General features: G+C 41.2%; 3 protein-coding genes across 6 annotated transcripts in view; 1 reads left to right on the forward strand and 2 right to left on the reverse strand.

Moving 5' to 3' along the window:
- The window catches only part of klf4 (Kruppel like factor 4), a 4665-nt gene extending 2249 nt beyond the window's left edge, over positions 1–2416 (forward strand). Inside the window, exons 3-5 of one of the 2 annotated variants that reach the window (XM_079486971.1) lie at positions 1–563; positions 707–871; positions 1230–2416. The exon at positions 1–563 is cut by the window's left edge and continues 206 nt beyond it. In XM_079486971.1, coding sequence (XP_079343097.1) covers positions 1–563; positions 707–871; positions 1230–1405 — 904 coding nt within the window. In that variant the 3' untranslated portion in view covers positions 1406–2416. The remainder of the gene's footprint in view (positions 564–706; positions 872–1229) is intronic. The other variant, XM_079486972.1, reaches the window with a different exon arrangement.
- rad23b (RAD23 homolog B, nucleotide excision repair protein) lies at positions 2051–13941 on the reverse strand. Its single transcript, XM_079486973.1, has 10 exons — positions 13674–13941; positions 12512–12593; positions 10712–10791; positions 9052–9251; positions 8769–8815; positions 8493–8620; positions 5868–6006; positions 4781–4908; positions 4387–4539; positions 2051–4122 (listed from the first exon to the last, which is right to left on the reverse strand). Exons 1-10 carry the CDS (start codon positions 13737–13739, stop codon positions 4009–4011), a joined length of 1137 nt encoding a protein of 378 aa, XP_079343099.1. The 5' UTR covers positions 13740–13941; the 3' UTR covers positions 2051–4008.
- Positions 13942–19628: 5687 nt separating this feature from the next.
- On the reverse strand, positions 19629–51323 carry znf462 (zinc finger protein 462). 3 transcript variants are annotated; one of them, XM_079486426.1, is made up of 13 exons: positions 51145–51323; positions 36604–36860; positions 30929–36255; positions 30686–30823; positions 29544–29881; positions 28795–28913; positions 24310–24492; positions 23699–23960; positions 23459–23595; positions 22807–23030; positions 22528–22720; positions 22235–22337; positions 19629–22051 (listed from the first exon to the last, which is right to left on the reverse strand). In XM_079486426.1, exons 2-13 carry the CDS (start codon positions 36827–36829, stop codon positions 21880–21882), a joined length of 7422 nt encoding a protein of 2473 aa, XP_079342552.1. In that variant the 5' UTR covers positions 36830–36860; positions 51145–51323; the 3' UTR covers positions 19629–21879. The 3 variants fall into 3 exon arrangements, with proteins under 3 accessions (XP_079342552.1, XP_079342550.1, XP_079342551.1); XM_079486424.1 differs by having other exon boundaries at positions 29544–29884; XM_079486425.1 differs by having other exon boundaries at positions 29544–29884; positions 36604–36842; positions 51145–51273.
- Between the last annotated feature and the right edge of the window lie 6829 nt (positions 51324–58152).

Below are 58152 nucleotides of genomic sequence, written 5' to 3' on the forward strand. Positions count from 1 at the left end.
CTCCAGAACTCTTTCATCTTCTCCCATGTCTTACACCTATCAGATGCCCTCTCCTCAGGGCCAAGTGACCAACTTGCTGTACAACATCCAAGACATCAGTGACGTCTCTCCCTCCGGAGGATTCGTCGCTGAATTGATGAGGCCGGAACTGGACGCCGCATATCTTCAGCCGACGAGCCTTCACGGCAAATTTGTGGTAACAACCACGATGGACGTGATGGACTCTAACCAGGATCTTTGCGTGGGTAAGTCCGGTTCAGCCTCGGACAGTTCGTCCCTTCCGTTTGTGTGTCCTTGGATAAAGCAGGAAAGTCCCAGCACCTGCACCATCACCCGGCCAATGGACATCCACCTGGGGGTGAACTCGCAACCCGGAGGGAGTCAGAGACCCCTGATGGACTTTCCCACCGGACGAGGAGCCATGGGAGCCGCTGGCTCTTCTGCTTCCTCTCTTTCTCCAGACGAGCATCCCCAAACGTTGGGGCCTCCGCTGACCCTGTCCCAAGGACATCACCCGCCTTCGGCTTATTCGGCCTTTCCACAGGCTCCTGCGCAGTACCAAGGTGATGAAATAAAGTGTCCACAAACTCTTGGCAAACGTTTTTCAAGCGATCTCAACTTTGTATTTGTTGTTTACTTCCGTTGCCAAACCTTCACGAGCCGGTTTGAATCTTGCGTGTGTTTTATTGAATTTGTTTTCCTACAGAGCACATTTCTTCAGCTGAGTGTTTGCCCGAAGAAACCAAGCCCAAACGGGGTCGACGTTCCTGGCCAAGGAAGCGGATCGCTACGCACATGTGCGATTACGCGGGATGCGGAAAAACGTACACCAAGAGTTCGCACCTGAAAGCTCATCACAGAACCCACACAGGTCAGTGTCCTGACTTCAGTTACACGTTTAGTGGCATCTGAACGGACTGGGTTTTTTACTCCGTGCATGTGCTTTATTGCGCTAACACGCCCTAACACACACGCAACGCCGCAGCTGCAAAAATGCATTGTGTGCACTGAGTGTGTAAGACGGAGAGAGTACAGTTGGCAGGTGGTGCGCTCTGCTTTTCAAACAGCAGGTTGGTACTGATCCCTGTTGAAAAACACACTTCCCCTTCTATTCAACTCTTGAAAGGATGAGCAACACGGCTCTCTTTAATGTGACCAAAGTGTGTTGAATTGTTCTGGGTAGGACCTCCAGATGAAGTGCTAACTGTTGCGTGTTTTCATGTGTTCAGGAGAAAAGCCGTATCACTGTGACTGGGAGGGATGTGGCTGGAAATTCGCCCGTTCGGACGAGCTCACAAGGCATTATAGGAAACACACGGGCCACCGGCCCTTTCAGTGCCAGAAATGTGACCGGGCCTTCTCCAGGTCCGACCATCTTGCACTGCACATGAAACGGCATCTATAGGACTGGAAGATGGACTAGTGAACCAAGCGTTGCCTTTGAACACAAGTCAACAAAACTCGAGCTTCACGACAATCTGTGTTGTCCAAAGGACCAGGGTTGGGACGGGGACTTTTTTAATCGCTTGGTTCTTGTTTTTTACCTTTTTTGTCATCGCCGTCTTCCAACATTCTGGCGATTCTGTCCATTTCCTCGCACACTGGGACATTACTGGAATGCGCATCGACTTACGACAAAACTTGGACGTGCCGAGTGCCAAACACAAATACTGGAAATATATTATGAATATCAGGGATATATGGAAACATTAGTGTGTATGTATTAAAGATGCCTTTAATTGACCTACATTTCATCACATCTCTCAAACAGTGATCCGTCATCATATGAATCTATTTTTTTATTGCTCTCTATAAAGCCATTAATTTCAGGTACAGAGTGATTTCTGTGTGTTCCACGATGGTGCTGAGGATAGCCAGATGTATTCAGTGAGGTACCAAAGATAAAAAAGCATTTTCATTCATGTCTGTGGGGTTGAACACATGACCTCTTGGTGATGGCAATCTAAACTGGACTGTGGTTGTAAGGTGCAATCATTTTGATATGTAAGACGTATACATATTTTTATAGAAGATTAAATCAAACACAACTCTGAACAAATGTTTTTTTGTTTATAGTCAGAATAATGTAATATAATCTTAAATTTTGTATATGTGTAAATACTATTTTCAGCAAGCTTTTTGCATTTTGTGTACGAATGCAATTCCATATAAATAAAAATCAAATGTATTTGAGATTTTCTTCAAAGGGAATAATGCATAAACGCTCTGTTTGAACATGTCTGAACATTTGCATTCATTAAGGTTCATTCAAACACATTCAGGTTTTTCTACCTTTACACAGCTCATGACATTACACATCATCATTACACACTTGTGTTAAACTGCAGGTGGAGATTATTACTGGCACAACACTCTACTTTATAAATTGGTTTCAGTCTAATTAAATATTCACCATAAAGGGTTGTATTACGTTTTCTTAAACCAGGCATATTAAAGATTTTAGACGTACTGTTTATGTATAATATTATAAATGGAACATTACTATCACGTTAACATTTAGGTGGTGTTGGTTATGTCAGATTGTTTGCTACAAAAAAGGATAATTATAGAAGATATACACGTTTCCCCACTGATATAATTGAGTATATTTCATGAATATGATTTAACAGAGGTGAAAGACACCTGCTTATATGTTGCTTGTGATTGGGATAAAACCAGTGAAGTATTTATTTTACATACAAACTAATGTAAACACCATGACCGGTTACAACAACATGAACACCACACAAGAGTTCTTCACCTGACAGATTTAGTGAAGGTGAATGTGTGCTATAACCGTCATTTCAGTCAATATGTTTTAATACTTTTTCACTTGGTGTTTACTTTATTTGCCATCTTCAGGTCAGATGAATATAGAGCGGTCAACAGCGCCACCTGTAGGACAGAGTCACGTCTGACATCACAGTAACACCTGCCATTAGAAATATATCTCTCGACATCTACCTGTAGCATAAACAGAGTGATAATTATATTAATGAGTGGAACCAAAAAAACTATTTGCTTGTAAAGACTAAGGCCATCTTTAAAATGCCTGTTTTCAATTCATCAGCACTTTAGTTTAAACTAGACGTCAAACACACTTTTCAGATAGAAACACATGGACTGAAGATCTGAGCAAAAGTCTTGTAGTGTATTGTAGCCATAACCAGCACCATTAAATCATCACTCACCTGATTTCTTTAGAATTTGTCATGTAGATCACCTCTAAGAGTCCCTGTGCACGAGCTGCTGAAGACCTCAATTTCTATAGAAAGACTAAACCATTCCTCAGTTTTTCAGCTGTGTCTATAGTGTATTAACACTTTACGCGAGTTAAATAAACACAGGCAAAACGTTTTAACAGTTTACAATATATAAAAGAGTGCATTTTCGTCGAACCATATATTTCCCTTTAAAATGCAACCGTAGTAATAATGTCAAATGTAATTATGTAGAACTACAGAGGTCATACATGCTCTGAATGAATCGTGTCGGTGTCACTGCACCAGTAAAACTTCATTGATGCTTCCACAGACAGAAATAATATATAATATAACTTCATTTGCTTCTTTAAAAATCTTTACTGTCATTTAAAACTGCAGTTTCAGTATTTGGAATCCCTAATAATGATCATCATGAAATAAAGACAGAAAATATTGAACAGGAACACTAATAATGAGCTTAAATCAAACGTCCACAACCTGCTAACATGTCTTGAAGATGGAGGAAAAACACTCTTTGTTTGTCATGAAAAAAGAAAAAGAATCAGGTAGCACACGGGCAAATGTTAGATGAAGCAAAGAGGCATTTACTGATTTCTGCCCCTGGAGATGAACGAATGATGTCATCTCCAGATGGACGTGCTCATGTCATCCAGTGAGTAAATTTGACAGAATATGACAGCCTGTTGTGTTTGTTTGCATTTGTATAGGCTTTCTTTTCCAAAACGATCAACAAAGAGGAAAAACATTAGAAATGGGGAAGCATCGAGACAAGCCGGTTCCTCCTCTAATCGTCATCAAAGTTCTGTTGTAAAAGGAAGTTTGCAGCCAAATTTTCATTCTTCTCACAAGCGAAGTACGCCTGAATAACGAGTCCTTCTGGGAATCCCAAGGCTTTTAGCTGAGGAAAAAACAAAAACATTGTTTTGTGTTCATCTGGTGGTAACTAGAGCATCTTTGATGGTTTGCCAGCACAGATCCGACGTCTATCTCTCTTAACTATCTCTGAACTCTCATAAGTGGTTGAACTTTAAAGCTCAAGACTAAAGATCAACCAACAATCATTCTGCTTAATCTGTATTTCATGTAATTAATATAAAAGTGTACACAAGAGTTTGACTGTAGTGTTAAGAAATCTAAGTAGATGAGAAACAGAGTGACTTACCCTCTCAATGGCTTCTTTTTCTTGGGGTGTGACCTGGATGTAGTTTAAGTTTCCGCCTCCTGCCTCAGCCACACCCCCACCTCCGCTTTGTCCCGCCTCCTGGATAGGCTCATTCAGCATCTGGATAAACTGCTCTTGATGGCTGCTGATTTGCTGCGTGAAAACAACAGAAAATCTAAATTTGACAGAAATTTGTGTTTCTTTAGTTACCATCAAACAAAACACACAATTCACACTTGGTTTGAGTTTGGAACAGAACAAGCAAACCGTGTCAAGCTTTCATGAAGCATTGTTAATGACATCACTGAGCAGGTTTATATATTTCAACAGTTCTGTAGTGTTAGACACCTCTCCCTCAACACAGACGTGAGTGTGCAGTATTCAGCGTGTGTACCTGCAGGAGCTGCGGGTTCTCTCTACCGATCTGCTGTAGTAGAGCTGGTAAGAGAGACGGGTTCTGCTGGATGATCTGTCTCATCTGAAGGAACTGTGGCTGGTTCCTCAAAAACTCCAGAGGATTCGCTGCACGCACACACACACACACACACACACACACGCACACACACACACACGCACACACACACACACTTGAAGGAAACATTTTGGCAGTACAGCTCACTTTCAGGAGGATTTCCACTGTGTAAAGTATCTTGGTTGAGGTTACAAGTAGGGCTGTAGCTATCGATTATTTTAGTCATCTAGTATTATATTCTATCGATTAATCGGGTATTCAAATAATAAGAACTTGTAAAATGTTACTCTCAGAGCAAGTTCATATCTGCACTTCTTACAAACAATCGGCTCTGTTTAACGCACCTGCCAAACTGTATCGTGAAGTCAAGTCAGCTTTATTTATATAGCGCTTTTGAAAATTTTCATTGGTACAAAGCAGCTGTACAAGAAAACATATTGACTATAAGCAAAACATAAAAGGTTATGCAAGTCAAACACAGGTCACATATCACAACAAGACAAAATAAACTCATTTAGATTTAAGATTATCATAAATAATCGAAAAGCGGCTGAAATGTAGTAGTCACCGCGTCCTTTGTCCAGCTCTATAATCACATGAAGGACTAAAATTTGGGTTTAAAGATATGGAACGTACCAAGCACAATGTTCTCTCACCATTCTAACACACACAAAGTGTTTGTCACAGTCTCACAGTTGTCAAATCAGAAATGAAAACCGGTCAATGTTTCTGTCATTTATTCTGCAGCGTCTTCAGCATTTACATAACGTGTCCAGAGTTTAGCGGGCTGTGTGTCAGTAAAATAGAAGTAGGTTAATGGATTAAACGAAGCTTCGAGACAAATTTTTATATTCAAATTACTTGAGGAATCATTCCAGCCCTAGTTTCAAGTCAGTCCTGCCGATATCAAAATGTGACATGTTTACACATTGATCCCTGATTGGTCAGACAATCATCATTACCAGCCTCAGTGAAGTCAGCTGTTGCAAAAGCGCCAGAGGAGACTCACCTCCTGATCCTGTGCTGGGCTGTGATGGAGCAGTAAGTGATGGGGAAGAGAGGCCGGCGGTCACCACAGGAGTGTCACTTGAAGGAACCACGGGGTCAGCAGCAACTCCTACACTTCCCTCGCTCTCCGCAGGAATACCCTGTTCACGTCAACATTTAAAATAAAAGACAGGTTATAATGTGGAGGTGCGGTAAATAAACACCTGCATATATGATACTTCGATACACCTCAAAATTCACAACCAGTGACAGACCAAACTGAAACTACATTGCATAACAAACAACACTGTGTGAAATCAAATCAATTACAACGAGCAAGTGCAAAGTAAAACAAAAATGAACAGAAAGGCCAATGATGTAGGGCTGTGCCATTAATCGAGATCTAATCACAATTAGCAAATCATAAGGCTACGATGCGAAATAAGCAGCGAGTCTGAGCCAGAGCATAATGACCTCTCAGTGACCGACTCCAGTGACAGACCTCCGCTCTACACTAGAGCTGCAACTAACGATTATTTTAATAATCGATTAATCTGTCGATTATTTGTTCGATTAATCGGATACAAATTTTTAAAAGCATTCATTTTCAACCCTTTACTGAAAAATAGAACTGACATTGCAAAACATATTTCAAAAGCTTTATTATTACTTATTATATTATTATTACAGCTGGCTGTGGTTTACATGATGCATTTCCCATCAAGAAGCCTCTCATGGTTTGCTGTTTTTTTCTGGAATTTTTTCGGGTCTCTCTGATGGTCTTTCCTCTACCTCCGCTCTGCTTTTTTAATTTATTTTTTCTCCGCTATGCTGCGCGGCGCGATCAACTTTTTTTAGTCCTGTGACACACTAGATGCGTGGCGTGAGCGTCTCAGAAGCCTGGCGTGACCGTTTTTAAATCGGCTCCCATGTTAACAGGTTAGAGCTTGCACACTGCCTGCGTGAGACGAGCCGCACGGAAAACGCGTGCATGCTAGGAATTGAATCGACGCCTATTTTTCACGAGACACGCAAGCGTGTTGGAAGCGTTTCCAGGCAAAATAGAATAGGAAAAGATGTTTATATGTAATTGTGTACACGAATACATATTAATGAATGCCATTTTGATGTTTGAAAGCTAATCATCATTTATTTGAACGTATTTTCAAATTGAATTTCATTAAACCAACATCTACACGTTACGGGGTTTACATGTCCACTGTAGAAAACATCAGGACTTAAATCATGTTTATAATGCATTTTTGGAGAAACAACAAGTGAATATTGAAATAAATTATACATTAATATTCCTATTAAGTATGAGATATTATTACTAAAATGTTGCAAATGAATACTCCAATTAACTACTTTTTTCCATAAAATCTTCCTCCAAGAAAATGCTTAGGCTATATCCAATGAAAAGATACATTGCATTGAATGGGAATATTAATTTATGTCCATCTGAAACACATATTGCATAAAGTAAACTCGTGCATCAATTGATTACGTTACATCTTTAATAACATATCTGAGAATCATCTTAATACGAATTGTGGTTCGTATTAAACCCCAAAATGTATTGGTGACTGAATTATTTTTGTTTTTTATGCTCTTAACAATGTGATTAAAAATGGAAAAAAATATGACACACTACAATAACAACGTAGTCTAGTGTGTCATCTGAGTGACGGTCCAACATCAGGTAATAAAGCTACAAAACATTTGGAAATGTTATTTAAATAAACAGACAGCCTACTTACTCATTTTTCGGATTTTGGAAGGGTTAGGTTATGTGAAAAAAGTTTAAACATGTCGTGAATACAAGACCCTTGTCTGTCGGCGGCCTCCCTCTATGTCACCTAGCAGCAGCAGCGCGCCAGCGCCGCGTCAGGCACGGTGCTGGTGTGCAAAGATACAGAAAACACGACGCAGCCGCCACAGAGCTGACACGCAACAGAAACGCCACGCTCACGCCACTCAAACATGTGGCGCGCGTTATAGTCGCGCGATACAACGAATCGATAATGAAATTCGTTGCCAACATTTTTAATAATCGATTTTTATCGATTTTATCGATTCGTTGTTGCAGCCCTACTCTACACAATCGCTTTTGTGAGAAATGTAGTGCTAAATTATTTTGTTATTATTGCTACATGACTGTTATATTGCTCATTTAATCTCACAAACAAATCGTTTATGATGAATGTTCGCTATTCCCATTTAAGAAGAGTGCATGTGCATCTGAATGCTTCTCATTCCCGGGCCTGGCTCCATGCGACACGTCATCCAAAACATAGCGTCTCCTAAACGGCTTTGAACTTGACGCACAGCCTGTGTCAGTCAACGCCTGTTAAACCATCTATTGGATATAAAGGCGCAGCATCTGCTACTAGAAGGAAGTGAGAGGGTCTCCAGATGTTAAAGGCATGTTGTACTCATTCTAGTTTGAGTGTTTACTGCACACTAAAGAGAATACTGAGCTGAAACTTCACTCTACAAAAAATTTAGCGCAAATCGAATCAAACTAGCTATATCTGTCCGGAAAATTCAGAATTAGATAATTAAGAGTCGCACAGCCCTACAATGATGTAAATAAAGGACAGAAGTGCAGTTATAGTTTGTCATGAGGAAGTAATGAGAGTCACACCGTGAGCAGGTACTCCACGGCACGGTCAGGATTGTTGAAACTGGCTCTCAGCGCCGCCACCACTTTGTCTCTCTCGTAGCCCATCAGCATGATCTCGGTCACCATGTTCTCATATGACTGACCTGTCACTGCACACGCAAATCACATGACAACAGAAGAGCATTATTACCTATACCAGAGATCAAATGTCAATCGTGTCCATCAAATGATTTGAAGACACACGTCATTATATCCTGCAGTCAGGATTATTGTGAATACAGTGGTGTGGATATTTACCCAACGCAGATGTCGCCTCATCAAATATATTTGCGTTTGACAGAGAACTGAGAGAGAGAAATAAAACCTAAACGTTAGTCTGTTTACAATGACAGCGTTCTTCAACGACCAAACACCCATCTAGAGCGCATGCAAATAAACAAACAAACCAATGAGAAACTGATGCAGATCAAGTCAAATTATTCTCATGTTTTACAGAGTTTAAAGACCTCAGGAGCAACTGCACAAACTGTTTGACATAACACGCTGTGATAATTGTGACACGCTCTCTGTGTGTGTATACCTGGTGGGCGTAGAGGGGGGCGGTGCGCTGCTGGCCGGTTTCTCCTCAGCAGGTTTGTCGTCTTTGGGGGGGCTATCAGAGGGGGTTTGTACAGCCGGGGCAGTAGAAGGACTCGGGGTGGTTGTAGTGCTGGAGGAAGCGCCGCTGGTCCCCGTGGCAGCAGAGGAGGAGGTCGATGCAGGTGCAGGTGCCGCTTTAGGCTGGAAAGAGAAGCGGAGACACATGACACTTCATGATGGAAGTACACATGTACTTACATTCATTCATTTGGCAGGGGCAGTGCTCTAACCATGGAGTTAGGGCTGGGCGATCTTCACAAAAAAGCATATCAAGATCTACATAACAAAGAATCTCAATCTACGATCTGAATGTGAATACATGGCTGTACATTCGTTTTTTGCTATAGAGGATGTTATCATCTTTAGAAAACACAAATGCAGATCAAATGTCGACTGGTCAACAACAAATGATATTTATCTTGTTTACAAATGGATCAATTAAGGCCATACCCTCTGTAGTTTAGAAATTTTAGTGTTCCGTGTTGTCCATTTTTTTACTATACAATAGTAATATATTTGTGCATATACTGCAGGGCTCCAGACTGCGACCAAATAGTCGCATTTTGTGACTAGTTTGAGACTGTGCCAGCAATTTTTACAACTACTCACGCATGCGCCACCAGCCAATTTGGATTTCTTTTGCATAGACAGGCAAATTTCAACACATTTACACACTTACAATTCTGTACAAATATAAACGCATTTACGTAGTTTTTCCAATATTTTAGGACTGAATAAAAAAAAAAGTCTGCAGATTTGGTATAACCCTGCTATTGAGTAATGTTATTTCCCTCTAAATCATGCAACGAATTCAGTCATACGCAGAACTAGCAGAGGGCATAGGCTATATGAACTCAATGCAGCCGGGAAACGAGTTTCAATCGCAAAATAGACTAAAACTAAGTGAATTAGCGGTGCCCCATCAATTAACGTCATACACAAACAAACACAAGGACTTCATCGATCCTCCACCTTCAGGATCGATCACGATTTAAGATCGCCCACCCCTAAACTGAGCTACATGCAGCTGTTGCAAGTGTGTGAAAATATACATTAATAACATGACATCTTTAGTTATCTGACCAATACATTCCTCCAGATCATTGGTTCTCAACCTTTTCATGGTCGCGCCCCCCTGTAAACCCATTTAGCTTCAGACAGAACATTGCCCTACATTCATTTACAGTCCCATTCCTCCGTGCATTTGCGATGGAGTTCCAAGTGTTGGGGTTCCAGGGGAACCGTCGCGCCGCAGCCTGGAAATGTCTCTCCTTAATATCTTTATTTGTGCTCCGAAGATGACGGAAGTTTCTCGAAACATGTTAAACGTCATGTGGGTGAGTAGAAAATCACACAAAATTGATGTTTGGGTGAACTTCCCCTTTAAATGTTGAATACAATTCAACAGAAGTACAGTAGGTCCGCTATTATATTTGAATCTCTAGACACTATTTACAGAAACACAAAGAAACATTCAGTATTTAGTGATGTTCATATTTCCTGGTAAATCTCTCATCAGGACTGAAATATTAAACCTGAAGTCAAACAGATTGTTCATTTATTTCTAATGGAAGATGCAGAAGGGACAGGCAGAAACTCACCTTTGCTACCATCACAACCACAAAGTTCTTCTCATCTATCTTGTACTCTTTAAGAGCCATGTCATCATTGAGAATTTTACCTGTGTACAAAAAAAAGAATCAAACTGCATGTCATGGATCCGCCCTCAACTCTGACATACACACACTTTATGCTAAACAGCTGATTAAGAAGTGTTGTGATTATGGGATCAAACACGATGTGCATTATAATATAAAAAAAGAGTGCTGTCATGATATGTAGAAAAAAAGGAGATATGGATCTTCATTTGTCAGATTTGTATCTGGCAGGGCAAGTCTCTAAGTGTACGAACTAAAATGAAATATTTGGGACATATTATTGATGATGATGATGATGATATGTACAGGCAGAGCTGTATGCTCGAGCCAATAAGTTACGAAAAATAAATGTGTGTTCAGATCAGGTTAAGATATAACTTTTCATTACATTTTATACTGCTTTATATTCTGCCCCATATGGGTTAAAAAAGTGAGCTTATGCAAGCCTTAAACTGCCGATGATCAGAAGAAATCAGAATGATTATATGAGCAGTGCAAGTAATCTGTTTTGTATATCAAGACAAATAACTTTTATGGCTTGAATGAGACATTTGATATAAATTCATTTGTCAGCTGCATAATTCACAGAATGCTATTATGATGTTTTGGTCAAATCCTTGGCAAAGTGTGATCCCATTAGGGCTGCAACGATTACTCGATAACATCGACAAAAAAAATAAATTTGTTGTCGAGTAGTTGTTTGACTTTGCTATAGCACGACTACCCTTAAAGAGGCAATGCATTAACGCCATAGAAGAACACGCCGCTTCCCAACGCAAACTGAACTAGCAGAGCGGACTGTGACGATAGCCACAGAGAGATTTTTTAGCATTTTACACCTATAACAAATAAACACATTAATCCACCAAAAACATGTTCTCTTAAAGCCGAAGTGTATCATTTAAATTGTCTATCTGTACCTGGTGAGAATAATGCCCAAAACACACTACAAAAAGGAGTTTTGTAACAGTATTAATGATTTAAGTTTATGTTTTATAATAGTATTTCAATGTTTTTTCCAGCTGGGGTAGCTTATATTTATCTTAAATAAATCATGTAATTGAGCAGTCTTTAGATTTTAAAATAATGTTCTAATATAATAACTGATGATTCTACAATATATGCAGTTGTATATAAATACAACAAAGCAAAATACTTCAAAGGAACTTACAGTGCATTTAAGCTATACGTTTTTAATAAGTATGTACTCTTAGAACCTACTTATATTTATATATATATATATCAAAACCAAGCTTAGAAATCAAACTGTGAAATGTGTCATTGCCCTGCCTTATTTCAAACACAGTAGCAGCAGTTTGACTATTGATGGAACACAGAAACCATTCAGCTGGCTCGAGGTTCACTAAAAAGCTATTTTCAGAAACTTAAACAATATCCTTGCTTTATTTATTAGTTACATAGGTCAAACTCAATATTTTAATGAATTGGAAAAACTGAATAATCGACAAAAACCATTAACTGGTGAAAATAATTGATGATTAGTCGATAATCAACATAATCGTTTGTTGCAGCCCTAGATCTGATACCATACGTATCTTTCTTAAATGTTGTGTATTGTATGTGTTGTGTGTTTCTTTTCTAATGGACCTTGAATCTGGAAATAAAAGTATGTATTTATACCACTGCAATCATATATCACACACACAAACCTGTGACGTTAATCCTGTGCAGATCTACCACAGAACCCAAACACATAGAAATAAACAGAAGAAACACACAAACCTGCATATATCAACTTCTGTCCTGCCACTGGAAAACTGTCTTTGCCCTTCTCATTCTCGATTCTCTCCTTTAAGGCCTTTACCTGTAAAACACAGATCACAGTCAGACAGATGGAGTCTGATATTCAAACAAAAGGACTGTTAACAGGAAGTCAATCAGATGACCAGTGGTGGTGATTTCCTGACTGACATCTGACCCCTAGCTGTGATAGTTTGGGAGTTAAACTCAACAACCTGTTATTGGCCACATTTTCAGGTCAAATAAGAAAGAAAACTCACAGTTTTACACAAACACCGGCCCATGGTGTGAATTCATAGAACATGTGTGTCAGGTAAAAATAAAGCCTTCAAATGATAATACTCTTTCAAAAAATGTATTTTTGTCACAGCCCATATATTAGGCCTAAACCTCAAACATTGCATTACATGAATTCATTCTTTCTTTTTGAGTAAACACAGCTTGTACCTTAGAAACGGTCTCGTTCAAACCTCGCAACACATCATAAACACAATACATATTTCTTTCATACTGCCATGACAGTTGTGTGTTATAACACACATAAGCACGTATGATGTATGATGAAGTGACATGTGTGTGTGTCCTGACACATCTGAGCGCGAGCACATATTCAAATCAAATCGAGCTGTAATCATACTTCAATCATATAAACACACATTCACACCGCGTGTGTTCTCATATCTACAGCTACGATCATGTTTATATTGCACGTGTGTGTGTGTAAGTTCACACTCTTATTAAAGGTTCATTGACGCACACACACGCGCACGCGCACGCACAATGACTTGCTAAATCGTCCGAACTAACGTTACACATGCACCGCATCTCCCGGACAGAAAGTCTCTGTTGATATTCACTTATCGGCTTACGTGATTTCTGACCGTCTTCAGCGACTTTTCAATGAATTTCAGAAACGTTATTTGAGGATTTCTGGAAATAAAACTCACTTTATGAGCAGCTAACATGCTAACGCTAGCACACTTCACCCCACAGAAACAGCAGCTCGCGCGTGCAGAAACGCGTCTGAAATGACGTCGTTAACGCTTAAATGAAGCTATAAACACTGTTTAATGAGTTAATGTGTGTTTTTAAGCGTTTCATCGACTCTCTTGTGAGAGATGTGTTTGGCGCGCGGCCCTCTCACCGTCTCCTCCGCCTCGATATCGATTTTAAACGTCTGCTGCTGGAGAGTCTTCAGTGTGATCTGCATTTTCGTGCTCTTCCGTCTCGCCTGTGTGGAGATGTACCGATAGCTTGATCGCTGGCTGTGTTTTTTTCGCCGTGGCTCATCACAGCCTGTCCGCCGCCATTACGTGCATAAACATTTGACGGTCCGCCCCGCCCCCCTCACGCCGGTCACGCGCCGCACACTGGCGGGCTTGCGTCACCGCACCGTCCTCCTTTTTTAAAGTGCGCTTTAATGACACGCTTGACATTTTACAGTCTTATTGAAGATATATTACAGAGCATGATTGATACGCCGATATACATTCGTCTGAAAGCGTGTTTAACGGGTCGAAGATATGACTTTACATTTGCGTGACAATATTAAAGGTCAGAGTAGGATTTATAGCGGCCACTAGCGGTGAGTTTGATAATCGCAACAAATATCTCAGTCGTCCGCTAACCCCTCCCTTTCGAAACATGACGGTGGCCACCACAGTACAAAAATATCTCGTGGACACATGTGTGGCTCAATGGATTATTTTGTCAAATTGAAAATGTTATTTTTACGATATCTGTCACGTTTATGGTATTAGTTTTTGATAAAGAGAACAAAAAAAATGTTTGCCACGTTTATTTGCTATTACATTAATTACGTAAATTAAACGTAAAAATTACTTAACATTCATTTAAAAAGTAGAAAATAACTGTCAACAAGAACAAACACAAGTGTATAAACGTGCATTCGTGTCATCAACGGTCACTCTCCTCCAGCTGATTCTAAACAAACGGTTGATATGCGTTGTATCATGCGATGTACACTCAAAATCAGAATGCATTGTGGGTAAAAGTAGTGAACAAATGTAGGGAATGAGTTGTTTACTCAGAATTTTCGACAACACTACAAAATATAGTGCGGATATATGTGTTTGGCGGATATAGTGCACTATATAGGAGATAGGGGGCGAATTCACACACAGCTAGCGTGTCTTCTCATGTTGACGGTTTAGGGGTTTCTACTGTATTCCTGTTGTTTTAAATGTTTTACTTCATTTACTTTTATGTTATGGTATCATTGCAAATTATTTAAGAAAAAAATATTTTTTCTGTTTTACCATTTTACTATAATATTGTAAGTAATTCAATAAGTGAGATATTGAGTTGATGGTTTTACATCTGTTTAACATTTGGCTTTATGAGTCACAGGCCTGGATTTGCAGACAAGACTACAGTTTAAGAACAGACTATCCCTCAGTTAAATTTGTTTATTTTAAGCTTTTATAAAAATGCTTTAAAAAACATTACTGGTGACAAAACAATGGTACTGACAAACAATAATATTATATATTTTAGGGCAAGTTGATTTAATTTCAGACAGCTCAATCATTCCTTTTGGTCCGGAATCAGGGTTAAACCTTGTCTGTGTGTGAAACAATAGTGTTTCAAACTCTCTCTGCCTCACTACACTCAAGTTTGTGATTCATTTAACTAAACAAAACCATGAAAATGACCAAAACTCTATCATGCCAATTGACCAAATAACTCATTGTCTCAAATTGTTTTACACACTGATGTAAGTATGAGTCTTCAGTAAAGCACTCTGACTGGATTATAGAGAAACTAAATGTGATCAATACAGATGACTTTTGCTTTAAAGTGATACTTCACCCAAAAATGTAATTCTGTCATCATTAAGATGAATGCTTCAAACAAGCAGGTCTCAACCCCCATTGACTCCCATAGTACAATGGTGGTCAAAAGTTCCCCAGAACTGTTTGCCGTCCTACATTCTTCACAATATCTTCTTTTGTCTAAAGTATTTTTCCTACTATGGGAGTCAATGGAGGGAAGGATCTGTCTTTTATAACCAAACAACTTTCTCTGTGTCCATCAGAACAAAGTATCTCAGTGTTAAGAGCATTGTGTTAACAACTCAAGGTTGTGTGTTTGATCCCAGATTGCAGATACCTGTGTATAAATGTATAGGATAATGCAATGAAAGTCACTCTGGATAAAAGCATCTGCCAAATGCATAAATGTAAAGACATTTATACACATTTGGAATGACTCGAAGGAGAGGAAATGATTACAGAATTTTGGGTGAAGTATCACTTTAAATCTTTCCATATTAAAGCTGTGAAGCTTCCTCACATTATTGTTATGCTGTATTGACTTCGGTGTTTATGAGTCAGATATGTGTGAGTTAGTGAGTATATTACATCAACTGTACAAGAACCTTTGTTTCTTAAGCTCATAATGCGCAAAAAACCCTTTTTCAAGAGGGCTTCAGTTTCTGTAGGCGTGCACACAGGTTGATAAGCGCCTCACGAGAGCTTCACCCCAGAGAATACTCAGTCTTTAACAAGTTGAGCGCTGAGGTCTATCCTCATCCAGAGTAATATTAATGTCACGTGTTGTTAATGTGTTTGTGTGCATGTGATGGAGGTCTGAAGAGAGGTACAAAGATGACAAACACAACAGGTGTGATGTTTATAACAGCCGTCTAACCTGTAATGCCTGAAGTGTGCTGTAGTGTCTGATGGTAACCAAAAATGACCAGGAAAAGGTTATAATACACACTGAAGAAAGTTAAGAAACAAACCTCTTCTGTTCACTTCAGAAACGTCAGAGATCTTACTCGCAATGATTTTACGATTTTTTCTTTTTAACTTCGAAAAACTGAAAGCCCAAAACTTTGTTCGTGAATGTGTGGGCTACATTTCTGTTATATATACAATAAAATGATGATGCAAGAAAGTCATGCTTTAAAAGCTTTAGATCACCCAAGATAAGATTTTCTTTCTTAAGCAGAACACAAAAGAAGATATTTTAAAGAATGTTAATAATCAAACAACACTGAACCTCACATTTCTCAAAAGATCTTCTTTTGTGATTTACTGAAGACAGACTGACATACAGATTTACAACCACGTGAGGAGATTTCTAAGGTCGATCTAATGGAATACATCACTGATGTTCTCCAGTGTTCTGAGGATGAGGTGTAAATGTGTTCTTGAGTTTGTCACAATGCTTCACTTGAGCTTGTTTTCACACCCTTCACCGCAGTGAAACCTCCTCGGGCAAATGGAAACGGTGGAAACGCAGCAGATGCACAAACAATGGGAGTCTCCGCCTGCGGACGGACTCGGCTCAAACACTCTCATGTGTACGTCATTCAGGCCCTGTGTGAGTCAAACATACACGAGATGCCAAAGATCTCAGCCAGAGCCTCATATCTGTATAAAACTGAGACTGAAACAGATCATCACTTACATCAGAGGTGTCTAAATCACACAGGACCCTCCAGAAACACAACTGACGATTCCATGACACACAACGGTTTAGTGATGATAGTAAAGTTTCATAGTGACATTGAGATCACACACACAGCACAATTTGACAAATGATGAATAATTGAATAGATATGAAATATATTGATGTTAAATATGCTCAGGAGTACATCATTCATTAGCACTTTGATATCTTTTCATCATTTTTAGCAGCGATGCATAGGTTGCATAGGTTAAAAGTTTATTTTTTCATCAAGTACGTAGAGTTTATGATGAATTATACAACAGCAAGACTCTTTTATAGTTCAATAAAGATGAGGAGGCCCCAGATGATGTGACCCTGAGCGCGAGGTGACCTCAGACATCACCGGTCCACACCTGAGAGAATCCTCCTGAACTTCAGAGACACACAGGTGGACAGAGATGACGTCATGACCAATGACTGTCACTTACGATATGAAATATATGAAATTCAAGAGCAAATGACATCAATGTTTAATGATTTGTGAACTGGGGCACCAAGATGGAGCCGGGGAGGGGGCACAGAGAATGTGTGGCATTCTATATATTCATATATATATACACATATATACTGTATATATCCAGTGTGTTACCACAGCGTGTCAAAAGCTTATTTCTTTGATGATTCTCTACGTCGTGTGGTTTCTTTCAGAAAGGCTGAGCTGCTCCTTATGAAGGAAACGGAAGGACTTTCAAAGGTACAAAAAGAGGAGATGTTGTTTTTTATTATTATTATTATCATTTTTCTTAACCAGACAATTTACAACAGTGTTGAACAGTGGAGAGCTAAAAACAAACATTATTCTATTGATTTTTTTTTCTGTCCTACATTCTATATGTGAAATATAGAAATGTATCATGTTAGGCAATCAAACATCAGAAAAATAAATCACCAACGTTGATGTTCCAGCTTTGTATAACAGAATTTGTTTTAGGTTTAATTAAAAGTCTAAGTTTAAGACTATAGTTTTTATTTGGGGGGCTGCAAGGCAAAGCACAACAAGAAGGTTTGAGATTCCACTGCTCTAGAGGATGTGAGTTGTTGTTTGTATATTATGTGTTTACTCTTTTGTTTTTGGTAAACCTGCAAACATTATATTTAAGTGACGAGACAAAACTATACACTTCAAATGTGTGATCAGTGAAAAATAACATCACATCTTTCCTTCAGTCACGTGATGTGAGAATCATTCAGAACACAAACAGTAAACACTGATCCACTGCATCACATTCAGATATGATAGATATTGTTTTGAAATAAGCGTGAAGATGTGTCAGTGTTCAGTCTTTAGTTGTTTAAAGAGAGATTTCCTCTGGCGGCTCTCAGGGCTGTGATCTGTAGAAACACTCGTCTGATGTTCTGATGGGTTGATCCCTCATGTCTCACACATGTTTTTATAAGATGATGTTATAGCTGTGAAATCAAGCGCTCAGGATATGTGTGATGTTTTCTGCTGGCTGACCTCCATCTCATCAACTACTGAAATGTGTTTGTGTGTCTTGTCGGTGTAATATGGGCTTTTTCATTAGATCACACGAGCGGGGACACGTGTTGTGATACTGTCAATGATGTGACAATATACTGAGTAGCCTACTGATCGATTCATGATTTTCACCTGTTATTGATGTGAAACTCTCTTTTCTGTACATTTGTTTAAATTGCTAACGGTGAAGGTCAAACATACACTGCAATTCCCTTCATGGAGTTCACTGACTGTCAATGCTTGTCATCCACTTCACCTTCACAGACAGGATGGACAGAGAGACGGACAGATGGCAAGACAGACAGACGAAAATTGATGTGTCTGTCCACAGCTGGCGTCTTTGTCCTCTGTGACCCTGAAGAAGAAACATTCATCACATCAAGACACTTGCGCTTCAAATGCTGGAACACAAACACTCTCCTCTCCTCACTTCAAAAAATGAATCGTGAGAATAAAGAGTAGCTCATGTCTCTGTGGGGTTTATCAGGATTATCATCTGAGCTACACGTGGACTTTCACTATCTCCACTAGATTTCTGACTTCTAAGACTTTGTCCTTGAACGCGGAAGTGTTGTGCCTGTGAGTTTCAGCATCCGTCTCTCGTGAGGAGCATAATAACATCAGCAGAGGATTTGAGAGCTGAACCTCATTCCTCACATCACATGAAGGTCAATGATTGAACGAGTGAGAGAGATTGTCTGCTTGAACTCAAGGGACGAAAAGGTGAATCAGGGAGGAAATATTCTCACTTCTTAGTTTGATAGTTTTATTCTCTGTAATGAAAACATGAGTGTTATTTAAGATCATTAGTTTCCACGTTTGCAAACCACACTTAAGGGAAGATCAATTCTAATGAATAGTTTTTATTTCTATTAATACATTTCGCTCCGATATCTTGATGATTTGAGAATGATAATATCTACAGTGTAAATAAAGCCATGTCCAACAGCCCAGACACTTTTAAAGTATTTGAGGGGGATTATTCGTTCTGCAGACGTTTGATCATTCACAGAAGGGTTATGCTATATACATGCGTGTGCGTGTGGATTTGCTCTTGTTGTTCTTGTAAATTTTACATTTTCATTTACTTGAGTTTCATTTAGAATAAGCATCGCACCATTGAGCAATCAGAAGAAGTTTACGTTATCTGATAACTTTATTACCAAGTTAAAAAAAGACAATGAATTACAATATTTACAGAATATAGAGAAAACCAAAGGAATAAAACTGTAAACAACCAGTCTAGTCGACATCACAAGCAACCATCAGAAATCATCAGGATTATTATCACAGAAGGCCAAATGGAGAAGAGGAGGTTAAAGTTCAACTATGATGCACCTTTAACAGTACGAGAGAGCATGAGAGAGAATTAAAGGGAACCCATAAAAACTAAAGCATATATATACACATATATACTGTATATATCCAGTGTGTTACCACAGCGTGTCAAAAGCTTATTTCTTTGATGATTCTCTACGTCGTGTGGTTTCTTTCAGAAAGGCTGAGCTGCTCCTTATGAAGGAAACGGAAGGACTTTCAAAGGTACAAAAAGAGGAGTTGTTGTTTTTTATTATTATTATTATTATTATTTTTCTTAACCAGACAATTTACAACAGTGTTGAACAGTGGAGAGCTAAAAAAAAAAAAACATTATTCTATTGGTTTTGTTTTTTTCTTTCTATTCTTCAGTTGTTTTTTCTTCTTCTCCAAGTTAAATATCAGAACAACATTTAAATGAACTTTCTGCAACAGCACAGTTAGAAACACGTATGAACGAGGAGTTTGGCTGTGAAACGGCATGCACGACATTACCCAGAAGGCCGCTGGGTTTCCTCGCAGCAATGTTCAGTCATTGCTCGAGAAAGACAATCATATCTCGGGCTACTTTGGGAAGCGAAAGGTTTGGACTTTTGGTCGGTTTTCTGGACGTGTGCGTGTGTGTCATGGCTCGTGGTTTATGGAGAAAGAATTTCTTCTGCTTCTGGACGGAAGCATCTGGAGTCTGATATAAGGCTTTGGGGTTTTCCAGCAGCATCGTCCATCACATTCAATCTCATCTTCTGCCATATGAATTGATCTCATGTCAACATACAGAAACACAAACGGGTGACAAGCTTTGGAAGTGATTTCAAACTTTCATCATCGTTTCAAAGAAATATTCCTGATTCAATCGATCTGTGAAATTACACAGAAAACCATTCACTCGGTGTAACAAACATGAGCTTCACAGTCATTCAGAACGATTCATTTATATGATGCGTGTGGTCACTTAAAACATGTTTCATCACCAGGTTTAAACGCTCATGAATGGAAAGGATTGGATATTTCCACCACATTACTTTATAACCAACATGATTTTCTGTGGTATGTCAATAAATGACATGTGAACGTGGAATATTCCTTTAGAAGTTCAGTTAAGATCAGGCAATGAGAAACAGCTGCTGTGTCAACATCTGAGATTCTGGATCTGAATGTGTTTCTGTGTGTGAAGTGAAGCGTTTGCTGGGAAATCCAGAGCAATACAAAGTCTTCAAAAGTAGCAATTTGCTACAAGGTTTTTTGGGGAACTTTTTGATTCACTAAAATCTTCGATAAAACAAACTCGTGATATCCAGATAAATAAGATGAGAATATTCCTCAAGGAATTCAGCTACAGGAAGATTAACACAAGGCTAAAATGTACAAAACTGAAACCGTCAGGCGTCATTCCGATGGAACGGGTCGAGTCCTCGCGGAGAGAGAATACGGCTGGTGTGTGTTTTGAAAGCTCAGAGCTCATATCATGAATGTGAAGCACACACACACACACCGTCTTCAAGACTATCAGTGTGTGTGTCAGTTCACTGCCGGGGAAGACGTTCTTTTACTCACCTTATCTGTACGTTACATTTAGAGTCCAATAGCTTTACTGTAAGTCACCTGTACATCATGTTTATTGTATGTTAACCGTATACGCAAATCACCGTTACACTGTTTTAGATAAACGAACGTGATAAAAAGTGCTTGAAGAAAAAACAGGTTCACATGACGCCATCAAGGGGATCGTGTTCGACCCGGGATCCGATCGGAATAATCGCCTGCCGGTGTCATTCACTATTGGTTACCAATATATCAACATTTTGTCCGGAGGGACCAAGACACACCTTGTAAAAATTCAGTGTAATATTGAGCAACTAAACAAACATGAAGGATGTAAAACTATCCGAAACCTCAATGTTTAACACGTCGAATCTACCGCAACGATTACTTTCCACAAATGTAGCTTTTTCATGGAATATTAACGCAGCAGCCGATGTTGTTCTGCAACAAAACAAATGAACAAGACAAACATTCAAACCAACAAACATTCTGAAGCACGTCACAAAGGACTCTACAGCTTTCGTTTCGCCTCTCAAGGGTTGTTTTTGGTCTCCAGCATCTCTTTGACGTCCTGCGGGTCAGACTGATGCGTCCTCTCAGCATCCACAGTGTTACTGGCTAGGTCCAGGCCTCTATCAGTCACAGGACCAATCAGAGGCAGAGTTGATGACGGACTGCTGTCCTTCTTGTCGCCGTTAACAGTCCTAAACACAAGAGATCTCTTCAGTGTCTCCGCTGGCTCAGAGGAGATTAAACACAGAGGAGAACCCATCAGTGAGACATAACACCGTGTCTACATCAGACGCGACCGACTGTCAAATTTAGAATGGGTTCTAATGCCTTCGACTGTCCGGTGTAGACACGGTGTACATGAGAAAGAAACTCACATGCCGTGCCGAAGGACGTGACGCTCCCATTCGGTGCTGAGCGTGAACGTTCGGCCGCAGAACTCGCACGGATAACGCTTCACATCCAGAGACTCTGGAACGCCTGCGTTACCATGACGACAGAAAACACATCAATATTGATTTCCGAACATTTCAGAACCAAGCTCTTGATGTTATTATTATTCATGACTAATTATTATCACGCGTTTCATTTAGCTGATGCTAGTGAATAAACGGTTTAAGAATCAAAAACTCATTTGATCTCATCTTGAAGAGAAACGAACGTGTGATACCCATAACATCTGTGGTGTGGCTTGGCTCCTCCTGTCGACAGTCTGTCATCATCTCCTCCTCCTCCTCCTCCTCCTCATCCTGCTCATCCATAAGCTCCTCTTCCTCACTGCCGCTCGTCTCCTTCAGTTTGTCCTTCAACAGCTCCAGCTGATCCAGGTTCACCCGGCCCACCAGCTCCAAGTTACGGATCACCTGTTGTGCGATGGGTCAGACTGAGGTCACATGTTGTTTATTAACATGACCGACGTGACGGGATGCGATGTGATGATGTGACTGACCTTGTGCTCGTGTTGCAGGTGAATCTCCAGCTCGTGCAGGAGTTTGCTGTCGTAGTAACACAGCTGACACTGATACGGCTTCAGTTCCTCGTGCTTCTCCACGTGCTGCTGGAGGTTCTGCTCGCTGGAACACGTGAAGGTGCATTTATGACAGCGGAACACCACGCCCTCCAGACGCCGAGACAGCTTTGAGCGCGACACCTCCAGCGGTACCACACGCTCCTCTGAGGAAGCGCACACACAAACACACAGAATCCATGAACAGGAGAAAGTTGGACTTTTATTCTGTGTTAAAGGGACAGTTCACCCAAAAATTACAATTCTGTCACCATTTACTCACCATCAAGTAGTTCCAAACCTGAACAATTGTCTTTGTTTTGCTGAACACAAAGAAGATATTTTGAAGAATGTCAGTCACCAAACCGATCTCTTCCCCCATTTACTGCCATAATAGAGAAAGTCAATGGGTGATGAGATCTGTTTGGTTACTGACATTCTTCAAAATATCTTCCTTTGTGTTCAGTAGAACAAATACATTTGTACAGGTTTGGAACAATCTGAGGGCAAGTTAACGATGAGAGATTTCTCATTTTGGGTGAACTGTCCCTTTAAGATTGCGAGGTGATCAGATGTGATGGGTTGTGATGTTCACCTCTGTGCAGGACGATGTGATCGATCATGCTGCTCTTGTGTTTGGTGTGATACAGACAGAACGGACAGCGCAGATCTTTAGGGATCTCCTCAGGACTGCTGGCGTGACCACCCTCCACATGCAGCGTGAATGTTGATCTGAAACACAAGCAGACAGACAGAAATGAGTCTGATCACACAGAGATTTTGGTCTCTTGGCACATGTGATCTCTGAAATGCTAAAGGTGGTCGTTGTTCTTACTTGTAGCAGGTGAAGAATGAGCAGTCCTTGCATTTAAAGAGCTTTTTGCCGCCGTGCCGGTCGCGGTAATGTCTGCGCAGACTCTGCATGTAGCCAGAGCTGAACTCACAGAACTCACAGGTGAGGATGGTGTCGGGTCGAGGGGGGGCCACGGGACCCTCAGCAGTCGGGCTGGATGACACGTCGCTCTGAACACGAGACGCCAGCTGGAAATGACTCAACTGCTGCTGAACGTCTGTCGGCTCCAGATACCCACCGGCCTCTGAGACCCAGAGAGACGGAGACCAGTCGTTAACATGACAACAATAAACATGCACACATGTGTCAGGGAGAATGTCACTGAAAACTCTTACTTGTGTTTGTGTTGGCACAATGCGGCTCTGTCTATGTTCAACTATTAATTGCATGAAGCTTGAATGTATCTGAACATCAGCTGCTCACACTGAATATGAATTATGTTCGGCTGTACATCAGCTTCTTAAGCGAACACCAAAACCACAAACACAAACTCATCATTCAGAGCTTCATCTCAGCGTGAGGAAACACTGACGCTCCAAATACTTTCTGCTCTTAAAGACATGCTTGAATACTGACAGATCCTCTGATCTCACCGTTGCACTGTGGGTGAAGGGGGGATAATTGTTCTGAATTGGGTCGTGTGGATCGTAGAGCAGCTCCAGCTCTGAGTTTGGGAAGCGTCAGCGTCTCTCCGTGTTCCTGCAGTGAATGTTCTTTCAGTTGACTGATGGTGGTGGTGGAGAACGGACACGACAGGCATTTGTATGTGTGTTCACCTGAAAACATCAACAACAATCCAGGTCACTACCAATGTCTGTCTATATCATCTCAGAATTTACAGCGACACAACATGATGACACGACAAAAACAAAACAACACAGCACAGCCCATCACGACCCATCAAGACTCATCACAGCCCCTCACATCTCATCTCATCTCATCTCATCTCATCTCATCTCATCTCATCTCATCTCATCTCATCTCATCTCATCTCATCTCATCTCATCTCATCTCATCTCATCTCAACCCATCTCAACTCAACCCATCTCAACTCATCTCAACCCATCTCATCTCATCTCATCTCATCCCATCTCAACCGATCTCATCTCAACTCATCTCAACCCATCTCATCTCATCTCAACCCATCTCAACTCAACCCATCTCAACTCATCTCAACCCATCTCATCTCATCTCAACCCAACCCATCTCATCTCAACCCATCTCAACTCATCTCAACCCATCTCATCTCAACCCATCTCAACTCAACCCATCTCAACTCATCTCAACCCATCTCATCTCATCTCAACCCATCTCAACCGATCTCATCTCAACTCATCTCATCTCATCTCATCTCATCTCAACTCATCTCAACTCATCTCAAATCATCTCAAATCATCTCAACCCATCTCAACCCATCTCATCTCATCTCAACCCAACTCATCTCAACTCATCTCAACCCATCTCAACCCATCTCAACTCATCTCAACTCATCTCAACTCATCTCAACTCATCTCAACCCATCTCAACCCATCTCAACCCATCTCAACCCATCTCAACTCAACCCATCAACTCATCTCAACCCATCTCATCTCAACTCATCTCAACCCATCTCAACCCATCTCATCTCAACTCATCTCATCTCAACCCATCTCATCTCAACTCATCTCAACCCATCTCATCTCAACTCATCTCAACCCATCTCATCTCAACTCATCTCAACCCATCTCATCTCAACCCATCTCAACCCATCTCATCTCAACTCATCTCAACTCATCTCAACTCATCTCAACCCATCTCAACTCATCTCAACCCATCTCAACCCATCTCAACCCATCTCAACCCATCTCAACTCATCTAAACCCATCTCATCTCAACTCATCTCAACCCATCTCAACTCAACCCATCTCAACCCATCTCAACTCATCTCAACCCATCTCATCTCATCTCAACCCAACTCATCTCAACTCATCTCAACCCATCTCAACCCATCTCAACTCAACCCATCTCAACTCATCTCAACCCATCTCAACTCATCTCAACTCATCTCAACCCATCTCAACTCATCTCATCTCATCTCACCTCAACCCATCTCATCTCATCTCAACCCATCTCAACCCAACTCATCTCATCTCATCTCATCTCAACTCATCTCATCTCAACCCATCTCATCTCATCTCAACCCATCTCATCTCAACTCATCTCAACTCATATCAACTCATCTCATCTCAACCCATCTCAACCCATCTCATCTCATCTCAACTCATCTAAACCCATCTCATCTCAACCCATCTCAACTCATCTCAACCCATCTCATCTCATCTCAACCCATCTCAACCCAACTCATCTCAACTCATCTCATCTCATCTCAACCTATCTCATCTCATCTCAACCCATCTCATCTCAACCCATCTCAACTCATCTCAACCCATCTCAACCCATCTCAACTCATCTCAACCCATCTCAACCCATCTCATCTCAACTCATCTCATCTCAACCCATCTCATCTCATCTCAACCCATCTCATCTCAACTCATCTCAACCCATCTCAACCCATCTCATCTCATCTCAACCCATCTCAACTCATCTCATCTCATCTCATCTCAACCCATCTCAACTCATCTCATCTCATCTCATCTCATCCCATCTCAACCGATCTCATCTCAACTCATCTCAACCCATCTCATCTCATCTCAACCCAACCCATCTCAACCCATCTCAACTCAACCCATCTCAACTCATCTCAACCCAACCCATCTCAACTCATCTCAACCCATCTCAACCCATCTCAACTCATCTCAACTCATCTCAACCCATCTCAACCCATCTCAACCCATCTCAACTCAACTCATCTCAACCCATCTCATCTCATCTCAACCCATCTCAACCGATCTCATCTCAACTCATCTCATCTCATCTCAACTCATCTCATCTCATCTCATCTCATCTCATCTCAACTCATCTCAACCCATCTCAACCCATCTCAACCCATCTCATCTCATCTCATCTCAACCCAACTCATCTCAACTCATCTCAACCCATCTCAACCCATCTCAACTCATCTCAACCCATCTCAACCCATCTCAACTCAACCCATCTCAACTCATCTCAACCCATCTCATCTCAACTCATCTCAACCCATCTCAACCCATCTCATCTCATCTCAACCCATCTCATCTCAACTCATCTCAACCCATCTCATCTCAACTCATCTCAACCCATCTCATCTCAACTCATCTCAACTCATCTCAACCCATCTCAACCCATCTCAACTCATCTCAACCCATCTCAACCCATCTCATCTCATCTCAACCCAACTCATCTCAACTCATCTCAACTCAACCCATCTCAACTCATCTCAACCCATCTCATCTCAACCCATCTCATCTCATCTCAACCCATCTCATCTCATCTCAACTCATCTCAACCCATCTCATCTCAACCCATCTCATCTCATCTCAACCCATCTCAACCCATCTCATCTCAACTCATCTCAACCCATCTCAACCCATCTCAACTCAACCCATCTCAACCCATCTCAACCCATCTCATCTCATCTCAACCCAACTCATCTCAACTCATCTCAACCCATCTCAACCCATCTCAACTCAACCCATCTCAACTCATCTCAACCCATCTCAACTCATCTCAACTCATCTCAACCCATCTCAACCCATCTCAACTCATCTCAACCCATCTCATCTCATCTCACCTCAACCCATCTCATCTCATCTCAACCCATCTCAACCCAACTCATCTCATCTCATCTCAACTCATCTCATCTCAACCCATCTCATCTCATCTCAACCCATCTCATCTCAACTCATCTCAACTCATATCAACTCATCTCAACTCATCTCAACTCATCTCATCTCAACCCATCTCAACCCATCTCATCTCATCTCAACCCATCTCAACTCATCTCAACCCATCTCATCTCATCTCAACCCATCTCAACCCATCTCAACCCAACTCATCTCAACTCATCTCAACTCATCTCATCTCAACCCATCTCATCTCATCTCAACCCATCTCATCTCAACCCATCTCAACTCATCTCAACCCATCTCATCTCATCTCATCTCAACTCATCTCAACCCAACTCATCTCAACTCATCTCATCTCAACCCATCTCATCTCATCTCATCTCATCTCAACTCATCTCAACCCATCTCAACTCAACCCATCTCAACCCATCTCAACTCATCTCAACCCATCTCAACCCATCTCATCTCATCTCATCTCATCTCAACTCATCTCATCTCAACCCATCTCATCTCAACCCATCTCAACTCATCTCAACCCATCTCAACTCATCTCAACCCATCTCAACTCATCTCAACTCATCTCAACTCATCTCAACTCATCTAAACTCATCTCAACCCATCTCAACCCATCTAAACTCATCTCATCTCAACTCATCTCAACCCATCTAAACTCATCTCAACCCATCTCAACTCATCTCAACTCATCTCAACTCATCTAAACCCATCTCAACCCATCTCAACCCATCTCAACCCATCTAAACTCATCTCATCTCAACTCATCTCAACCCATCTAAACCCATCTCATCTCATCTCATCTCAACCCAACCCATCTCAACCCATCTCAACCCATCTAAACTCATCTCATCTCAACTCATCTCAACCCATCTAAACCCATCTCATCAAAAATATCAACATTTTTGTCTTACTAAATTACTTAACACCATTTTCTCTTTGTTGGTTTTGTCTAATAGCCCATTTTTTTCAGGATTTTAATTACTTTGTATGAATTTTTATAACATTGTGCATATAAACATATTATACTTAAAAATAAATGCGACTTTTACTCTTAGAATTTAATTCCTCTCTCATAAAAAAAACATTATCAATCTTGGAATGAAATAATGTGAATGAACACACACACACTAACGCACACATGTGCATGCACAAACACACATGCACAACCGCGCATGCACGCGCACGCACACACACACACTTAAACACAGCTTGATTGGATTCATCGCATTGTGTGACAAGAATAAAATGAAAAGATATCTGGTGACTTCATCATGTCCGTGCATGTGTGTGGGATCTCACCTGCGTGTGCTTTGTGCAGGTGACCCTTCAGGCGACTCAGGTATGAGGATTTAAAGGAACACAATTTACAGCGAAACGGTTTCTGATGTCCGTGGTGAGACTGAACATGACGATCCAAACTGGAGAAAAAACACAACACACACTACCATCACAATGTGATTGAAGAACAGAAGCACATCAACATAAAACAGAGAATAACAAAGTCATGGCCTAATGGTCAACACACTACTATTGAAAACAACATTTATACTCATGAACCCTCAATAGTGTGTGTGTGTGTGTGTGTGTGTGTGTGTCAGACAGACAGGTGGCCAATGAAAATGAGTGCTAACTCAAAGTCATGAGTGTCTGCTAACAACAAAAGCTCTGGAAAGATCCAAAACGTCTGAATGACTCCAAAAGGACAGCGTCAGAGAGACGTGTAATGATAACATCCAGAAGATGCTGCACTTGTCCCGAGACTCTGACAAAACAGTCATCTCCGACGGGGATCATGGGAATGAGTGTTTTTATCTCCGGCTCCCGTGTGGCACATGAATGCGGCCGCTTTCTGGGTCACAGAACATCCAGTGAAGACGGATTTACTCCAGAGACCAAAACAAAGATTTCAGATGAGACAACTACTATGTGAAAATATCCAGCATTTCCACTGGAACAACACCTGACACTTCACTTTATATTCAATCTTTACCATGTAAAAACCCCTCATGGATCTTATGATAGTTTCAAGAAGCAGAAGAGCGACTCACTTGTGTCTGAAGGGAGAAGAGAATTGACAGTACTGACAGCTGTATTTGTCATTTCTGCTGACCAGCGCTACAGCCGAGTGACTTCTCTCATGAGAGCGCAAGCCCTGCATGGACATGAACATGCGGTTACACATGCTGCATGGGTGACCGGGAACCGCTCGTGTCTTCTCCTGATCCACCGGCACCGTCTCCACGGGAACAGACTCCTCAGTCTCCATGGGGATGTCAGATGGAGGTGAAGCCATCACCGAAGGGTCATTGTCCTGGGGGGCCGCATCCTCTACATTGCCGTTGGATATGGTGTCCACAGGAAGAGCCACAGGTGTCTCTAGTGTTTCCTGCTGTCGGAGGAATTCACACATTAAGTACAAAAAATGTATTGTGATAATTCAAAAATCATGTTTTTTATTGTGCAGTCCAATTAATATAAATCAAACTGCAGTTGGTTGGTTTTGATTAAAGCAATAAAAACTTAACATAAGTTGACTCATTTTGGAATCAAACTCTACATAGATTATTCATTTTTTGCTTTAGAATATTGAAAATTGGTGATTTCAATGTAATTAAAAATAAATTAGATAAATTAAATCAATAATTATTTTGTTAGAAAACAATCTTTTTATACACATGCTTAAATTACTTTGACTGGGACATGTTTTGTGACCTTGATAAAAAACTTTATCTAAACAGTTTAAAAGTATAAACTATGGTTAATCAGAAACACTGGTAATAAAGAATGGCAGTGTGCTTTCTTCAGCACAGCTCATGAAGGGTCTCATCCTGAGCTTAAGTTCAGAATCACGTGCCAAATCCTCAAGTCTGGCCTTCCTGCGGGTATCCTGGGACTCTCAGTGGAATACTAACACTAAACCACTCACACTCCATGTAACAACTGTCTACACGTCAAGACTCGACTGACAGAACTTCACTTGCACGGCTGGAAACACAGCTAAGATCATTAGATAAACACCGCATCACACTGCTCACAATTCATTACATTACATCCCATTATACCTGTACCATGGGTGCATTCCAAAACATAACTTATCCATTCACCTTCATAAACTTTACTAAACCATTTTCATGCGCAAACTGAGCAGGAGAAAATACCCAACGCCTTTACTTCACATGTTTGTTCATACCTTAACATGACCTTCCTTCACCTCTCCATACTGTACGTGTTTCCTCAGGTGGTTACAGATGGCTCGGAGTGTTGGGTGGACCTCCACACAGAAGTTACACCTGTAGCCAACAGGAGTCTTCTCACCTGTGCTCTCCACCTACAGGATGACAGAGGAACTGCATCATTCACAGTCCATCACACTCGGGGCCTCTTAGGAAAGTGTTTTTGGGTTTCGATTGATGGGAAGTAGTACGATTCTTACCTTATTCTCTGCTTTGGCTTCTGATGGCTCTGCAGTTTTAAGTTTGCTTTGAAGCTGTTTTCTTCTTTCCTGCCTCATAGCTCTTTTCTCGAAATCTTCATTGTGGTTCCTCAGATGGACGCTGAGTTCTGGAAGGGTCAAGAATTTGCTTTCACAGTGAGTGCACTGATAGAGCTCTGTCCCATCTTCAACAGGGCTGGGAATGGTGACGAAGTCCCGCTTGAGTTCTTTGTCGTGACAGTCGTTGTAATGCATCACCAGCGTCTCTGCTGCATTGAAGGAGATCTTGAAACATTTCAGACATTTAAAGGGCAGCCACTCGACCTCACCTTCGGGTTCCACCTCATTTTTAACCTCAACTACATCCACAATCTCAGCGGATGGAGGTTTCTCAGCCTCATCAGAATAGATCACAGTGAAGTAGCGGCCCAGTTTGCTGGAGGGCTGCTTTTTGGGGAAGACTCCCGGGTGACGCTTTATGTAGTGAGAGACGATACTCTTCCTGCTGAATGCCTGAAAGGGACACAGAGAACATTTGCGTCCGTCCACCGCCTGCTTCAGCTCCTCGCTCATCGTTGAGGTTTCCGTTTTGGACGCCAAGGGCACCGTCACCTTGCTGGGTTTCTCGCACACCGTCCTGGATGCTGCCAGGCAGTGCGTGTAGTAGGCATCAATGTCGTGTCGTTTCTGGTAGTGCGCTGCAAGACCCTTACGGATGGGGTTGGTGTAGGAGCAGAGGGCACATTTAAAAACATTGTTCTTGCCCTCAGGCTGAGCTCTGACGTTGTTGTGTTTGATCCGGTAGTGGCGAGCGATGCCCTTGCGCGTGGAGCAGAAGTATTTGCAAAGCTGACATTTAAAGACTGCGTTTCTTTCACACTGTGTGACATAATCACAAACCTCAGACACTTCATTCACACTGCTGTTACTACATTCAGCAACAGAATCGTCTCGTGCTGCTGGAGATTGGGTAGAATTCGATCTGAACATGTCTGTGGCAGGCTGGTTATGATATTTCTCATAGTGTATCTTGAGTTTCTCTAAAGTGCCGTGCGTGTAAGGACACATCTTACAGCGATACGCACCGTAGCCCTGCCTCTGAGTTTTAGACCTTTCGTCCCCTTCGCTTCCCACTTCATTCATCTGCTCGACATCATCTGCAAAGTCTTCGGCAGTAACTTTGATGGACGGATGGCGTTTCTGGTAGTGCGTGAGAACTCCGTGGATGCGAGAGTTGACGTACGGACAGTGTCTGCACTTGTAAACAGAACTGGGGTTGATGTCTGCTTCCTGAGCAAAGTCTGCTGCTTTCACCTTCATGCCCGGGTGCTTTTTGCCATAGTGGGTCAGGAGTCCGTGCAGACTGTTATATTCAGATAAACACACAGTGCACTGGTAAGTGTTGTTTGAGATGGACGAGGCGGCAGACAGAACGACATTGGGGTGGCGGTCGTGAGTCAGGCGGACTCCCTCGGCCACGCTCTCCTCCTGATGGTGACTGCTGAATGGACTGGACATGGAAACAGATGCTTTAGCCAACGGTGGGAGAAGCTTGTCGGACGCCTGATTTCCCTTGATAATGTCGATGAGGACAGACTCGTCACCTTTGATGGCCCAGGGGTGGACTGCTTGATAGTGGTTAGTTATATCCCAGATGGAACACGCCTCAAAGGCACAATCTCTGCACTGGTAATGCTTTGTTTCTGGGTTTCCAGCCTGTCTGCTGGTGGAGGTGTCAGGGCCGGCCCACAGCTTGCTGGCCATGTAAGCGTAGTCGACGTTGTGCTCAGGATGGCGTCTTTGGTAATGCATGAGCAGTCCGCTGGGTTCGGCGTGGGAATATATGCACCACTCACAGTGATAACCAGCCTCCAACACACCATCCTGATAAGCCCAGTGTAAGATAGTCATGGCCGTGGCCTTCACAGTAGGATGATCCTTCTTCAGATGCTTTTTTAAGGCGTAGACGTAAGGAGACATGTACACACAGTGTCTGCACTTCAAAGATCGCAACGACTTGGATTTTTCGGCGTCTGTGGCTACGGTTGCTGTGGAAGAGGAGCTTCCGGCTTGAATCATCTGAGCTCTCTCTCTTTGACTTCTAACTAAAGCTGTATGCCTGCGGACGAGGTCAGCATTTGCTTTCACATCCCTGTGCTTCTTCTGGTAGTGAATCAACACCCCCTTCACAGTGCGGTTTCCATAGTCGCAGTGCTGGCAGAAGAACAGCATTTCAGATTCTCCTTTGTCAGAAACTCCTTTAGCGTTGGAATTATTCGAGCCCTCAGTTCCATTGTTGTTCAGTTGCTTTAGAAACTGTTTAGGTGGAGCGATCTGTAACTCATCCATGAGCTTCATGAGTCCCGGGGTGGGGGGTGCTTGCTTTATGTACTTCGCTGTCACTTTGATCTCTGGATGCCGTTTTTGGTAGTGGACCAGAACCCCCACGACAGAGCGGTTGTTGTAGATGCAGTGTTTGCAGTAGTACACGTCTTCATCTGCAGCTACAGGCATGACAACATTTGAAGACTTTGGGGTGCTGGACAAGCTGTAGTTGCTGGACGGCTGTGCTCTGTCCACAGACACGACACGCATGGTTTTCTGTATGCGGAAGTACGAGGCTTTCTGGTCGGGGTGTTTCTTTTGATAATGGACTAATACAGAGTGCATGTTGGGGTTTGAAAAAGAGCAAATATCACAGTCGTACACCACTGCGTTTCCGCCAGGACCTTCTCTAAAGGCTTCAGACTCCAGACTTGCATCAGAGTTTTTGCAGATGCTTTTGAGAGCCGGACTTGAGGACGATCTGGACCCGGACGATGTGGAGCTGAAACTCTTGGGACCAGAATTTAAGATTTCTCTCAGTGTTTGGGACTCGGCGGCTCCCTTCTGAGGCTGTTCAACCATGTAGCTGGAAAAAATCATAGCATTATTGATCTTCACTGACGGGTGCATTCTCTGATAATGGGGCATCAGACTCCTAACATTTGGACTTGTGTAGGAGCAGAAGCGGCACATGTACACCAGATCTGGTTGGTTAAAGTTTAGGACATTGCTTGCTTCTGGATGATGTGTCATATAGTGCTGCTGCAGATCACTGAAGTTGTTATATTCAATGAAGCACTCCAGACATCGGAAGACTGCACTCTGATCCTCTGGATCCAGAATATATCTGAAACTGAACTTGATGTAAGGGTGCATTCTCTGGTAATGTGTGCTCACGCTGCGGGCAGACTTGTTTTGGTACTCACAATGTTTGCAATAGAACAGGTTCCCAGGTTCCCCTGTGTATTCAATATTGTCCTGATAAACACCATCTGAAGCATCTTTAGATTCTGCAGAGGCGCTGTAATCGTCTTCATCGTCAGAAATAGTGACTTGAACAGGAAGGTTTCTTGAGGTGAGCTTGGACTGCAGGCTGCGTTTTCTTTTGCCAACACCGCGCTCTGTCTGAAGACCTCTGACGTGATGGGGCTGAGCGTTGAAGGTGTAGCGCTGCTCTGGAATGTTTTCTCTCTCCTTGCTTGTCTCAAAATCAATGTGATTGCCGTTCTCCTCAACATCACCTTCCATCTCCTCAAGATTAATCACATCTTCCTGCTGTTGGCTTTGACTTATCTTGCTCTGGAGATTATTTGCGATTTCATCAATCCGTGTCCTTTTTTTGACAGGAGAAAGATCCAAGGGCAGATCGTTGATGGATTTTCTGGCCGTTTTCCCAATGAGGTGCTTCTTGTTTGAAAATCCTAAAATTGACGTTTGAGTTTTTTTAACGAAGCTTGATGAGCAGCATGACTCAGATTCAGAATCGTGTTGTTCATTGACTGAGACGTCTTGACTCGTGACTTGAGTTCCATCACAGTATGAGTGTTTGTGTTGCTGGTGGACACGTAAACCTTTCAGTGTTGTCGTGGAAAAATGACATAGTGAGCAACGATGAGGACATATCTGCTCTTCTGCAGCAGCAGATTTTTTACCGTTGATTTTAGAGCTGCCGTTTCCTCCATTAACCGGCTCAGAGCATTCAGCCTGACCATCTTGATTTTCACTGGTCAGGTCCATGACGCCCCATTCGGAAGATCCAGCATGACATTTCTTGTGCGCGTCGAGTTTCAGCGGGTTGGTACAAAGGAAGGGGCACTCATCACATTTATACACCGTAGCTTTACCAGACAAATGAATGTTTTCGATGTGACGTGAAATACTACGGCGATGCATGGTTAAGAAGGAGCAGAAAGGGCACTGGAACCTGTTCATGTGTCTTCTGAAGGGAACTCCTTTGGTTTCCAGCAGGTCATTATCCTCTTTTGAAAGTAGAAGTTTAGTGGAATCCTCACACGCCTCTGTGTAACCGGGCTCATCCAAGTCACAGAGCTCCTCATCTGAACTGCTTCTGGATTCATTCAACATGCTGGCATCTAGATCCACAGCAGAGCTGGACATATCTGACGTGACGAAAGTCGATCTCTCAGACAGAATGGAAAATCCTGTGCTGTTGGGTATTTTTGCTGTGAGCTGTGAGTACTGAAAATGTGATATCCCTGAAGTGGGCTTGAGTGTTGTGTTACCGGAGGGCCCTTTGATTGATGTGACGTTTATGGAGGAACCTTCGCTGCTAGCTAGATCATTCAGCATCACATTGGAGGTGGGAGTGCTTCTCCTTGATGAAGGGGAATCAGACTTGCTGGATCCGGCGCTTCCATCCTGAATCTTGGGCTGCTGCAATGACGCCATGATCTTCACCATGTTGCGGTGCTTCTTCATCATGTGATTGGATAACTGCTGCCTCTGTTGAGTCTGAAAGCCACACCATTCACAGTTCAAGCCTCCTCTTGACTGAGGTTTGATCATGGACTCCAGCACGTGACGTTCTAGAAGATCCCTCTGCGACTCTTCCTCACACTGTTCCTCAATGGAGGAGGCATCAGAGTCCATGGCCGGGACCTTCACTGCCACTGGAGAAATCCCCAGCAGACCATCTTTGTGATGCACCTTCTGGTGTTTTAAAAGTCGTGCTCTGTGCGGGGATTTATAAGTGCAATATTGGCAAGAGAAGACTGTTCCTACACCACCCTGTGCGGTAACGGAGCAGACGGTCTGCTTGGAAGTGTTGCGAGAGCTCTCATCGTTCGGCGAAGCTTCTCCGGGGATACTGTGGACTTTTCTAGTGTGTTCACTGAGAAGAGAGCTGGATCTGAAGAATCGCACACACAACTTGCACTGGTAAAATGGGCTTAATGGTTTGTTCGAAGGTTTAGGTGACTGGTTACGTTTTGTTTGTTTTGAAACTGAGAAGTGCCCAAGATCTTTGTTAAAGGTGTGGAGACCTTAAACAGAAAAAAGAAACACAAAATAAGCAGAGAAGTTTGTAGAAATGGCATTATTTCTAAAAGTTGAAAACAAAAAACATTCTAATATTACACCTAGGGTCGGTTTCTCATACAGTCAGTCCTAGGCCTTATTGTAATCATAACATTTAAAACGTTTTTCACAAACCTGCCTTACAAAAAACATTACTGGCATCTTGAGAAAAAAAACATGTGATGTATATTGCAAGATTTTTCAGTTAAGACAACATCAATAATTTATACATAATATCAAAACATTATGAACAATATGAACTTCATACAACTATTCCAGAAACAAAGGAAGATAAAAGCAACACATTTTAATACCTGCGTCCTTTTTCATCAAGCTGTTATCATTTTTGGTCGAGTCTTCATCATCTTCTATGGGACTGAGGGAGTTTAAGGAGTTTGACCTGGACCTTCGGGGCGACTCGTCGTCCTCTCTCACCTCTGTGGGCTGTAGGAAAGCCGTGTGGACGTCTTGTATGTGCACCTTCAGCTCATCATTAGACTCTGCACGGAAATCACAGCCATCACACTGCAGCACTTCCATTGCTCACCACTCCCTGGAAAATCAGGGAAACCTGGTCAAAAAGAGAGAGAGAAACTCGGCATCCAACAGAATGTAAACTACTAACAACAAGATATATTATATAAGTGCAGCAGATATAAGCGTTTATGTAGAGCATCGTGTTTTGGGTTTGATTCCCACAGAGCCACATACTGATGATACAAAAAAATTAAAAATAAATAGATATCTTGAATGCACTATAAGTTTCCTTTGGATGAACTTTGCATGAATGGAAATGTAAATATTTTTCATTGTGTGAACAACGTATGTATGCACTTCTGAAAATGCAAATAATTTTTTTTTAGCAAGTGGTTAGTCAGTCTGTAGCAGGAACAATATCTAAAGAGGGATCATCGGATTATAAAGCACAGCTGGAGAACACCAGTGGGTCTTCATATCTACATCAGCTCTTCTGGAATAAGAGTGGGTGAATCCGCTGAGGGATGAGAAATGCTGATATGAAAACACAAAGGATTATGGGCCGGGCAGTCGTTATTATTACATCCTATGACCCAAGAGTACCCGGCAAACGCATTAATCAATGACACAAAGCCCATATGATTCAGTCCTGATCAATATGTGTTCATTTTCACAGGAGAGACATACCATCAAATCTCTGCTTTATTTTAGAGTAGTGCAATATTGTCATAAAACACATTATCTCGATAAACAAATGAGAAAATCAGCAAAGCTCTCAAATGAAGTCCAATGCTACCAATGAATGACAAATGAAAAAGAGCATTAAAGCAACATGTTGTGTCACAATCGGCACGGGTTTAAAGTCTTCCTGATATGTGAAGATCAAGATTACATGCGCTGCACGTCAAAATGTTGTAAAAAAGTTGATGATCCAAACAGAAAACTGAGAATGATGAACATGTTCATCGTGTGAAATGATCATATACAGGTTAAGGTTTTAAGAAACCCTGATGAACATTATACCATGTTTTACAACAAATAAAACCAAAAAACTATGATTAGTAGCCTATATTCAAATCCTAACAACAACAAATGAACTGTGGTTTTTGTGCATAGTTTACCATGGTATGTGTAGAAAAACTGTGATTATACAAATGGTAATCAATTTGAATAAAAGTAAACTTTTACTATAGTGAATGCATGGTTAGTTTGGGGTAAAAGAGGTTTGATGGCTGAAACTCTTGCTAGATGATCAGACGTCATGTTTGCTGTCAGATGTTGAGCTCTTATCACCGGTATCAACCTTCATTCCGTCTCATTGTGTGTCGAGGTCGAGTTTCAGCATTGAAGAGCTCCACCCTGAACTCACTAACACAAGACAACAATATCTGAAGGATGGCATGAAAGAGATAACAATAGAAGCAGCCAGTTGCTCATCTGTGTGAACGTGAAAGAGTTCAGCCCATCAACAGACGCAGAACCTTACAGCTGACACAGAAGCCATTTTAACTTGAGTCTGTGTTTGTGTGTGGAGGTCTTCAGTCAGAGCGTAACATGGACTCAGAGATCAGATCCTCTCACAGATGACACAATCTATCCAGCAGATGACCAACAAATCATTAAAAGATAATAACATGAGCTTTAAACATCTTAGATGCATGTTCCTTAAAAAACATGAAACATCTTAATGTTTCATATTACTTGTGTGCATTTATTACATTCAGTAACAGGCTTTAGGTGATCATACAGTGGAAAGAGCAGAGGAATTCTGTGCATTCTTACAATGACCGATATATATCATATGTGAGCTCTCTGCTTCAACACAAACACACAAACACACGACTGTAAAGTCTGTCACAAACATCCTCAAAACACCTTGACAAAAACACGAAAGATCTTCATGAAAATGCAAAGTCTGCCTGAAGCTCAGTGTGTCAGATATGAAAAAACATCTGCAGTCTTGAGGTGAGAATGAAGACGAGCGAATGAGTCTGAGGACATTCCTGCTCCAGCAAACCCTCCGGATAGTAAAATCACAACAGATACTGCAGAAGATCTGAAGAACTGATCAGAGCCATTGAGAGAGAGAGAGAGAGAGTCGCGTCAACTCCGTTGACTCCAATGGAACAGTTTTTCACAGCAATGGCGGTTCATGGAGGCTCTCAATAGTTCCCGGAAATTACTATTGATGCATGCGACTAAACAGAACAACTTAGGTAAACTTCTAACCAATTTAAAGACCAAAGCCATTTAATGAATAAAAAATGAAAGAAATAAAGCATTTAAAGACAAAACATAACTTCCTGGAACAACCTGAAGGCTCCATGAATCATGTGACGCTCCAGCATTTTGGACTTCTGTTGGCAGAACTCTTTCTCTCAATGGCTCTGGAACCCATGTCAATGATCAATGTGCATCAGACAAACCATGAGACAGAGACAGAGAGACAGAGAGACAGAGAGACAGAGAGACAGAGAGACAGAGAGACAGAGAGACAGAGAGACAGAGAGAGACAGAGAGACAGAGAGACAGAGAGACAGAGAGACAGAGAGACAGAGAGACAGAGAGAGAGAGAGAGAGAGACAGAGAGAGAGAGAGAGAGAGAGACAGAGAGAGAGAGAGAGAGAGACAGAGAGAGAGAGAGAGAGAGAGAGAGAGAGAGAGAGAGAGAGAGAGAGAGAGAGAGAGAGAGAGAGAGAGAGAGAGAGAGAGAGAGAGACAGACAGACAGAGAGAGACAGAGAGAGAGAGAGAGAGACAGAGACAGAGACAGAGACAGAGACAGAGAGCGAGAGAGCGAGAGAGAGACAGAGAGACAGAGAGCGAGAGAGACAGAGAGCGAGAGAGCGAGAGAGAGACAGAGAGAGAGACAGAGAGAGAGAGACAGAGAGAGAGAGACAGAGAGAGAGACAGAGAGAGAGACAGAGAGAGAGAGACAGAGAGAGAGAGACAGAGAGAGAGAGACAGAGAGAGAGACAGAGAGAGAGACAGAGAGAGAGAGACAGAGAGATGGGGGGGATATATTTTCTGCATAAATGTTTTCACAATGACAAAGCAGTTTTACTTAAAATACTACAGTACAAATGTTTTAAAGGTTCAAACCATGTAAAACAAATTAAACCCAAAATGTCCACAGTGAGGAGCCAGTGAGTTCAGTCTCAGACGTTCGGTCAAGAGATAAAGGAACTGAAGATCAGAATCTTCAGCCAGCGTGTTCATTAATACACACAAACAAAAGAATACAGCCAGAGAAGAAAAGAACAAGCCCTGGCATCACTGGACATATCATGATCTGCGTGATAAATATCACACGACAGTAAGACAGCAAACAGTTTCCCAAAGTACACTTCCTGTACTGAAGCATAGTTTCAGTTATTTCAAGTTGACCAGAGAATCATTCAACAGAAAAAAACAACCCCACGACAATCCTGACCAATCCGCAAACGTTTCATTCATTACATTCAGTCTTCATCTTCATGATGTGAACATCTTGACCATCACTATCTGTCATTTCTCACCTGTTTTTTAAGAAACCAACACTTTAGATTGTGAGAGGAAAGAGAAAACGGTTCATGGGTTTTTCTTATCAGTGTCGTTCATATGAAGGTTACTTCTCAAATGTCTGTTCTCGATTATAAAAGAAGAAGATTCTAGTTCCTCAAAGCATCAGATCATGTGCTTTGACCTCAAATGAAGAAGTTTGAGGTGAGAGATGTTTTATTATGACCATCATCTCGATCAGACAGATCTCTGGCAAGGAGATAGAACATAGAATATTCTGTTTATGTGAATCACAAACACTTTCTGTTCTCACCCGAAATACCTGAAGCACAGGTAAAACCAAACTTCCAGCAACAGACAGTGATCCTTAAATCACGTGGCACATTCTAAACTGAAATCACAAAAAGCACATTGAGACTTTTAAGCAACACGTTGTAGTTGTTTTGACTTTGTTTTAGAGATGTTCTTTTAAGAACAGTGGTAGAACAACTCTTATACAGACAAATAATACTCGCACTGCTACCTCTCTGGCAGATCATTCAAGGTGTCTCGGAGGGGCTCGCTTTCCACTGCTCACCACATGATCACTGGGGTCCCTCAGGGATCAGTGCTTGGACCGCTGCTTTTCTCAATCTACACAACAATCCTTGGGACCAATCATACAAGCACACAGCTTCTCCTATCACTGTTATGCTGACGACACCCAGATCTACATCTCATTTCACCCAGACGATACCACTGTAGCAGCTCGCATTACAGCCTGCCTAGAAGACATCTCAGCTTGGATGAAAGAGCATCACCTCCAGCTGAACCCTGCCAAGACTGAACTACTTGTGTTTCCGGCACACCCCACGGTGCAACACGATCTCACCATCCAACTCTGCAATACCACAATCACTCCTTCCAAAACACATTGCAAAGACAACGTGATCCTGTCAATATGCCTTATTCAACATTGGAAAGGTCAAAACCTATCTCACTGAACATGCGGCATAACTCCTTGTCCAGGCCCTGGTCATCTCAAAGTTGGACTACTGCAATGCTTTCCTTGCTGGTCTTCCTGCAAAGGCTATCAAATCACTTCAGCTGGTCCAAAACAGCCCAAAAGGGCTCATGTGACACCCCTTTTCATCTCTCTCCACGGCTGCCAGTTGAAGCCCATATCAGATTCAAGTCACTGATGTTTGCCTACAGGACTATCACTGGATCTGCACCGGCATACTTTCACACCCTCCTACACTCCATTAAGCCAACGGTGTCTTGTGTTTTTTTCTCATAAGTGCAGTAAATCGCTTTCCAGCTAATTTTCCTTCACAACTCCTTCCTGGTGGAACATTCTTCCTAACTCGATCCAGTCAACCACATCTCTCACAACCTTCAAAAAACTACTTCAAACTCATCTCTTCTGTGTATAGTTGACAGACAAATGAGAGAAAAACCACAAACCCTCTCTCTCTAAGCTCCACAGATATTGTTCTGGCTTTTGTTGAAACTAGTAACTTTGTATTAGCACCTATTATATAATTGCTCCTGTATGAAATATCGCTTTATCGCTCCCTGAACTCTTTGTAAGTCATGTTAATATATGTAAATGTGACCAAGCAGCCTCATGGCGGCTATAATCACACTGTGTAAGTTCTGTGTTCGGGTAGGTACTTACAGCCCCGCCTATCCCCTGTCTGCGGAAGAGAGCAAAATGGTCTCCAAACAACGGTCTTTCTGCATTCACTGGTTTCATCAGTTTACGACACTAGTATCAGACAGCTGCACTTGTCAACCACACGGGGAGCTTCAATCATTATTTAACCAAATAGATATCATCCCCCATTTACTGCCATAGTAGGGAAAATAAATAGGCTACCATTGGATTTGAGATCTGATTTAGTTACTGACATTCTTGCCAAATATCTAACTTTGTGTTCAACAGAAAACAGACATTTATACAGGTTTGGAACAATCTGAGGGTGTGTTCGGGTAGATGACAGTTTTAGTGTGAACTGTCTCTTTCAGTCAACTAGAAAAAGTCCATATTTGACTTAAAGGAACAATGCAGGGTTTTTAGGAGGATCTATTGATAGAAATGCAATATAACATACAAAACTATTCCTTCAGAGGTGTATAAAGACCAATCACAGTTACGATTAATGTATTAGTCTTATTTGTGACCAAAATTACTGGAGTATTTAAGTCTTTCTCCACAGTAGTAAATAAAGATGTGGCGGCGCATTAAGACAAAGGAATAACACTTATTACACAGATCTGAAGACAACCGACTGTGTATACTTGCCAAAATGGGCATTATAACGTGTGTCTGAACATTTATGCCTAAATCTGACTGCGAGCAGTTTGAGTGGCGGCTGCGTGTAGTAGCACATAAGTACTTGATGCTTTAAAACATGGTTTGTATGTGTGAATTGACATGACTTAAAATAACGTGCAAATGTCCATTCCGTCAACTGATGCGTGCAAGTAAAATCCTTCGAAAAACGAAAAAATGCTTCATATCGACGCCGATAATCGGCCAGTTCGATAATCAGTCGACCTCTAGAGCGGATGCGAGATGTGCTCATAATCTTCTTCCTCAATCCAAATCATTGGCTTTCATGTTTCAAAGCAAATCCCTTCCAGGAAACATATGGCAGGAGAAATAGGTCAGCCATTAACAAATCCACATGAAGCTTCTCTTACACTCATCCAGAACACACTTCAGACACCACTAACACTTTACTCTTCTTCTTAAAAAACAAACACATCTTCCATTTAAACAGGTTAAAAACAAACCTGTAATACACGTGAAACAAACACCAGACAAAGAGCTGAACCTCTCATGCGTTCATCTGATGAAGAAATGCACAACAGAATAAAGTGATGAATGATTCACTGAGACAGGTTACTGATACACTATCACAACTCAACAACTGACACAGTCACACAACAATATCAACAACACACCGTTCCTAAATGTTTGAGTATCTTGAGAACATTAGCAAACATATGATGTTGATAAAGCGCACTTTTAACAACTTTAAATCATCTATTGAAGTACACAAACTGACATGGAGTAATACTTTGGATTTGACGGTAAAGTGTGATTGATTGAAATTAATAACAAACACAAACGGCCTTAATCCTAAAAGAACTCTGAATGTAGAAATTATTTGTTTTGGAGTGACATGTTTCATCAACCGCACCAGAATCGTTGTGAGGATCTCACGATAAATAAAACAACGTTTGACATATGAAATGTCTATTCAACACAACACAGTTGACGATCATCCATAGACTCGCACCGCTCAAACACCATCAAGGTCTCAAGCCTCCTCGGAAAAAACACAAGCCAACCGTACATCACGATCTGTGTCATGGTGTGTTCATGTTGTTCTTCTGATAGGGTGAAATGTGTATTCCTGCGAGTGATCTTCAGATGTGGTGCTCTGCTGCTCCTGACTGAATGATCTCCTGAATCAGCACGACTCCATTTCACGCGCCACACGAGCCGCTGCAGCGTCAAGGCAACCGCTGACACGCCGGTCATCCTCCATTTTGTGCTCCTCAAGAAAACACCGGCAGCTACACAAAACCCAAAGGCCGTTTGACAAGAAAAGAGACGTCTGACCTGCACACCAGCTCTTCTCCGCTCACATGAAGAACAAATCTCATCTCATCAACATCTCCCACGTTTCTCGGGGCAAAAGAGCACAGTAATCTCACACGAGGCATCTCCTCTAGAGATCTGGAAGAGATTTTAACATCTGACAACATACAACAGACTGCAATGAAACATCAGATATCTGAATTTAAGGGAACAGTTCACTTAAAAAACATCTCAAACCTGTATGAATGTTTTTCTTGATCGGAGCTCTACTACACATTCATCACTTTATACACGAACATCAACTCAAGAGTTTGGGAATCTATGTCATTGTGCATTGCATTCTGGGAAGCGCAAAGCGGAAAATTCATTTAATTTCAGATCCGTTTTCCACACCGGTCATGAGAGCAGATATGGCAGTTCATGACACAGAAGGCGTTTTAAACGGTATAATAATAAACGTTTAAACGTTTCTACTTCCTCCATATCTCTCTACTGCAATGTCCAAAAGTCCCAGAATGCATTGCATTGCAAACATCACGTTCCCATTCTCTATTACAGGAGACAAAGATGATACTCAAATGAAATCCATTCCAAAGTTGGTCTGAGACAGAAGCCTCGGAGCAAACCTTCATCTGAAGGCTTCTGGATTTCAGTGCTCCACAATTTCAACGCTAAACTTATTTACAATCACAAAATAACTTCAAACACGACTTGCACAAATCCATGATCAACAAAATCAACTCCGCTCATCTGAACAGACATGATGATAATGAGAATAGACTCTAATCTGACTTCTACATTATTGAGAAAGACTTGTTTCTTTCATACAGACATCTGTTAACTGTAGGGCTCAGTCACGACTATGAAGCTCTTGGAAAGCTGACATCACTGTAGTTTACACACAACAACAGAAAACACAAAAAAATACTAATGTTCACACACACGACCTCAGTGTAAAACTGCACACTACAACAAAACTCTGTGAATTGAAGTGAAAAGTGCATGAATGTTCACTCTTGATGGTCCAGTAAGAGTTTAATGTAAGAGAGAGAGAGATTTAAAGACGCAGGACGCTGGGAAATCATTCAAGAGTTTTCCCTCAAGATATCTTCAGTTCCAATTCTGATGCTCTTTCACACGTGGAAAAAATAACTCAAAGAATTGACTAAATAAAATCCTCGTAACAATTTGCACGACATTTTTTTAAGTAAAATTTGCTTCTATAATTCAAGTTCAACTTATTAACCAGAATAAAGTAAATTCTACTTATACATACATTTAGTTTTTGTTCAAATATAAAGTAAATGTTACTTAAAGCAAACAAAAAAAATAACGCTGGACAAAATCATGTTTCTAACTCGTTCATCACGGATCACGCACTTTCATATTAAAATAGTCTTTTTTTACAACATAGATGGTGAAGTAAGAACAGACTGCTGGTCTCTGTACTGACATTAGTACAGTTACTGCTCAATAAGTGAAATAACACTTCATGACTAATATCATGCCTCCCTCAGCTCTCCTGAACTTAAAAAACCCAAACTTCTAAATAATACCAAAGATCTTCTTCACAAGAACTGTGTTTAAAAAGCTAGCGAGCATCTCGCTGTCTAAACAGGGAGCTCTTTTAAAAAGCCACACTAAAAGTAAATATCATACAGTGACTGAATGATTCACACAGACAGCGACTCAACACAAAGAGAATCAAAGTGAATACTGATATTTAACATCATGTTTCAGTTATCAGCTCAGAAAAAAACCTTTGATGGACATGAACTCACTTCAGCGAGAGATTTAAACCTTTCACAAAATAACAGCTTCAATGAAGACCCAAACAAACAAAATACACAAGGTGTTTCAGGTCAAATGTACAAACATTCATGCCCTCATACTTCTTCTATATCTCACACACACACACACACAGTGCTGTGACCTCCAGCAAAGCATTATGGGTAACCCACACACACACAGGCAGAGGTCGAGTCTCAGAGGTCAATGTCTGGTAACATCAGGAGCGCTGAAGACTATCAGACCAATTTAGATTCTCTCTCATGTGTATGTTAACTGATGTACTATTTTAGTCACCCTTACGGTTTGTGTCATTTTAAAACTTTCACACCCACAAGAAAAATATGTGACGTCCATTCTACTGATTTCACTCACTGGTGTAAAAAGATCAAACTTGAGTGAAGACATTCTGTGTATAAAACGGTTTCGACATCATACGATTGCCAGAGATCCTTCAGATGACATCTGATCCCAGAAACTACACCAAAGTTCACCAAATTCTCTCATCATTTATTCATCCTCATGTCATGTCAAACCTGGTGTATACGTTTCTTTCTTCTTCTTCAGAACCCAACAGAAGATATTTTGAAGAACGTTGACCCCGTTGACTTCCATTGTATAAACAAAAACATCAAGACATTTCTCAAAATATCTTTGTTTATGTTCCACTGAAGAAAGACTCACATCCAGAATAAATGATGACAGAATTTACGTGAATTTTGGATGAACAGTCTCTTTAAATTTCCAACATCACAACTGGAGAGTCTGGACTGCAGCTGCAGGGTCTGAAGAAAACACACACTAGTCCAACATAAAGACATCAGATCTGTAAAACTCAAACAATTCACCTGAGCGAACAGAAAGACTGAGAATAACATCGTCTGTTTGTATTTATAACCTCCAGTCTACCAGATGAACCAGTTACAATGGTGACATTCAAGTCATTCTGGTTATGCAGCGAGTCTTCAACACTTCCTCTTCAGCTCACCGTTATAAACACAACATACAGAACATGACTGCGAGTTATTCTTATGAAGAGATCTGTCTGTGGATCACGGCCAAACAATGCAGAACATCTCACGGCGTCAGACTGGAGTTACACAGCAGCGCTCTGGAAAAACTGCTTAAATAAGTTCAACGTCTAGACCGAAAACCTGCAGACCGAACACATGACGGAAAACTACACGCAACACGCTGCCAACATGCTTAAACCATCAACATGTTTACAAAAATACGATGGAATTAAACAGTTGGCACGCAGACGTGACAAAATCATGACGGTACACTGTGACCGGCCCAATGTGCCTTCTTTCATTTACAAGTTAGAAAGACGAGAGATCCATTAATATATTAACTCACACCAGCGAGATCTTCCTTCCTTCCAACCGCTTCAATATTTAATCAGACTTTGACACGAGCACCTTCCAGTTGAGCGGGACAGAAGCGAGCGGATCCGAGCGACAAGACCACCGCTGTTCCCTCTCAATGGATGCCTTGTCTTGCCTCGGCGCTTGGCCTCTATAAGAACAGAACTGAATGTTTCCATACACATGTGCAGAGCTTTCAGGACCTACGGAGCGACAGAAACTCAAAACACATCTCTGTCTGTGGACACTGGATCGGGTCTGACCGTCGTGCAGTGAGACTTTATGTTCATCTGCAGAATCATTTCAAATGAACTGCTGAAGAGGACTAAGAATCTCGACTGATGAAATAAAATAGGCAAGTTCTGATCTGAATCCATTAAAACCTCCTGCACACACACATATGACAGAACGTCTGCACGATGACACATTCCTGGAAAAGTTGAACGCTCTTAAAAATAAACCTGCTATAAAAGCACTTTTTGCAGCGATGACATAGAAGAATGTTTGGTTCCCCAAAAACCGTACAGTCAAACAGCCTTAAAAGAATCATATGTATTTTTTATTGTCTGTAGATAGAAGCTTTTTCCACATAAAGAAACAATAGAAAGGTTCTGTGGATGTTAAAGGTTCTTATGAAACATTTCAAGAACATTCATTTTTAAGAGTGTATACCTGTGTTTGATACAGGTTAAGATCAATCAACGTTTACTGACAGAATACATAAATCACAAGGAAGATCTTGAGATAAAAGCCACATAGAAAGCGATCGGACATCTATAAAGCTCAAATAAATAACATAAGTGCTTGTACACAATGATGAACTACACTGGCTGACCTTTATAACTGTTCTACTCATGTTTTATGATCATCATTATTATTAAATGTATTTTTCTGGTCATGAACTTGAAAGAAATGCCAATCGATTGATCCATGTGCTGTGCAAAAACATTCATCACCATTCACTAACTTCTGACATGAAATCATATAAAGCAGAAGAGCGGCTTTTAATGTCCATTTGAAGATTATATAACGTATGACTTCTGTACATAACTGCTTCAAAAGTAGCTCAGAGGTGTGTGTGCCCAATGCATCATGTCATGAAAGTGCCCACTGAAGCATTTCAATTGGCTTTTGTGTGTTGCGTTTCTTTCTCTCAGGCTGCGTGAAGAACAAACTCTGAACTTCTGAATCTTTCTGAGGCCTCACGGCACTCAAACATCCATTTTATAGACCAGATTCCTCAACATCAAAATGGAAGCCCAGACACAACACATGAAGAATGAAAATCATCTGTGATGTGAAGCTTCAGAGATACTCTGGCAGTCTGCTCTTCACCCTTCTCAAACCTAAAATAACACACGGATCAGAAGCGCACATCAAGTGTGAAGGAGCTAACCACAATTTGACAAATCATCTGAGCCGAAACACTATGTGAACAATGAATATGTATAGATCCATGTCATAAAACCCCAGACAATGCTGATATGCGGATAAAATTTAACAACATCTGAGCTACAGTGGGGCATAAAAGTATTTAATGTGCAAGTTCTCCCACTTAAAAAGATGAGAGAGGCCTGTAGTTTACATCATAGGTTTAACTATGAGTGACAGAATGAGAAAACAAAATCCAGAAAAATCACATTGTCTGATTTGTAAAGAATTTATTTGCAAATTATGGTGGAAAATAAGTATATATTTTTTTGCCCCACTGTATATAATACAATGGTTTTTTTCTGGGCTGTTTTATCGATAATGAGCATAAAAGACGTGACAAAAACACCCATCAGATTAGGGCATAACTTCAAATAAAATCTTCACATCACTACGTCTCCTTCAACACAAACATTCACCTGCTCGACCTGCAGAACATCTGAAGATTTATTCTGCATGATGGAGGTTTTAGTAACCAGCAACAGCATCCTCTCGTCCAGTTACAATAAATAATATCAATACATTACATTTAAATTAAATAATGTACACATAATCATTTAGAATTTAAATGGACGAAATCCAAAATAGCATCATAACAATGAACATGTGCACGTCATGAAACACAAACAACAGAACACAGGAACACACTCACTACAGACCAACACCTAGTGAGGGGTCTACATACACAACTGCTTTCAGAGACTTCATCCCGACGGAAATAAATCTGACGATCAGAACGAACGACACACAGAGCCAAAAACATTACAATAAGGACATCAAAATACAATTAAACACACACACACACACAAGTATTTCATGAAGTATCTCTGACATTTCTCTGTTGTGTTGTATCATTTATTTCTTACCCCAGTGGTTATTCTCTTTAAAGTGATGCCTTTGTGTTCCACATGACAAAGAATTAAAGTCATAAACCACACTCACTACCACTGAGACCTTCGGTATCATTCACTGATCAACCGCCAAAAAGACTACACAACACCACACACAACAATATTATTATTTACTGGGCTAAAATGTTCTCTACATTTCATGTTTATTTTGACTTTAGACAGAAAGCAAATGTTGTGGTGTGAACGGCAAGTCAAGCTTTGAGATGAACACGCTTCACACCGGACCTTCATGAAAAGTGGGTCACCGGTGAGCTTGAACCGAGTGCTCAACAGTTGCATAAGACAGCTTTCAGCTTTTCAGGTCAGACGCTCCACCACATCAAAGTCATTACTGTGGAACTGCAACATGTCACCAAAAATATCCCACAAAACCATTCCCACACTATAGAGGAGGAACAGAAACCAGGCGCAGAGGATATGAGAACATGAGCTTCAGAAGAACCTGACAAACTAAACCATCAAAGACACAAACAGGGCCTTACAAAATCCATAATCCAGAGCTAAAATCTATAGATTCCTTTCTGTTCTGTAGGCCGAGAAACGATCCAACATCTCAATTCGAGTGATCAGAGCTCCATTAAGCCACAAAGAAGCTGCGCAGATGTGTTCAAACCTGAACAAACAGCTCATAAGCTTCATGTGAAAGAACCTGTTTGCCTTGACATGGGAGACGTGCCACCATTTTGAGTTCCTCTGGCCTGCGTCTGTCGCATTGAGACTGTGTGTGTGTGTGTGTGTGTGTGTAGCACTGTCTTTGTCAGCAGGATTTCACAGTGGCCAGAGTGATTGCAGAAACACACACACACACAGAGAGAGAGAGAGATCTCAGTGCTTTGGAGAAACAAACCGCCTCACGGTTTCCTGACATTAGAAGAATATTCCTCACTGAAGCTCAGTGCTAAGACATAACAAGAACACACACGAGATGACATCAAAGCTTCACTTTCAGTTCTGAGCAGAAGACATCACAACACACAGGTGCACGAGGACAACATGACGTGTAAAGTTCAGTTTTAACTGATTCACAAGTTCAAAAGCCTTCGACGCGCGCATGCACGAGCTTATTCACAACTAACGCATCTCCAAACGCGCTCGAATGAAAGTTCCTGTCGTTTCAGCGCAGAAAGGCTTGAAAAACATCTCGTGAAGGTCACGGCAGAACATTAGACAGCTTTACCATTGTGAACTCATCGTGACCCTTCAAGCACGACATCAGACATAATGCAGACAAACTTCCGCGAGAATAAAACGCGTCTCACAGAAGCTCCATGTCCAGGCGGTGGAGAAACTCAACCTTTGTTCTCCATTGAGACTCCATTTTCCCTGCGTGTCATTGTGAAGCCGCGACAACAAACGCGCGCCGCCGCTACACTGTAACATTATTTTCACGCCGCCACATTGTAATATTGTAACGTCACAGCACGTAGTGAGCGCGTCGCGTCGCGCCTCTAAATGGACGCGGAGCTGCAGATCCGCGCAATGGCTTCCAGCGCCGTGAAAATCTCCCGTCGCACCGGCCGCGTTTCACTCCGGACCGAATCACCGGAGCACGATTCCCGACGTTCTACCCGGACGAAACGCTGTCGGCCGCTCTGAAGCTCCAGCGACGCGAGCGAAGGTGTCAGACGGGGAGCGTCGCTTCGGTTCGGTTCGATAGCATGTCCGATCCTGTCGGGTCAGCGCGAGCTCAAAGAAGAAGCAAACGCGCTTTTCCAGGTCATTCCCAAAGAGCGCCTCTCCAAAGCGTCGGGCGCGTTATTGTGGATCGTTAAGAGCGAATACTCACGGCTGGATCCTGGATCGAGATCTTCCGTGAAGTTGTTCGCGGTCTACAGCAGCAGGACGATCGCCATCTTCTTCTTCTTGTTCCTGAGCGCAGCAGCTGCAGATGACCTGAGCTCCGGGTGTCTCTGAATAATGAGCAGCCTCACAGACAAGGAAGACAATCTGCTAAGCAGGCAACACAAAGAAGTTTTGGAGTCTATCAAGCACCAGAGGGTGCACAAGAGTTTGCGATGAGACTGTGAGACGACAGCGAGGTCCAGAGCGCCTCTCATGTCTCCAACACTGATGATGGACATCTGCAACATGGACGCACATATGACATGTCATATCATCATCATCATCATCATCATCATCAGCCATATAAACGCGCTTCCTTATGGAGCGCGCTCATGTAGTAGATAGATAGATAGATAGATAGATAGATAGATAGATAGATAGATAGATAGATAGATAGATAGATAGATAGATAGATAGATAGATAGATAGATAGATAGATAGATAGATAGATAGATAGATAGATAGATAGATAATGGAACAGTTATTTATTCTTCCTATGTTTTAGCACATATCAAATTCAGTTCTTCACTGGTTAACATCTCAACTCAATTAAATATTTCACTAAATAAAAAAAGACTATCACGTGATGCCATGAATTTAATCATTTCTGTGTTTTGCTCTCACGTTTCTTATGAGTTAAAACATGACAGTATTTTTAGGTATCAGACTGTCATTTCCACCAGTAGACCAAAGAAAGCCTTCATGATGACATCATCAGTGCAGCAGAATGGACGAAGGCTTTTGACAAGGACACACGCACACACAGAATAAAGACTCCTGCAAGACACTCTTGAGGTTTACGTTTGAACTTGAGTGTCTCAGACACAGAGAGACAGAGAGATGTAATTGATGCAGATTCTCTGTTAAAACTGACGATTGTCTGATGGCTTGCCGCAGTATTTCTGCACACTTGTGTATTTATTCTGCAGGTCTTGTTTCATGAGCACTTGACACGCTGGTTAATAAGGGGTTTTAACCGCTCTTAACCACCTATTCATAAATCAGAACTCAATGAGTCTGAATGACACAAAACACCAGAGTCATAAATCACTTGTGTGAAAATGACTGGAACTGTGTTTCTTGCCAAGAACCCCCATCAGAGCTGTTGTTTTGAGAATGTTAAACATAACACACGACCAATGATTATGTTATTATTAAATCAATGTCGTGTGTATGTTGCAGTAGGTCTCTCTGAAGAGCTTTAAGTCCTCCAGTATAAAGCCAGAGGACACTTAAATTCCACATGAAATCAAAATGGAATGTGGTCTTATGTTGGTCTTCTTAATCTTCATTTAAAATGACTTTTCCATGTCACAAAGACACTTTCACAATTTCACTCATGAGAAAAATTAACTGTTCATATTGAATCTCTGGCTTCATTACAAAATACATCACATTGCAGATTAATTCATCCAAAGGAATAATTCCCTCATGATTTTGAGGTAAATGTTTGATCATTTGTCCATTCATTAAACTGAAGGTTTGACTGGTGTTGTGAGCAGCAGATGTGTAGGTCATGATGCTGTTTAGAGAGAACGACAGACACATTTTCATTTAGGATGATCCTTGAGAGAAAAGCCATGTTTGTTTCTCTCAGCTGAGCTTTAAACCGTTTCAGGTTCATTTTTGGACACAGAGACACGAGTAATAGACAGTAACCTTACAGAGACGATGAGTTACCGCAGTATTCTGCTTCAAGGGTCACAGATGCACCTCATTAAAAGCATCAGATGTCCAGTTAAACTTTCACACCTCAACAAACACGCACTGATCAAATAACTGTGAACAAACTGATTTCATGATGTTCACAACCTCAAAGAAGAACAAGAAATATATTAAAACATGTAGAATGTTCAACAAGAAGAAAATGTAGAACAAATGTACGGAGACTTTAAATGTCTGAGAAATGAAATGTTTGTCATTGACACAGAAATGTGACCATACAGATAATCTCAGATCAGTAGATATACAGAATTCCACAGATCACGATGACATGTGACTCTCTCACCTCTGTGTCTTACGCATGAAATACATTTACATTACATTTACATCATAAGGCACTTCTGTCATGACCTGCTGGCACTGAGATTAGAACCGGCAACCTTCTGATCACAAACTCATTGAAGAATCTCAATAGCCGGTCCATAATGTTTTGGATTAAACAAGAAGGCGTCCTGATGTTTTCTGCTGATCTCAGATGATTTCTTCTGTCCACGATGAGCTTTGAGTTTGTGAAGCTGATCCGGGATCAGGACGGGCAGGTTCCTCCCACCCAGAGCGTGGTGCATGCTGTCTGGACATATGGCCGGCACTGTAAATCTGATTAATTTGGGAGGGCCAGGACAGACTGCAGCAGGAAAACCCACCGGCTCCGGCCGCACGCTGCCAGGTTCTCCTCCAGAGCAGCTAAAAACAGACAAACAGACGTCAAACGCTCAGATGGACCCGCTGCGCTGGGGTCTGCGGGTCTCGGGTGGTACCGGGTTTCAAGAAGAAAAAACACTCCATCCAAAAATATTCACACGCCTTCCGTCACAGGTCACGTGACACAGAGAATCAGTTTACAGGATTCATGAACTGTAATGACAGAATTCTTAATGACACGTCCTTGAGTTTACATCAAACATTAAGATGAAAAACATCATCTGACAAGAGTCACGTGTTCTGTCTGAGGATTGTGAAGTTTGTGTGTCACAGAGGAAGAAAGTCTCACAGGTGATGATCAGAGAAGATTCTGTTTGCCACGACCATCAGCTGCAACAGTAAAGCGCTTTGTTTATGGTTTCATCCACAGAACCGTCTCACTGTACAAAAGGTTCTTCACACTGCAAGAAACTAAGAAAAGGTTTCAGTGGGAAACATGGTTCTTCAAAGACTTCTCATTGGCACTTTAATTTAGTTCTAAATGCAGCTGACAAACTGCATCATCACATGTTAAATACTGTCAGATAAATACACTTAAAACTGTCCAAGATTCTGATGCTTAAAAGAAAAGAAAACCTGAAGAAACTTCTGTAAGATCCATATATACAACACAATTTACATTTTACATTTACATTTACTCATTTGGCAGACGCTTTTATCCAAAGCGACTTACAAGTAGTTTTTTACAGTGTCACATTACTGCAGATCAATCAGGGGTAAGGTGTCTTGCTCAAGGGCCCTTCAGTCATGACCTGCTGACACTGAGATTAGAACCAGCTGATCACAAGCCCAACGCTCTAACCATTAGGCCACAGCTGACCAGATGAATTTACATTCATATAGACAAAATGAACATTTCACCTGAACTACTGGTAAACTACTTTAACTTTCAGAGTTTTGTTTCTGGATCCAGTACATGCACAGGGATGATTACGACAGAAATAAACATCATGGGTCAGAATCAATCTGAAAGGAATCTGAATCAGTCAGATTTGAGTTGCGTTGAGTTACAGGTGACCAGATGAGAAGACAAACACATTTTGTTGTTTTATCCTAATGTCACCTGTAAAATGATTTCTGATGAGGAATGAAGAGACAGATCAGACACGTGTTTTCAGGCTGTTTTGGTCTTTTCACGACGGCAGACGTCTTTGCGCTTTGACAATCTGTGAAACACAAATCAAAACCAAATTACAAGAGCAACAACAAGAGGCTCCTGCTGTGTCATTTGAATGCAATTTAAAATCTTTTCATTGAAAACGATGAGTTTTTCCTCCAGGCGTTGTGATGTATTCTGACAGAAAGTGGAAGAGAAATGTGTGTTCAATATGAATGAAAATATCTCTTATCACCTCAGCCGTGCACATGACTTTAAAATCACATATAAGCCTCACGTGTGTCCTCTTTGCTTCTGCCGTTAACATCACAAAAGATCAAATCACATTCAGAAATGTAATGATGAGCCGCTTATTGACCAAACACTTAACTAAGATTTTATACTTTCTTTTTCAATCATATTTCTCAAAAGGTCCATTTGTTCTCAAATAATAAATAAACACAATCATCTAAACAGACTCTTCATATGAAATTCTTTCATAAAGAAATTCTTTTCAGGTGACGCGAGAGTCGGTTTCATAACATCTTTCGACACACAGCTGTTCTGTTGTCTGATGTCTCATGTATGTTTGACTGTGATACACGTGACAAACTAAATAACTATAAAAACATGTTCAGTGACCTTCAGAGGTTTCATACATACACACACAATGTGTGACCCTAGATGACAAAACCAGTCTTAAGGGTCAATTTAGTGAAATTTAGATTTATCATCTGAAAGCTGAATAAATAAAGCTTGTTAGGATTGGACAATATTTGGTTGAGATAAAACTATATAATACTCTGGAATCTGAGGGTGCAAAAAAATCTAAATATGGAGAAAATCACCTTTAAAGTTCCCCTTCATCAGAGGTGCTGTAGCAGGCCGCTACGCTGCGGGTTTGTTTTAATAACGCTATATATATATATAATGACGTTGTGAAGAATAGACGAACATGAAAGCTGAAATTCTAAGCTTTACATAGATACCAACCTTGAGCGGGAAGCAGCGAGCGATGTTTGTTGGCGTGTTTCTAGCCATTTTCATACAGTGTTTTGTACCCAAATAATCTCGTGCTACATAAATCTGATTTTGTGAATCAGGGTCACATACGCGTCGTTTTAGATGTAAATCGAATAAAACTGAAATATTTCTGCAGGTCTATTTTTCAGATCCTTTATCATCACTTTGTGTTCTCACAGATATCTGCATCATTGAAAGCAAACCTCTGTCTTTACCATTGTTTTGATAGAAGTGTCTGCTAAATGACTAAATGTTCATAATCAGACATGATTAGTCTGATAATCACCTCCACATAAGCAAGATTTTCCATCTCAACACGACCAATCAGACGAGTGAGACAGTGAGAATGAGGATGAGATGCTTCAGCAGATTGACGTGTAACTAATAAAGAATAAATCCACACACAGCTTCTGTACGATGAACATGAGTTTAAAGCCCATCAGTTAAATCTATTTTCTTCTTCATACACAACTGACTCATTAATAGATTTTCAATTAATTATTATGATTTCATTATGAATGAACACTTAATAAAGTGTTACCTGTAATTCAAACAGTAAACATAACTGTACATCCTTTACCTGTGAGGAAAAGGTGAAGATAATCAGAATCTCCTTTACGAGTGTGAATGAGAGCGCAGATGAATCCAGAGTCACACTGAATCCCAGTGTCTTTGCAAACACACATGTACATAAATAAACTTGCAGAATCATCTTGCAGAACGTTTTAATGAAAGTTTTCAAATTCGTCTTCACCTCCATTGAGAAGGTTTAACATAAATGTATGTTTTATTTATGATCGTATGTTTTTATTTAACTCGTAACATTCAAAGCCAGACTGTAGCCACACAGAGAAAAGAGAAAAACAACGGCTGGCATGTGAGAAATATATTCACGTCATTGCGGATTCTGGTGGCAGAAGCGAGCTGCAGCGCTTCAGTACGAGCTGATGGCAGCTATGCAAATGCAGTCGTGTAGCCGTCAGGCAGCAGATTACTTCTCCTGCATTTACTATTCATATATTTGCAAGGTGACTCACATCAGACAACTCAGGTGATCAAGACCGAGAGAGAGAGAGAGATGTGAGTTTCTGCTGCAGAAATCTTATAAATGATGACTGTACAATCACATACTGCAGAGGTTTATGTGAACACCGTCAGCAAACCGGCTGTAATGTGTTTCAGTGTCATGTCCATCACGCGGCGTATTCTCAGATAAACCATCAGTCGGGCTGTTTCAGACATCATCAATAGTGTTCGTTCAGCACATGAATGGATTTATGATTGCAGTTCATTCTGTTCAGATCTCTGCAATCCTGCTGAAGAAGAAAGGAAGCGCACTGAACACTCCAACACATCCACTGACTCGCTACACATCAACTCAACATCACGCATCACGTGTCAACACCACTTTACTGACACAACGGACAAAACTGATCAGAGCGCCGTGTGTTTCACAACAACATGTTTATTTCTCAATGACACTGATGCTCTCATGAACGTCCGGTGAATTAATTTACAGACACAGATTTAAGAGAGAGAAACATCAGTGAGCAGACGAGCACTAGAAACATCTTGGTACCCTTTATGAAGCATTTATAAATGTGTTCATTATTGATTAATAAGTCATTTACAAATGCATTATAAAGCAGTTATAACCGCATGAATAAAAAGGGGGATTTTAATGAAATACCTGGCAAATAATGAGCAGGTGTAAGAAAACCAACACAACACCCTTCAGTGTCCAGACTGACAGACTATATTACAAACAACATCAAGATAATAATCAATCTGCTTTCCGTTCAAATAAATAATGAATAAATACATGTATTAAGCATTTATAACATTTGAGTCAAACATGGCTCACTATTTGGCAGGTATTTCATTAGAATCATGCGGTTTAGTCATGCGGTTATAACTGCATCATAATGCATTTGTAAATATCTTATTAATCATTAATGAACACATTTATAAACGCTTTATAAAGGACACCTTAATGTCAAGTGTTACCAACATCTTTAACTGAGAGAAAGGTTTGTGATCCATCAGAGCAATCTGCCTAAAAAGATCCGTGTATCAGCAGAATGGGGAAGTCCCAGAATGCACTGCAGGAGGTTGATGTCAGCATTATTCCCAGCAGTCTCAGTGTTAGAGGACAACATCTCCTCACATCACACACACACAACATCTCCTCACATCACACACACAACATCTCCACACATCACACACACAACATCTCCACACATCACACACACACAACATCTCCTCACATCACACACACACAACATCTCCACACATCACACACACAACATCTCCACACATCACACACACACAACATCTCCACACATCACACACACAACATCTCCACACATCACACACACAACATCTCCTCACATCACACACACACAACAT

The sequence above is a fragment of the Barbatula barbatula genome (assembly GCF_947034865.1).
Source record: "Barbatula barbatula genome assembly, chromosome: 22".
NCBI lineage: Eukaryota > Metazoa > Chordata > Actinopteri > Cypriniformes > Nemacheilidae > Barbatula > Barbatula barbatula.

Coding starts and splice junctions, on each gene's coding strand:
- znf462 (XM_079486424.1), bottom strand. CDS start 36,829: ATGGAAGTGCTGCAGTGTGATGGCTGTGATTTCCGTGCAGAGTCTAAT. Junction 23,961..24,309: donor CCTTCACCCACAGTGCAACG/GTGAGATCAGAG, acceptor TCTGGGTCTCAG/AGGCCGGTGGGTATCTGGAG. Junction 22,338..22,527: donor CCACACCACAGATGTTATGG/GTATCACACGTT, acceptor ATGGTAACGCAG/GCGTTCCAGAGTCTCTGGAT.
- rad23b (XM_079486973.1), bottom strand. CDS start 13,739: ATGCAGATCACACTGAAGACTCTCCAGCAGCAGACGTTTAAAATCGAT. Junction 8,816..9,051: donor CCCCCCTCTACGCCCACCAG/GTATACACACAC, acceptor TCTCTCTCTCAG/TTCTCTGTCAAACGCAAATA. Junction 4,909..5,867: donor GCCCAGCACAGGATCAGGAG/GTGAGTCTCCTC, acceptor GTGTGCGTGCAG/CGAATCCTCTGGAGTTTTTG.